At 42.6% G+C, this 69,225-nt stretch overlaps 6 protein-coding genes, 2 long non-coding RNA genes, 14 other non-coding genes and 1 pseudogene across 25 annotated transcripts in view; 9 read left to right on the plus strand and 14 right to left on the minus strand.

The window, feature by feature from the left end:
* LOC110261735 lies at positions 5,614 to 14,594 on the minus strand. The gene is made up of 3 exons (XM_021100026.1): positions 14,146 to 14,594; positions 7,244 to 7,506; positions 5,614 to 6,100 (listed from the first exon to the last, which is right to left on the minus strand). The coding sequence occupies exons 1-3, from the start codon at positions 14,552 to 14,554 to the stop codon at positions 5,672 to 5,674; spliced, it is 1,101 nt and encodes a 366-aa protein (XP_020955685.1). The 5' UTR covers positions 14,555 to 14,594; the 3' UTR covers positions 5,614 to 5,671.
* LOC110261669 (histone H2B type 1) lies at positions 7,081 to 7,551 on the plus strand. Its single transcript, XM_021099841.1, has one exon. It carries the CDS (start codon positions 7,121 to 7,123, stop codon positions 7,499 to 7,501), a length of 381 nt encoding a protein of 126 aa, XP_020955500.1. The 5' UTR covers positions 7,081 to 7,120; the 3' UTR covers positions 7,502 to 7,551.
* On the minus strand, positions 15,597 to 16,108 carry LOC110261665 (histone H2A type 1). Its single transcript, XM_021099838.1, has one exon. The coding sequence runs from the start codon at positions 16,043 to 16,045 to the stop codon at positions 15,653 to 15,655; it is 393 nt and encodes a 130-aa protein (XP_020955497.1). The 5' UTR covers positions 16,046 to 16,108; the 3' UTR covers positions 15,597 to 15,652.
* LOC110261663 (histone H2B type 1) lies at positions 16,381 to 17,634 on the plus strand. The gene has a single exon (XM_021099836.1). It carries the CDS (start codon positions 16,440 to 16,442, stop codon positions 16,818 to 16,820), a length of 381 nt encoding a protein of 126 aa, XP_020955495.1. The 5' UTR covers positions 16,381 to 16,439; the 3' UTR covers positions 16,821 to 17,634.
* LOC110261673 (histone H4) lies at positions 19,785 to 21,672 on the minus strand. Its single transcript, XM_021099847.1, has one exon. The coding sequence runs from the start codon at positions 20,855 to 20,857 to the stop codon at positions 20,546 to 20,548; it is 312 nt and encodes a 103-aa protein (XP_020955506.1). The 5' UTR covers positions 20,858 to 21,672; the 3' UTR covers positions 19,785 to 20,545.
* TRNAM-CAU lies at positions 21,763 to 21,834 on the plus strand. Its single transcript has one exon. It is a non-coding gene; the product is annotated as a tRNA-Met (tRNA).
* On the plus strand, positions 24,850 to 24,922 carry TRNAR-UCG. Its single transcript has one exon. It is a non-coding gene; the product is annotated as a tRNA-Arg (tRNA).
* On the minus strand, positions 27,129 to 27,210 carry TRNAS-GCU. Its single transcript has one exon. It is a non-coding gene; the product is annotated as a tRNA-Ser (tRNA).
* Positions 29,416 to 29,487, minus strand: TRNAQ-UUG. Its single transcript has one exon. It is a non-coding gene; the product is annotated as a tRNA-Gln (tRNA).
* On the minus strand, positions 30,060 to 30,131 carry TRNAQ-UUG. The gene has a single exon. It is a non-coding gene; the product is annotated as a tRNA-Gln (tRNA).
* TRNAS-UGA lies at positions 31,192 to 31,273 on the minus strand. The gene has a single exon. It is a non-coding gene; the product is annotated as a tRNA-Ser (tRNA).
* On the minus strand, positions 31,735 to 31,806 carry TRNAM-CAU. Its single transcript has one exon. It is a non-coding gene; the product is annotated as a tRNA-Met (tRNA).
* TRNAG-GCC lies at positions 32,524 to 32,594 on the minus strand. The gene has a single exon. It is a non-coding gene; the product is annotated as a tRNA-Gly (tRNA).
* LOC100626507 lies at positions 34,537 to 35,543 on the minus strand (annotated as a pseudogene).
* On the minus strand, positions 37,974 to 38,045 carry TRNAW-CCA. Its single transcript has one exon. It is a non-coding gene; the product is annotated as a tRNA-Trp (tRNA).
* LOC110261677 lies at positions 38,514 to 54,285 on the plus strand. Of its 2 annotated transcripts, XR_002346127.1 has the most exons (5): positions 38,514 to 40,423; positions 46,485 to 46,582; positions 51,680 to 51,934; positions 52,304 to 52,437; positions 53,996 to 54,285. It is a non-coding gene; the product is annotated as an uncharacterized LOC110261677 (long non-coding RNA). The 2 variants fall into 2 exon arrangements; XR_002346126.1 differs by lacking the exon at positions 53,996 to 54,285 and having other exon boundaries at positions 52,304 to 53,230.
* TRNAR-UCG lies at positions 39,968 to 40,040 on the plus strand. The gene has a single exon. It is a non-coding gene; the product is annotated as a tRNA-Arg (tRNA).
* TRNAS-AGA lies at positions 43,968 to 44,049 on the plus strand. The gene has a single exon. It is a non-coding gene; the product is annotated as a tRNA-Ser (tRNA).
* Positions 44,413 to 44,485, plus strand: TRNAR-ACG. The gene has a single exon. It is a non-coding gene; the product is annotated as a tRNA-Arg (tRNA).
* Positions 45,852 to 45,923, minus strand: TRNAM-CAU. The gene has a single exon. It is a non-coding gene; the product is annotated as a tRNA-Met (tRNA).
* Positions 47,017 to 47,088, minus strand: TRNAW-CCA. Its single transcript has one exon. It is a non-coding gene; the product is annotated as a tRNA-Trp (tRNA).
* LOC106507685 lies at positions 58,943 to 63,476 on the minus strand. Its single transcript, XR_002346128.1, has 2 exons — positions 63,246 to 63,476; positions 58,943 to 59,221 (listed from the first exon to the last, which is right to left on the minus strand). It is a non-coding gene; the product is annotated as an uncharacterized LOC106507685 (long non-coding RNA).
* The window catches only part of BTN2A2 (butyrophilin subfamily 2 member A2), a 14,162-nt gene continuing 8,463 nt past the window's right edge, over positions 63,527 to 69,225 (plus strand). Inside the window, exons 1-3 of one of the 3 annotated variants that reach the window (XM_005656220.3) lie at positions 63,527 to 63,684; positions 64,159 to 64,288; positions 65,266 to 65,613. In XM_005656220.3, coding sequence (XP_005656277.2) covers positions 64,204 to 64,288; positions 65,266 to 65,613 — 433 coding nt within the window. In that variant the 5' untranslated portion in view covers positions 63,527 to 63,684; positions 64,159 to 64,203. Of the gene's footprint in view, positions 63,685 to 64,158; positions 64,289 to 65,265; positions 65,614 to 69,225 lie in introns of those variants that run through there. The other 2 variants (XM_013988947.2, XM_021099805.1) reach the window with 2 other exon arrangements.

Below are 69,225 nucleotides of genomic sequence, written 5' to 3' on the forward strand. Positions count from 1 at the left end.
CCTAATATCAAATCTAGGAAAAAAAAATTGTACAATTATCTACAGCCAGTCCACATTCAGGTGTCCTCAACTCTCTTGGAAATGCCCTTTATAGCTTCATCTATAGAGCCAGGATCCAATCAACACGTGGTGTTTTAGTTGCTCTGTTGCTTTACTCTCTTCACTTGGAACAGGCCCCAAACTTCTTTAATTACTTGCTTTTTTTTTTTTTTTTTCCCCCTTGGGATGGTGTTTTCCTGGCTCTTTCTTCCACTGTACTCTGTAAACGGGGTTGAGGCATGGTTAGATTCTAGTTACATCGTTGTCAAGTCTATATAATTCACAGGAGGCACAATAAATGAAACTTTTTAGTAGTACTAACATCACAACAGGGGGCTGTCATTCCACTGTAAAGATACATTTTCCCCTTTGCAAATACACATGTGTGGGACTATTTTGGTAGTCTACATATACTGTTCCCCAACTTCCATCCCAAAAGATTTTCGCATCCGTTGATAGCCCATGACGATAGGACGAAAACCGTGTGCAACAAATGCATCCTGAATGGCATATTGTAAGGCTTGTTATTTAGCTTCTCCTAGTCTTCTAACAGATCTGACTAGAAATAGCATGATTGGATTATCCTAGCAAGGAATGAGTGGGTGGAAAAAACTAAGACTAGAAGAAAATGCATCCCGATTATAGAAACAATTTAGCAGGTTAAATCTGTGGTGTCTTGAGACAGCACACATTTCTATGTAAAGAACCCATGACCCTTCACTTAGAAGCTGTGTGGACATTTTTTGCCACTAGGTACCTGTTGGTACTTAAGTGCAGTCCTAACAGCTGATACTAACACCTACAGCATTACAAAAAGATTTTAGAGACTGTGAACCTAGCTACACATAGGCAATACAATACTCAGGCTTAATTTTCCCCACTTTTTACCACCAAGACACCCCAAAAGCACCCAACAAGAGTGAGCTCTTTCATGGAAAAGGTAGGTGGCCCTGAAAAGGGCCTTGAACTTTGCTTACTCAAAAAAGGGCTTACAGAGCTCGGACTTAGCCTCCAAAACCGTAGAGGGTGCGTCCCTGGCGCTTGAGCGCGTAGACCACGTCCATGGCCGTGACGGTCTTGCGCTTGGCGTGCTCGGTGTAGGTGACGGCGTCCCGGATCACGTTCTCCAGGAACACCTTCAGCACCCCGCGGGTCTCCTCATAAATGAGGCCAGAGATGCGCTTGACACCGCCACGCCGGGCCAGGCGACGAATGGCCGGCTTGGTGATGCCCTGGATGTTGTCGCGCAGAACCTTGCGATGGCGCTTAGCGCCTCCTTTTCCAAGGCCCTTCCCACCTTTCCCGCGTCCAGACATATTGGGAAGAAGCGAAAGATGCAAGTGTGTAATGCCTGCCCCCTGCAGCCTGTTATGTAGCAATTGCACGGACCTTGGTGAAAACTGAACGAACAGAAAGGCGGGAAACCGTGGAGTCCCCGCCCCTTGCTCCAAAGATTCAAGGTATACAGGAAGTAAGGAGATTTATTGGTATTTAGAAAATAAGAATCTTTACACAGAATCGTCAAACATGTACACAAAAGAAACTGCCTTGTTTATGTATATGTATGCGATTTTTTTTTTAGGACTTATGCATTCCATATATTACTGGATCATTTGCCACACTGAAATACAAGACTAAATCACCAAATCAAATTAATTCCCAAGTACATTAACAACCATCCGCACCAGGCTTTGGGTTTGGAATCCATGAGCTAGCTGCTCTCAAACTGTTACTGGGCACGTTTATTAATCTATCTGAGTCTCGGTGGGCTTAGCCACAATGTAGGATCAATACTATTGATAATTGAGTTATTGTAAACAAAAAGACTGGCTTCTAGTTTGTGAAGAATTAATCCCTCTAGCCCTGGACTTCGGTTCTTTGTTTTAAAAACAAAGTCTTTATAATGCAGACAGGACTAAGGTAGAAGGAAGGATTTCAAAACATTTCTAATATGACACCAGTTGTAAAATGTGCTTTAATTTATGCAAATTAACATATATATTTAAATAATGAAGGATCTTGGAGGAAAAGAATGTAAATTGTCAGAAGCTAATGCCTTGTCCTCTATAGAGGACAGGGAGTGGAGGGGTGATTGTCCTTTCCTGGGGTTGGTACATGGAATTCAAGCAAAGCTATCATAAATTCTAATGTTAGGGAAAGGGATTTTATGCAAGTGTTAGATATAAAAAATGTGATCGAAGCTATTTTTTTCCGTTGTGTTTTTTTTGGGGGGGGGGGGCAGGGGAACCTTGGCATGTGAAAGTTTTCCAGCCAGGGAAGGTGCTTGCACCTTGGCAGCACCCAAGCTGCTGCAGTGACAGCACTGAATCCTTAACTGGCTGCAGCACAAGAGAACACCTAGATTTTTATATTATTCAAAAAAATTACTGAACTAGCTACTCAAGAGCATCAAGATATAAATGATGTCCTTAGAATAAATAGAATGTACAGAATAAGAGATTATTTTTGTTTCACATTTATTATATACCATGTACACTGTCCTAAAGAGCATGGACTAGCTCAGCCAAGTACTCATCAGAAAATTAGAGGCAGCAGAGGCAAGATCTAAAAAGAAAAAAGAAACAGGCACCAACGTAAATGAAACAGGTGTCAATGCAATGGACATTTCATCCTTATAACAGCCAAGAAAGAAAGCAGTGATGAAGAAAGAAAAACACACACAATAAAGAACATTAACTTTTTAAACAAGCCCTAGAATCCCAAAGAATACACAGTAGCAACTGCTAAAGAATTATCAGATTTTTCTTTACCTTGTTATTTTGAAATAACTAAGTTTGTAAGTTGCTACAATAGTAACTAGAGTTCCTTGAATCCACTTTCCCCCAGTAGTGACTTCCTATATAATTGTTTTATAATATCAGGCCTGGTAATTGACAATGACAAAATACTCTTAACTAAGCTGCAAGCCTTATTTAGCTTTCACAAGTTTTTACAAGGACGCATGTGTGTATGTGAATGCACACTTGTAGGAGCCTATGCAATTTTTTCCCATCTATAGCCTCAGTGCTGATGGAAAACTATTCCATTACCACCTAAGAATTCCTTTTATAGTCACACTCAGTGACCTCTTCCCTGTTCTGGGCAATCAGTAATCTGTTATCAATCTCTAGTATTGCCATTTTGAGAATCTACATGGAGATTTTGAGAATACACATGGAGTAGTACAATAAGTAATTTGGGGGGGGCTTTTTTTTTTTTGCTTTTTAGGGCCACACCCGTGGCATATGGAGGTTCCCAGGTGAGGGGTCCAATCGGAGCTACAGCTGTCGGCCTTCGCCACAGCCACAGCCACAGCCACAGCAACGGATCCGAGCCTCCTCTTCGACCTACACCAGAGCTCAGGGCAACACCGGATCCTTAATCCACTGAGCGAGGCCAGGGATCGAACCCGAGTCCCCATGGATCTTAGCCAGGTTCATTACCACTGAGCCACAACGGAAACTCCAATATGTAACTTTTTTTTTTTTTTTTTTGTCTTTTTACCTTTTCTAGGGCCACTTCTGTGGCATATGGAGATTCCCAGGCTAGGGGTCCAATCGGAGCTGTAGCTGCTGGCCTACGCCAGGGCCACAGCAACGAGGGATCAGAGTCGCGACTGCAACCTACACAGCTCATGGCAACGCCGGATCCTTAACCCACTGAGCAAGGCCAGGGATCGAACCCGCAACCTCATGGTTCCTCTTTGGATTCGCTAACCACTGAGCAACAACAGGAACTCTCAATATGTAACTTTTTGACATTGGCTTTTTTCACTAAGCATCACATTGTTGCATATATAAACAGTCTACCTTCTTATTGCTGAGTAGTATATTCCTTTCTATGTATGTATGAGAATTTACTTAGCCAGTTCACTGGTTGAAAGATATTAAGTTGTTTCTAATTTGCAAATTAAGCTGTCATGATCTTTTTTCTACAGGAGTTTTATTTCTCCCAACCCTCACCCCACTTTTGGTTTGCCTTTTGTATTTCCGAAGTTCCACCTGAAAATTACATTTTTTTAAGATGGCAGAAGTGCTAATATGATGACTGGGTACCTAATGAGCCTTTCAATGGTCACAGGAAAATCACACTGTTTTACTATTATCACTTGCAAGTTTGCTTCAAGTTTCAAAAACTGCACGGAGCTATTCCAACAGTTTCTAATGTTGGACTTCTGGTTCCTATAGCTGAGGATTTGGTCCAGCAGCAGTCTACAGTGTTTGTTAAATAAACTGTTGATGTCAATGTTCTTTGATTCCTTCCTTGGGACTTGTGTTTTCACTCTAATACAGAGCTATTCATTTAGCTCCTCGAGAGTCTCCAGTGTTCCCTAGTCCCCAAGAACTAGGAGTAAACCCAGGAATAAGGCTGGGCGTTCCCATTGCTAATGTCTGTAAAACCTGACTGAATCCACGAATTCTGCACGGCCCTAGGGTTCATCCTAGGATTCTGCAATTCATCAGAGGAAAGTTGGGAGCTGTTATCTCACTGGATCTTTGAGGGAGGATTACCTATAGGCAGGTCATTGCAAAGTTTGAGTTCTGCCTTAGTGACTACATCATGCTTCTCACGCAGACAACATTCTGCACAATCTGAATTGTCAGTTAATTGCTGCGACAAGCTCTACATTCCTGCTGGGCAGAACATATTATTTCAGGCCCCAGATTTGGTGCACCAGTGCTCTGCTCAGCTGTATCACTAACAGCACTGTTGCCCACTCTACTGGTGATGCTAGCAGAAGCTGAACTTTGGAAATCCCATGGAAGCCACGTTTTGGGTACCAGATCTCTATTTTCAGTACTACAAGGATGACTACATTTACCAGAGGGTGCATTGCTCAGTAAGGCAAATGGATTATGACCAAATGGCTCTCCTGTAGTACTCAGCATGTATCCTTGAACATCATTATTTGTGCTTGCCAGGTAAAGTGTTGTATACACCTAGGATGCTTTCTAGGATGTTTAAGGATATGTCCATCTTCTCATTCCCTATGACATTCCTGGACTTCCTGTGTCAGGGAGGGTGATGGGAATATTTGAATTCTTTTGCCTACTCTAATAATTAAATTAACACAAGACATTAATGGGGAGGAAGTCAAGTTTAAATTCTCTGCACGGGGGCTTTCTTAGAAATAAGACCCACGAAGTAAACAAAGCAGGAGGTCTAGGTATTTTTAGCATAAGTATAGTACATATAAACTTAGTATATATATTACATATTAAACTATATATAGCTTGTTCTTGGGGTAGCTAAATTTCTTATACAGCTTTCCTAGTGATACACTCCTAGTTTCCATTCTGCTGACAAAAGGGGTATACTATCAGGTTCACTTCTCAGGAGAAAATCTGGTTTCTATCATTTTTCCTGTTTCTCCAATGAGTACAGTTTAAAGTACTCATTGGAGAAACAAAGCAAAGTTTGTTAAACCCTGTTAACGTCTGGAGAGAAAAGTAGATGTTCTTGCTTTCCTGGGGTCAATACATGGAATTTTGAGTTAAAAGGTTAGTTCTCCCTTGCTACATCTTCAAAGGGGGCTGGCAAATTAATCCCGTGTGATACAGCTTTTCAGAGTGAAATTATAGGTGGCTCTGAAAAGAGCCTTTGGGTTAAATTGACACGCGTTGATGAGAATTTACGCTCTCTCCCCGCGGATACGGCGAGCCAGCTGGATGTCCTTGGGCATGATGGTGACGCGCTTGGCGTGGATGGCGCACAGGTTGGTGTCCTCGAAGAGACCCACCAGGTAGGCCTCGCAAGCCTCCTGCAGCGCCATCACGGCCGAGCTCTGGAAGCGCAGGTCGGTCTTGAAGTCCTGCGCGATCTCGCGCACCAGCCGCTGGAACGGCAGCTTGCGGATCAGCAGCTCCGTGGACTTCTGGTAGCGCCGGATCTCGCGCAGGGCCACCGTGCCGGGCCGGTAGCGGTGCGGCTTCTTCACGCCGCCGGTGGCGGGCGCGCTCTTGCGGGCCGCCTTGGTGGCCAGCTGCTTGCGCGGCGCCTTGCCGCCGGTGGACTTGCGAGCGGTCTGCTTGGTACGAGCCATAACAAGACTTTTCAAACACTGTTACAACTGGAAGTGCTGTGCTTCTTCCTCTTATTTATAAAGGCAGAGTCATCCTGATTGGTCCGAACCTTCAAATTCCGCGCCGTGAATTAAATAACTCAATAGGCCTTGTGATTGGCTACCAGGCCTCACTTTAGAACAATTTACCCAATCATAGTATGCTCTATACTTTCTCGCTTGAAGGGCCCCGCAATTTTTTCTGCCTGTATTTTACATACTTTATTTGAACGTTAGTAGGTTTTGTTTTAATCCCCTAGTTCGGGATTAAGTTTGGGAAGAGACGAAAATGAATGTTCCACAGGTCTGAGCCCTTTTAAAAACTTCGTTTTTGAACGCAATTGATCCAGTCCAGCTTTGTCCTTTAAAGCTTATGTCCTTCAAAGCTTATGATTTTGAGTAAACGTTTTATCTTAGCACTTCAAGCAATTTATCATATAATTCCCAGCCCTCCAACAAGCACTTCCAGGCACTGCTCCTAGGAAACATAAAAATAATAGCGCTGTTGAAATGTGATGATCCCTAATTCCTGTTAAAGCTTAAATGTTGTCTACATTGAAATAGCGAAACTGGGAATGCCAATGGCATATCTGTGAAAGCAATTAAGTATTTAGCTAATTTTAATGCTCTCTTTTCTAAAATTAGTGACTTTTAACTGAATTTTGGCAGAAAAACTAGAATCGTAAGTTTATATTGGGCTTTTATCTCTTTAGATCTAGGAAGGAGCAAGGCTCACAAATAGATACTTATGGACAAGACATCGATTTAGTTTTTTTCACTATTTTGAAATTTTAAGCTATCTTCTCTGCTGGAAGAGAAAGGAACCTAGGATTGTTCCAGTTAAATAGCCAATAAAAAAGCAGATTTGTAATCACCTTATTTGCATAGAGAGTTTCTACTGGCTGATTTGACCCAATCAGAGACTGAGATATGTCAAGCACCTATTTGCATAGAAGCCCTACAAATATAGGTCCGCAGTACAGCGGGTGTTCAGTTAGTTTGGCCTAACAACCTGATAACATGCCTGAGCCGGCGAAATCTGCTCCTGCTCCCAAAAAGGGGTCTAAAAAGGCAGTGACTAAGGCCCAGAAGAAAGATGGTAAGAAGCGCAAGCGCAGCCGCAAGGAGAGCTACTCCGTGTACGTGTACAAGGTGCTGAAGCAGGTCCACCCGGACACTGGCATCTCGTCCAAGGCCATGGGCATCATGAATTCCTTCGTCAACGACATCTTCGAGCGCATCGCCGGCGAGGCCTCGCGGCTGGCGCATTACAACAAGCGCTCGACCATCACGTCCCGAGAGATTCAGACGGCTGTGCGCCTGCTGCTGCCCGGGGAGTTGGCCAAGCACGCCGTGTCCGAAGGCACCAAGGCCGTCACCAAGTACACCAGCTCCAAGTAAATGTACTTTTAAGTGCATTGTCAAACCCAAAGGCTCTTTTCAGAGCCACTTAGGTTTTCTTTTAAAGAGCTGTAATGCTCTTCTGCCTATACCTGATCTCTAAAAACAATTTACATCTGAAATTTGCTGAGCTTTTTAGCCAAAAACAACAAAAGCAGAACCTCTTATACTCAATAGAGAAAGCTGCTTTTCTGCTTCCAGTCTTCCCCAAAACTTTCCACACTTTTAAGAGTTTCTGTACATGACCTTATTCTTCGGCAAGCTGGAGAAGCCAGATGGGTGGAACTTCCTCACCTAGAAGTGGTCAGGCACTTAGAAGCTGCAGTTGTTTTCAGTTCCGTTTCCCCTGTCCTAACCCCCTCCACCGCCAGGTTATTCTACCCTCCCGGTCTTCTCCCTGCCTTTGGAATTCTGAGCCTAATCTCTTCCAGGCCTTCCCTCCCAAATATTAATTCTAATTGCCCTTTTTGCGTCCCTGGAGCCACTCACTTCAAATGCTTGAATGTCTTTATGATCTATGGAAAAGTGATGGTGAACTTGGAAGTTGTTTACCTTGGTTATCCTTACCATTCTAATTATCCCAAATTTAATTCCTTTACTTGAGCAGAAGCAATTTTGTCAAGCATAGCAGAGAAGTCGTCTTTATTAAAAACTGAAGTCAGTTTTCATTGTTTACTATTGGTTAGTGGTTTTAGTAGGTGGACTGTAACAAAGGCTCTCTTTCAAATAAATGAAATCCTTAGTTATTGTGCAGGTAGAAGAGGAGAGAAGCCTCCAACAGCCTGGGAACAAAGGCTCTTAATTTTGGGGTAGTGTCCTTGGCTGGCGCCCAAGAAATCAGTCTTGTGTAGTCTTTCCTTGAGGCTGGTAGGAATCAACAGAATACAATTGCAGCTTTATTTTCAAAATACTTTGAGATTAAGGATCATGCATAGCAGGCTAGATAGTTACTATCCTCGCTTTTGATAAGTCCCCTCTTGTGGACATTTCTATGTTGGATCATGGGTTGGGGGGAGGACTGTGTTGTGTGTTGCAGAGTATTCTGATTTTGAGACCTAAGTTTGCCTAAGACTTCTTTAAAAGAAGTGTTGAGTGGAAGTTCTTTTTTTTTTTTTTTTTTTTACTATTATGATTTATTTATTTATTTATTTAGGTCTTTTTTTTTTTTTTTTTTTTTTTTTGCTATTTCTTGGGCCGCTCCTGCGGCATATGGAGGTTCCCAGGCTAGGGGTGGTTCCCAGGCTAGGGGTCTAATCGGAGCTGTAGACACTGGCCTATGCCAGAGCCACAGCAATGCTGGATCCGAGCCGCGTCTGCAATCTACACCACAACTCACAGCAACGCCGGATCGTTAACCCACTGAGCAAGGGCAGGGACCGAACCCGCAACCTTATGGTTCCTAGTCGGATTCGCTAACCACTGCGCCACGATGGGAACTCCGTGCGGGAGTTCTTATGGCGCAGAAGAAACTAATCTGACTAGTATCCATGCGGAGGGAGATTTTATCCATGCGGAGGGAGGTTTGATCCCTGACCTTGATCAGTGGGTTAAGGATCAGGCATTGCCTTGAGCTGTGTGGTGTAGGTCACAGTAGTGGCTGGGATCTGGCGTTGCTTTGTGTGTAGGCCGGCAGCTGTAGCTCCGATTGGACCCCTATCCTGGGAAATTCTATATGCCACGGGTGCAGCCCCCAAAAGAAAATTAAAAAAAAAAAAAAAAGTGTTGAGTGAAAAAACTAGGACTCTGAGTTTATTTTATTCCTTTATTTACTGAGAGTTTATTAAGTTTCAGAAAGTGACAAGTAGTAAGTAAAGAGCAATGAACAGAATAGGAACAACTCTCCTCACAGGGTTCACAGTCTAAAATGAATATTTAGACAATAATTTAATAGAAAGGAGAAGCAAAGGTCTAAATGTCATTTTAACACTGCCACAAGCTGAGTTAACCTTAAGTTTTCAAACTCCCTGCAGGCAATCCTGGAAGGGAGATAGAATAAGAAAGATGGCAAAGGAAGGAGAGACAGCAAAAGAGAAAGGAATCACAGAAATGGTCAGGGTTCAAGTTTTTCTTTAGGAACTATGCTTAACAACAAAAGTTGTATATTTATATTTTAAATGCAACGATGTTTCATTCCAGTTGTCTTAATAAGATATGGTCCTTGTTACCTAGGGCATATAATGTCCCATAGAGGAAATGATAATATATTCAAATACAGAACAGCAATAAAATATGCTTCAAACTAAGGGGCTTTGAGACTCACTACTTGGGCTGAACTTTGTTGTCATCATTTACTAGCTGGGTGTTCTTGGGCCTTATGCAGAACCATTCAGCATGTTTCCCCATCTATAGAGATAATTAATACAGTAACTAGTTGACTTGCTCAAACTTATTTGGCATTTGTCTTACACCAGAACTCTGTTATTTCAATGCTCTTTCTAATACTATCAAGAATGAAAGGAGGACCTAGGCATAGAGACTTTAGAAGATATGCAGGTTTTCTAGAAAGGAAATTAGAGCAAGTGAGGATATCAGGCAATAGATATATGACACTAACTGGTACCCTAGTTCCACACAGATAAACTCTACACCTGGCTGTTAATTTAACCCCTTTTTTCCTGGAACCTCTGAGACCTCATTTCCCAGCTTCCCTTGTAGTTGGGTGTGGCCTTCTATTTGATTTTCTAACAAGGGAATGTAAATAAAAGTAAAATTTGACATTTCTGGGCCTGGGGCATAATATGGACACAGGAAAGACTTTCCATGCTCATCCTTTTCTCAGAGAAAAAATGTTTTAGAAATAAAACATGCCCCAAATAGGGTCATGGATGCTAAACCTCATGTCTTCAGACTTAACTGCAATTTGGGCTTCCTCAGAAATAGAATCGTAAATCAGTCAATCAGGAGTTGCGTGCTTCTCACCAGTTAGGTAATCAGCCCAACAGATCCCTGCCATCTCCTAAAGGAAAGCAACCTTGCAGTAACAAACCCACTTTTTCCCCCTAATATTACTTCCCTGTTCCTGCTCCCTTCCACCTATAAAAATCTTTTATTTTGTTCAGCTCCTTTTATTTTGTTCCACTCCTTTCTATCTGCTAGATTGAATGCTGCCTGACTAGTAAATCACTGAATAAAACCAGTATGATCTTTAAAATTTACTCTGCTGCATCTTCTTTTTTTAACATGGACAAGCAATGTGTTTAGGAAAATTAAGGCATAAAGATCAGGATGATTAAGGCACAAAGATTAGATGATCAGGGCACCTGGGCTCCAGAGCAAGTGCTTGGAAGAGCTGCTGCCTGCTGATTTAGAATACTCTTTTTTGGACCTCAGAAAAGCAGAGAACAAACGAAATTATCCATTAAGGTTGTCAACTGACAAAAATGCATAATCTAAAAGTTGAGAATCATGTTTTATTCAGCAGAGAGCCGGAGGAATGTTAAGCGCAGGAGACAGGCTCAGATAGCTCTGAGAAACTGTCCAGAAGAGGTAAGACAGGAGGCTAGGTATATAGGTGTTTTTGCAAAACAAACAAACAAAAACCCAGATAGTCAAAACATCAAAAGATTGATGTAAATTGAAGAAAACAGACATTTCAAGTTAATGAACTTAGTGCTTTTCTATGCATGGGAAATGCAAGAGTCTGGGCTCACTGAAATAATTCCTTTGATATACAACTTAACCATTTTGTGTCAATATCCTGTTTTACTCCATCCTGAATTCCCTCAGGGTGAACAGTCAGGGGCTGGGCAGGGGATGATGGCCAGAATATCCTTTGTTTACTGATATGGCAGGTGACATTTTTTTGTCTACAAGGTTTGGGGGTTTATCTTAATATACTCTCCACCAAGTGCCCTAATTTTTTTTTTTTTTTTCTGGCTGGCATGGCATGCCACGGTTTTGATCCAGCAGTAACAACTCTGGATCCTTTACCCTCTGAGCCACCACAGAACTCCCCAACCTCTATTTTCTCAAAGGAAATTCAGTCACTTGCTGGATCTGAAGACCTGTTGTGCCATTTTTCTCAGCGCACAGAGGGCCTCAATCCTGATCTCTGCCCTGAGTTCCTTTCAGGGTGAGTTGAAGGGCAGCTGACCACAGTGACTAAATGATTCAAATCTTGTAAAACCAGGTGGCCACAACATTCTTTAGTTGGCAAAAAATAGAGGAAAATTCCTTCCTCCCCAACAGGTTCATCGTTATCTGGGCAAATCCTGAAGGATACCAGTTTCCTTTTCTTTCACTGAACATTACTTATGAAAAATGAAAGTAATTTCACAGCATAATGAAAATCCCTGCATTTGGACAGCAGTCTCATCCAATAGGAAAAGTTCAGAAGAGATGAAATCCCTTATTCCTTGTCAGTTATAGCTCAAGATCAGCAGTTGAGAACATGTAACATCTTTATCATGAATAAATAATTTTCATTTTAATTTTGCTTTATTTTAAAAAATCATGAGTTTAGGAATTCCTTTTGGCCTAGCAGCTAAGGATCTGACACTGTCATTGCTGTGGCCTGGGTTCAACCCTTGGCCTTGGAATTTCACATGCCATGAATGCAGCCAAAAAACAAATAAATAAAAAATAAATTATTTTCCTTTTAAATCATGAGTTTGGCCATCAAATCATCACTATTATGAAGCCTCTAATATAGAGTGGTATTCACAATGAACCAGCAGATGGACAGATTTATATATATCTAGGGACTCATCCAATAATTATCCAATATAATCTCAGCAAATTTGCTTGCTACAGTATATAAAGCCTTTTTAGAGACATTACATTTGGATTCTCTTTCTTCTGAAAGGAAGAACAATGATGGTGACTATGTGGAACCTTGAAATACCTTACTTTTTATTTTAAATAAATTATCATGTAATTAATACTCTTTCCTTAATGACTAGTATCCTTGAATCAGGCTGGCAGTCTTCCATGGGGTACTCATCTATTCCTACCCCAGCCCCAGTTTACCATCTGTATCGGGAGTGTTCACAAAACTTGAACAGTACTTTTAAAAATTATGAAAAATGTATAAAATCATTGCTAAGCTATCTAGATACTCCAGCTTGAGAAAAGAGAAGATGAACCTGCGTCTATCCAGTTGGTTATCAGACACGTGGCTATCATCCCCATGTAATACCATCACTGTTTCTTGTCTGGAGTGAGAGCAATCTTCTCACAGGTGAGTGAAGTCCTTTCTCCCTTCCAGGCTGCATGACACTGGCTTTCATGTCTCATGTCAGTTAAGTCTTCCCAACCCATCATATTTAAAATGACAAAATATTCACACACACCCCATCTCCCATTCCATGGTGGTCCTTAATCCCCTTCGCCTTAATAAAATCAAGAATCCGTTGCCACCTGGACGGTTCCCAAGGGAGGAATTGTTAACATAGCTATTTGGCAAATAACATAATAAAGATCAAGAGTGCTACAAAGAACTTGCAACCCCAAGGGCATGCACGGATTCGGCCAGATCTGCTACTGACTGAATGAGCCAATGAAATGAAGCTGCATAGTACCTCACCACTATACCACTATACCAGATAGATGGATGGAGAGATAGATAGATAGATAGATAGATAGATAGATAGATAGATAGATAATCAGACGTGGTCCCTGAATTTGCAATTCAAATAAATCAAGTTCCTTACCTGAAGGTAAACAATTTGCCTGTGGCCATAAAACCAGTAAACTGAAGTGTCTCTACACTGTATTAATCAGCTTTAAGCCCAAATGTTTAGATTTTCTCTTTCCTCTCCAAGTATGAATCCTCCAGGTCAGCCTCTATTTTCAAGGACTGAAAAGCACAAAATAAAACTGGGTCTTAATTTTTGCATTGGAGTACAACTGAGTCCACCTAAAAACAAAGCAGAACCCGCTTAAATGAGAGAGGACACAAAAACTCCTCTGCAACTCCTCTCAAGGCCTTCTATCTCATTCAGAGAAAAAGCCAAATTCGGTGCAGTGGCCTACAAGCCCCTACATGTGACTTGGCTCTGCCTTCATCTCCTCCTATAGCACCCCTCCCCCACCATATTGCCACCCAGTGCTTTTCCTTTCAAAATCCGTGTGCTCAAAAAATCCAAGACCCTCGCATTACATTGATTGGAAAGAGCAAACTCCCTAAAACATGCCTGCTGTCAAGTCCAGTAATACCTCAATCCACCAGCATATGATGTATTTATATCCCGCATCTCACAAAAGACCTGTTTTCAACTTTTGCCTGTAACACACCCACTAAACTATTAGGAAGATTTAGAAACAAAAACCTTTTCAAGTTACAACACTCCCAGTTGCGATCAAATACCCTCAGTGACTTACTGAGGACAAGAAATTCTATCTTCGTTTTCACTGTGGAGAAACGGGATAGGTTTCGTCTTGGGAGAGCTGAAACCCAGGTTCCAGTCCCAGATGGAAGTGGGTAAGTATTTGGCATTGCCGCAGCTGCGGTTTGGGTAGAAACTGGTCTGGATGCGAGCCTTGGACAGTAAATGCCATATCCTGTGGGACAATGAAAAAAACCACCTCAACGTCCTCAAGACGGACTTTCAAATGCTCAGCACTAAAGTGACAGCTGTTCTAAAGAAAACATGGGTGGCTCTTAGAAGAGCCTTTAGTTGGATTGGAACAGCCAGCGAAGCCTTACGCCCTCTCCCCGCGGATGCGGCGAGCCAGCTGGATGTCCTTGGGCATGATGGTGACGCGCTTGGCGTGGATGGCGCACAGGTTGGTGTCCTCGAAGAGCCCCACCAGGTAGGCCTCGCACGCCTCCTGCAGCGCCATCACGGCCGAGCTCTGGAAGCGCAGGTCCGTCTTGAAGTCCTGCGCGATCTCGCGCACCAGCCGCTGGAACGGCAGCTTGCGGATCAGCAGCTCCGTGGACTTCTGGTAGCGCCGGATCTCGCGCAGGGCCACCGTGCCGGGCCGGTAGCGGTGCGGCTTCTTCACGCCGCCGGTGGCGGGCGCGCTCTTGCGGGCCGCCTTGGTGGCCAGCTGCTTGCGCGGCGCCTTGCCGCCGGTGGACTTGCGAGCGGTCTGCTTGGTACGAGCCATTGCAGAAGAACAGAAGAAAAACGACACGCTGATAGACAACCAGGGAGAAGGTGTCTTTATATATTGTCAGAAACACACTGATTGGCCTTGCCCTATTTCAAAAGTCCCGCGAAACAAAACCATTGGCTGAGAACTCAATGAAGTGATTGGTGATTTAGCCCAGACTCTGATTGGATGAATTACTCTACATTCTAATCCCTTCTTTGCTATAGCCGGCGATGCAAAGGAGCAAATTTTCCAATGTCCTACCTCAGTGCCCTCTCAAATTCTAAGGAACCGTTGGGGGATCGTGGAAGATGCCATTTCTGATTCAGTAGATCTACGTAATGGGCCCTAAAATTCCTAGGACAATGCTTCAAAAAGATTTACTTGTATTCTCTTTTTCCTTGGTGGTAGCTTTTTCTGAACTGGAGTCTCCTCGTCTGCCACTCCCTATCTCCACTCTAAGACACCAGAGGTAAAGCGATGGGCCTGAGATGACTGGGAAACAATGCGAAAGAAATTACTGACTTTCCTGTGGTGGCCAAATGACATTTTGCTTCGGTTCAGAATTTGAAAAGCCCGCGTTCATTTTTGATTTGCCAGCACTTCTAACATATTCCTGTTTCATTGTCTTAGTCGGTTAAGGCCACCACCTCCACCAATCCTTCCCATGGTGTTGAACGTTTCCCCTATCTAGAAATCACATTTCAAGCAGTTCTGTGAAATAGCCAAGATCACTTGCGGAGAATAATGAGCTGGAGATTATATAAAAACAGTGGATTTAACTGTTAAGTTTCATGGACTAATCACGGGTTTAGAATTATTTCAACCTTCTTTCAATGTGAAAACGTGGATGGCTGAGTAGAGCTTTTGAGTAAAAACGTGTAGCTGAACGGACTGATATTTAAGACTTTATGGTGCATAAGACGTGAGCAATGGCTAAACTCACCCCTTTGTGGCTAGGACGGTACCAGCTTTTCATTTTTAGTTTTAACTGACTAGTGCAAAGAAAACTTAAGCGAAACTACACAATAAGTATTCCAGCGCTTTTCAGAAAAAGTGGGTGGCTCTGAAAAGAGCCTTTGATTTCCAGAATGGGGACTAAAAACTACTGTTTCACTTGCCCTTGGCCTTGTGGTGGCTCTCGGTCTTCTTGGGCAGCAGCACGGCCTGGATGTTGGGCAGGACACCACCCTGAGCGATGGTGACTTTGCCCAGCAGCTTGTTGAGCTCCTCGTCGTTGCGGATGGCCAGCTGAAGGTGACGTGGGATGATACGGGTCTTCTTGTTGTCGCGGGCCGCGTTGCCAGCCAGCTCCAGGATCTCAGCAGTCAAGTACTCCAGCACTGCTGCCAGGTATACCGGCGCGCCGGCACCAACCCGCTCAGCATAATTGCCTTTTCGGAGAAGTCGGTGCACTCGACCCACGGGGAACTGAAGACCGGCTCGCGAAGAGCGAGTCTTGGCCTTAGCGCGTGCCTTTCCGCCCTGTTTTCCTCGACCAGACATTGTGAAAGTACAAAAACAGTCTGAGGGCCAAAGAAATTGTGCCTGAAAACACAAGCAGCTAGACTCTTATACTCTGCGGCGGTTTGGCAAAACAGCCTGTGCTATTGGCCGAACACAAACTTCAGCCAATCAAAAGCCAGATGTCAAACAACGACGCCGCAAATTTAGAAGAGCTGGAAGTTGAAAGGTCAAATTATGTCAGAGGAGCTAAGGGAAGAGCCAATGAGAGCTTGAAAAAAAGAGCAAATCAGAAGATAGGATGCAAAAAAGGCCAATAAGAAACCGTAATTCTGCCATCCTTAATTTGCATATAGGCCAAACAAATACTAAGGCCCTTTTGTTTCTGAGCTTATTTCGCGAGTATTGTCTTGTTCAGTTCTATTTTACCTTCGCGATGCCTGAGCCAGCCAAGTCCGCTCCTGCCCCGAAGAAGGGCTCTAAGAAGGCGGTGACCAAAGCCCAGAAAAAGGACGGCAAGAAGCGCAAGCGCAGCCGCAAGGAGAGCTACTCCGTGTACGTGTACAAGGTGCTGAAACAGGTCCATCCGGATACCGGCATCTCGTCCAAGGCCATGGGCATCATGAACTCCTTCGTCAACGACATCTTCGAGCGCATCGCCGGCGAGGCCTCCCGCCTGGCGCACTACAACAAGCGCTCGACCATCACGTCCCGGGAGATCCAGACGGCCGTGCGCCTGCTGCTGCCGGGGGAGCTGGCCAAGCACGCCGTGTCCGAGGGCACCAAGGCTGTCACCAAGTACACCAGCTCCAAGTAAATCTGTCTTCTGCAACAATACCAATAACTCAAGGCTCTTTTAAGAGCCACCCACGTTGTCTCTTAAAGATCTGTAACTACAGTTTGTGAAAGTGGCTTGACCAATCAATGAGAAAAGTATTTTATTGCCATCAAAGTTCACCTTTTTGAGCGGTGATGGGGCAGAGAACCATGGGTAAGAAAGCATAAACCTGTGTTCAAAAGTGTCATTTTCCATTTATTAGCCATATGTCTGCAAATAGCTGCGAGGGAGAGCAAAACTTGCCTATTTGATATCTCTATTATTCTAGACTGGTTAAGCTTAAGAAAAAGGACCAACTTTGAGAACGTAGAAACTTATTCTTGTAAGACATATTTACAAGGGAAATTCCCATTTATAATAGTGTCTCCCTCGGTGTACCTGGAAGAGTACGGCCTAATGTCTAAATCTGCATAACCGCCTTACCCGTGTTTGCTGTGCTTTTCCTGGTTACCTCCCACAACCGACTCCCCCAAACATTCTTTGTATCTGAAATAGTATTTAAGGTGGTGGCTTCAGCCATTTCCTCCATGAACTTAGTTTTCCTGGGGCTGGCTCTCCAATGTATACAGGAGGAATACATGTTAATGCCTTATGTTTTTCTGCCGTTAATCTGTCTTGTATCAATTATTAGACCAGCCAGAGAACCTAGAAAGGAAGAAGGAAAAAATTTTCCTCCATACAATGACTGGATTTTTGTGAACATTAAGTTACTGTATTTTTTAATAGTGTTGTGAATCAAATTCCCTAAACCCCATATATAATAAGGGCATTCATTTCTTGTTTTCCAAAGTTATTTTTAAATTTTTTTTTTCCTTTTTGGCTGCCCCGTGGCATATGGAGTTTTGGCTGCCCCATGGCATATGGAGTTCCTGCAGTTCTGAGCTGCAGTTGCCAAATCCTTAATCCACTGAGCCAGGCTGGGGATCACACCTGTGTCCCAGCACTCCAGAGACACTGCTGATCCTGTTAAGCCACAGTGGGAATTCCTACATGCTTTTTAAAACAATGTATTCGTGAAAATAAATTTATAAGCATGGATTAAGAGTTAACTCCCCAGCATATGATACAGCACTGACTGCCTCTTTGAATGGTAAATTTGGCCAAATTACTTAAACCCTCTGTGAGCATTTCCTTACCTCTAAAATGGGAATAATAATTAGCAACTACTGTATGGCAGTGCTGGGATTGTCAATACAAGAGCACAGGTAAGGCACTTAGAATGATGCCTGCACAAAGAAAGTCCTCCAAAATATTTGCTGTTGCTAAAGCCTCCGATCGAAGTGCTGGGAAGGTGCATTTAGTTCTGCGCACTTTGGAATCCTGAGGCCTTGAAGAAGGTAGTAGGCCAGAAAGCCTAGTAGCATTTGACACCAATTAGGATTCCTTGTCTGGCAGTGTGAATACTCCAAACCCCTTCTAACAGTCTAAACCCCTCTTTGAAACCAAAGCTTGAGAGTTCCCTGGCGGGTCAATAGGTTAAGGGTCCCGAGTTGTCACAGCTGCGGCTTGGGTCATGGGTTAAATCCCTGGCCTGGAAATTTCTGCATGCCCTGGGTTTGGCCAAAAAATGTAAATAAAACCAACTTTTTTCCCTGAACTGTTCTGAGGACAACCTAGTGCCTGTGATTGTTAAGTCCTCCCTATCTTTGATAGCCAACTGAAGCAACATGTGCCTTACTTTCCAGGGACCTTCTCATGCCTCACTAGAACTAGGGGTACGGGTACCTCCTATACTCAGATGTTTTAGGTTATAAGGAAGGTCAAAAAGGAACTACTCACCTCCATTTGCCTCTCAGATATGTGATCTCCTTTTCCTCCACACCCCCTTCTGCCCAATCACAAAACTTACTGCTACCTCCAGACTTTCCTTCTTGATCTTCCCTCCATTTGGAACTTCAATTTCTCAATCTTTTTTTTTTTCCCCAGCATCACTTAGGAGTAAATCGTTCTTTATAACCTTACCACTTAAAATAGTTCTATGACCATACCATACTCCTTCCACACTTTGTTTTCCCCAGCTTCAGTGGTTTTCATAGCACCATGTGACAGTTTTACCTGTTTTGTTTGTGCCTCCTCCAATAAAAGTTACATGAGAAGTATTGTTCTGTTCACTACAGTAGTGAATTCTTGTAATTCCATAGCAGCAAACAGTGCCTGGTATGATTTTGCATGTTTGTTAAATTAATATCATCACATGAATTATTTCCTCAAATTGGTACCCCAGCTCCAATATCGTCTGATTCTTTTCATTGTTAAGCACCAGGGTGGTTAAACCGCGCCCCAATGAGTTAAGCATCCCCACAGCAGCGGCTGGGGTCCCTGCGGAGGTGAGGGTTCGATCCCCAGCGGCAGCACAATGGGTTAAAGAATTCGACATTGCAGCAGCTGCGGGCGTAGGTCACAGCTGTGGCTCGGATTCAATCCCTGGCGCCCAGGACCGCCACGAACGTAGCCATAAAATTTAAAAATAAAAATAAAATAGTTCAGATTCCCAGTGATTCCATTGATTTCTGACTCAAAGAATCACCCTAGAGCAGGCCACGAGGAGGAAATACCTGATGCAACCCTGCAAAACAGGCAGGCAGGATACCAAAGGAAAATAAATTCGCCAGGAAACAAGTCAAACCAGGACATTCTATAGGGCAGGCCTACGACAAATCAATGTCAAAAAAACTAAGCGGGATCTCTGAGGAGAGAAAACTTAGAGACCTGAGACACAACAAAAGCCTGATTGGAATCTCCTCTAAGCAACCCAGATACCTAAAAAAGCATAACAGGGATTGGTTAATGTGAACAGAGTATTAGATATTAGGGAATTTGGTTTTAGATTGACAGCAATTATATGAGAGCTTTAAAAAAAATAGTGCATACTTACGAATGTGAGGTAAAATATCCTGATGCCAGAATATGTGTTTTTTTAAATCATGTCTACTTAACAACTGCTAAGCTTAGCTGTCATTTATTTTCTTTAAGTAACCCTTCATATGGACAACGTTTTTCCTAACAGGAAGCCAGAATTTAGTGGTCTCTATAACCTAACAATACATGCTAGCTCTCTCCGCGTGTACATTTTAATTTTGCTCCCTGTCTTTTGTACAAGTTCTAGTTAGCAGAGCCGAGCAACGTCTCCACACGCCACCCGAGCCGAGCAGCGCGCGCCCCTGCCCAAGGTTAACATGCCGCCTCCCTCACGAATTCGCCTTTGTTCCGGGCCCGCGTCCCGCCGCAAACACGGCCTTTCTTTGTTCCTCGGCCTCGCCGCCATTTTGAGCCCGGACCACGGACGGGGGAGGGGAGGCTTGCGGCGCTCCGCCGCGGGCCGTTTAAGCTGAATTCTCTCTAGTATTCAACACCAGACGTACACGACTCAAATTGGAATGCTCCAGAACTGAAAAAGGAATCCTTCGGGGTAGAAAGTACCGTAACTTACTTCACTGGCCCATGAACGTAAAGCTGGACGATAAACATCAGCCTAAAACCACGTTACCCGAAGCGCAAACACACAGCCCAGCACACTTCCAAAGCCTTAGGACGCGAGCTAAAAAGTACTAGTTTTAGTTTAAAACGTACACACTTCGTTATCTGCTTTCACAAACACCGAAGTATAAAAGAAATCAGCAAGTGCCGGCTCTTTCGCAGAAACACGTGGGCGGCCCTGAAAAGGGCCTTTGGTGGAAAATGTTAGGTGGCAGGAATCGGGAGACTTAACCGCCAAAGCCGTAGAGGGTGCGGCCCTGGCGCTTCAGCGCGTAGACGACATCCATGGCGGTGACGGTCTTGCGCTTGGCGTGCTCGGTGTAGGTGACGGCGTCCCGGATGACGTTCTCCAAGAACACCTTCAGAACCCCACGGGTCTCCTCGTAGATGAGCCCAGAGATGCGCTTGACCCCCCCACGCCGAGCCAAACGACGAATGGCGGGCTTGGTAATACCCTGGATGTTATCCCGCAAGACCTTACGGTGGCGCTTGGCGCCCCCCTTTCCGAGCCCCTTTCCGCCTTTACCACGACCAGACATGGCAGCGAGGATTCGGAAAGCTTGCAGAAAAGTGAGAGACCGAAGAGGCAATTGCCTTATATGAGCGGATTGCGGACCGAATTGAAGACTGAGGGCGCGCTCTCCGGAACACTTTCATTTATCCTGCCGGCCCCTCCCTTCGTGGGCCCGTTGAGTAGTGACGTCATGACGCCTTAGTCCCCGCCCGCCTAGAGAACCCTCGGCTAAGTTATTGGTCGCTGATCCGGCATCTCTAAGTGGAAATTTTCGGACCTATTTTACAAATTCGTCAGACTACAGAAATCAACTTTTTTTAAAACTGATTTTTTTAAAACTGATTATCTTCCCGTTTGGGATGCTTTGAGACAATTGCGCAGAAGCCTTGACCCACACGACCGGAACTGCTGCAACCTTCGTAAGAATGCTTTGCCCCCCACGTTTACGGTGCCACCAGTATTACTGCTCCCTGCAAACAAAATTCTTCAAACCCAAGACCCACTCCGGAGTTTAAAAACTGCAAGATTTCAGCTTCATCACCAAGCCAAGGGAAATTTGACCAAAACGATTTTCTTACCAAAACCGAATATCTGGTTGGTTAGTGATTCTGTGGCTCGCCCGCCACGCGGACGCCCGTGTTCATTTCCCGTTTTGTTTTCTTTCCTTTCCCTGTATGTTAAATCCTGTAATTCTCATTTAATTATGTAACAATTTACCTCACCTCTGAGCCCAGTACCTTAACACTGTGTTAATGTTTACTACTCTTCATTTTATTTTCTCTGATTCTGGTAGCGAGATTGTTGCGGAGATTTGGCAACTTGTAGTCAAGGTATTGAAATAAATAAGCGACTTCTGACAGATTTCTTTAGAGGCCAAGTCTCCGCTGATTCACGTTAACTACATTACAAGTAAACCTTTTTGTAACAAGCAGCAGAGTGGCGCAGCGGAAGCGTGCTGGGCCCATAACCCAGAGGTCGATGGATCGAAACCATCCTCTGCTAACTACTGTTTTTCTTTCTTTCTCCCTTCCTCATTACTTCTCTAGTTAAAATTCTGTAGCTTGGTCTCACAATAACGAAAGAAAATAAAATGCCACTCTCCCCCCCTTTTTTTTAAATGCTGGAACTAAAATGGTTTCCTGAAAACAAACGTGAAACTGTTATGTGAGTTCTTCTGGATGCCAGAGTGACCATGCTATTGTTGCCACCAGTTATCTTGACAGATCTCCTAGCCCTGTGAAGCCAGGAAAATGCTGAAATAAACTGGGCAGAGGTGAAAGCCAAGACATTGAGTTATATTTCCTTCTATAGCATAACTCGGAAAGCACCACTTTTAGGTAATTGTGGCCATGTGGTTAAGGTAATAGACTAGACATCTACAGGCGCTGATCCTAGCGCTGATTCTTTGCAACTATTAGAGTTTTAATCTTGGGAATAAATAAGCAGCAGTTTGAGAGAGGGCAAAGTTTTGGTGGCCATGATTATACTCTGACCTGAAGAAAAACCACTTTGGCCTCTGCTGGTAAATGAGTTTTTACCCTCTACCTTCCTTTACAATTTCTAACAGAACTATTCTCTATTTCTAACAGAACAGAACTATTTCTAACAGAACATGCTCATTTTTAAAATATATGTGTGGACTGTTTTATACTTCTCTCTCTCAGAAAGGATTCCTATTCAGATATCTATGTGTTAGTTGCCTGCTAGGTGCTAAGGCATTAAGTAGCCTGCAGTGTAGGCATGCTTTTAAACAAGTAAGTATGTAAGTATGTATAATACAAGAATGTATAATATAGACATTTCTTTTAGAAGATTGTACACTAAGTGAGTTGGGAACAAGGGTAATTATGGCTGTTTCTGTCCACCCTAGGGCCACGCAGTAGTTGGTGATTCACAGGAAGGATTCGCATGAATCAACATATACCCAAGGTTAAAATTTCTTACAGCAAAGGAGAAAGTGCAGACACAACAAAGAAAAGATATACACAAGCAAATACTAGAGAAGGCTTTCTTGCCTTCCATCTTCAGGAATGACACAGATGCCCTTCCTGACTGAAGCGGAAAGTCATGGAAAGCAAGACACCTGTCATGCTCAACAATTTTTGCCTGGATTTCCTTGCCAATGATATCAAAGATGGAGTGTGTATCTTTTCCTTGCTGCGCCCTATATATATATATATGTGTATATATATGTGTATATATGTGTGTATATATGTATATATATGTATATATGTATATATATGTATATATGTATATATATGTGTATATATGTATATATGTGTATATATGTATATATGTGTATATATGTATATATATGTGTATATATGTGTATATATATGTGTATATATATATGTGTGTGTATATATATATATATATTCACAATTTTGTATATGTATACATATAATATCTTAATTTGACCACTCCAAACTTGGATGTTTAGTGCACGAATTAACATGTCAAAAAAAAAAGAAAGAAAGAAAAAATTTAACATATCCAAACTGAACTTTTCATCCTAACCCCATACACGTACATTCTACCCACAAAATGCTCCTTCTCCTCCTTCTGTGGTGATCGCCCATCTCAGCAAATGGAAACTTTGTTGTTAACAGCAAAAAATCTTGGAGATGTATATGACTTCTCTATTTCTCTCACACTCTCAATCCAATCAGCAAGTCCTTCAAACCATAGTCAAAATTCAACCACTTCTCACCACTTCCACCAACACTATTCGCTATGGTTTAGCCACCATCTTCCTGCTTCCAGGAAGAGACGAAGAGAGAAAACAAGTCCAGCTTCAAATATATGCAGAATAGAAGGATTTTTGTTGTTGATGATGTTGTTAAATAATCTCCATCAAAAAGAAAATGTATATGAGAAACTCAGCACATTTATACTGAGCTTCTACTATTTGCCAAATGCTATTCTGTGTGAAAGGGCACATTTCTATACAACAGAAGCTGCTAATTTACTAATCAAGAAAAGCCAAGATGTATTATAAATAAACCAGGAAGGGCAACGCTCACAGGGCCTCACGGGTTTCTTTCTTAATTTAAGAAAATTAAGTAACTGCCTAATATGTAGGCTCTCGACATTATCTTCAAAGGAGATACATGTGGTCACAGAGATTCACCAAAAAGCTTCAAAGGAACCATTCAAAATGTAACTTTAAATGTTTACCTTGTTATTGGCCCTAGCCATCTACAGAATATTATAAATTCTACAAATATATTAACCATAAAATGATTTTATTGCAACACGTTTTTGTGTTGATTCATCTATTAAATGTAAAAATTGTCACAGTCAAAATTTGTGTAATTTTACCGTAGTGTTTATTTCTTAAATATATGGAAGCCTCACATAATAGTAATGGCCCTGGACCTCTCTAAACCTCTTGAGAAACGCCGAGAAAAGCATTCTCTTCTTCAAACAGAGAGAGATATACTGTGGAGAGTGCTCTGATGTCCCATTGTAGCAATTAGGTAAAATTGAAGAAGAGCCTGGGGAAGGGGAAATTCTTATATCCGCGAGCCTGAAGATATCCATGCCAGATGGCAAGAAAGACAATCAAGTAGATGCTGCCTTATATAGTAAAACTGTCTTCCAGGTGTGGTTTCGGTGACAACTGTCCAGGTAGACATCCCAAATACCTAGAGGTTGAAAATGGTGCATATGAGTGTTAAGGGAAGAGTATTAAAAAAAGAGTTCTCTTTTTTAAAAATATCCCTCAATGTAGGCAACATGCAGTAGTTTGACATTCTTGAGGCGCCATAAACTCCAGTTTTTCTGTACAGTGATTTTTCTCTCCATGGAATAATGGTCAGCTCTTACCCTTCACAAGGCCCTTCTCCGTGGCCCCAGATAACTCCCTTAATCTCGAATTTCCATTCTTCCAAGGACGAACAGCGCAGGCGGCGCGAGGGCCATTACCTTTACGTCATTGCGTGACTTTCAGGGCACAGGACGGGACAGAAAGCTTATTATACTTTCTAAGCATGTCAGCTAAATCCAAACCCAAAGAACCACGTGGCCTAATGGATAAGGCGTCTGACTTCGGATCAGAAGATTGAGGGTTCAAGTCCCTTCGTGGTTGGTGTTGATTTCCAAGTGTTCATGTAACCGGTTAATACCGGTCTTTCATGAGTAGTCACTTGTGTTTTGTGCACTTTCTTCTTCCTGCTTAAAGAGATTATTCTCAAAAGCCTTGGGAGAACCAATATGAAGAATGGTTGGAGGTCAACAATGAAATAAGGCCTTCCAATTACTTGGAAACTCTCTCTCTCTCTCAAGTTCTCCCCAAATTTGAATTTCAGACCTTGAGTTTCATTTTCACAGGCCTGGCTTGTCCTCGAACAGAGAATTCCTATCTGTAAAGGGAGTTCTCTGGACCTGAGGCCCCAGTGGTTAGCACAGGGGCAATCCTGCTATTTCTCCTTCCTGATGGCTTTGCCCAACGACACAACATTTACAGGTTTCTCTTCTAGTCTGAGTTCAGGCTGCTGGTGGAATCTCTAACTGGTTTCCATTCCTCCCCTGATTTCCGTCTTAACTTCCTTTTTTCCTTTGATTTTGTTGCCATCAAAAGGAGGAAAACAGCCTACGTGCAAATCTAAAGTGCAGAAAATATTAAGGTCATTTAAAGAGCCAGACTCTTTGCGGAGTGTTTGCAAACAAGAAGGCAGAGAATACAGCTGCGTGAAATATACAGAAACTTTTTTCTATGCTTAAATAACTGAATTTAATAATGACTCAGGATAAAGAAAACTTAATTTCCAATTGTCGACTTTCTGGCGAAACATACGGTGTTTCTGGATCCAAACACTGGTTCAAATCACATGGAACCTTAGCTCTTTTCTACTTAAGGTGTTCCTATTTGGTTAAGGAAAAAAAAAAAACAGACTCTTTGGGTTTAAAAGAAATGAGAGGCAGAGGTAAATTTGCCCCCAAATTTATCTCCTTATTTTGGGAACAGTACAACAGATTAGCCATTTAAAATCATCCTTTAATATGTATTAAAAGGAGTGACAAATATCCTGGGTTTATTCTGCCTGAACAAAGTTTCAGTCCCTCCCCTGTCACCATCCTGCGTGAGCACACATGCACACACACACACACACACACACACACACAAAATATGCCTGTGTTTATTATATACATATCCATTGAATGTTTACAGTGTGCCAAGTTGGAGAGAGAGGATATAAAAGGGTGGTACCCCTACCTACAACATTATACTCCAACAAAGTAAAATGCGGATGGAAGGGCAAGAGAGATAAGACTGCTCAGGCATCCAATTACCTCTGATTCTTTGTTAGAGAAAATTCAAAAATATAAAAATCATACCACCCAATTCCTCAAGACTCCTCTTTGGCCTCCAACCTGGATCATCACCTCCAGAGTTTTCATTTTCAAGATTAAATGGGTTAAAGTTTTTAAACCATCTATGAAGCACATATACCACAAAAGCTAAATATTGTTCAGTAAAAATCAAAATGGTTATTACTTCAAAGTTTGTGCGTCATAGATCTCAATCCTCCTAAGCCTTTGGGAGAATTGCTGGCAGATGGCAAGTATACTTCAGAAGGATTTTCCAGGTATCAAAAATCACAATCCCAGACACTGGGTGTGAAAGACTTTATCACCTTAATCATCTGATCAAAAAAAACTTGGCTCCCATGAACCTTAGTAAGGAAATTTTGGTTATATGATTTTTTCAAGAATTAATTTGTCTGGTCTCTACCTCAATTTTCTCATCTGTAAAATAGAGATAGGTAATGTGGGGAAAGGGGTTTTCATCTTTACAGTCCCTTCCAATTTTGTTATTTATTCTACACTGTGTGCTCAGCCCCTTGCTATACCTTATTATAAGGTGATAAAGAGGGGACAGGTGAGCTTTTACGGGATTATGTGCTAAAATTTTTAGATGTAAGTGGCAGAAGATGATCAAAGAAGAAAGAAACAAAGAGAGGCTGGAGCACCTGGAAAAAGATCTTTGACTTAAGTTTATTCATCTAAAATACAAAGAGGAGAGTGATGCTTTCATTTGAGGTTTCGCCAACCAGGCAGAAGCTGCAGAATCGGTGAGCGTACCTGTGCCTAAGTGGAAGTAGCACCAACACTCTCATCCACGTGATGCAACGCAAATCTCCTAAGTCTTTATAAAAAGTATTGTTAGTGGTTGATGTTACTTTCCGGGAAGCAACGGTGGAGAATCTCTGACATCGGAGAAAGCCCGTATCCTTTCGGATTCTTGCACTAAAACCTCACTGCCACGTTGCAGTGGACAGCGACGGCGCAAACGACGAGGATGGGATTCGAACCCACGCGTGCAGAGCACAATGGATTAGCAGTCCATCGCCTTAACCACTCGGCCACCTCGTCACTTAACAAAGGCAGCCGTGGATAAATATTATGTTTCTTTACTCAGCAGCGGTCGATTTAACAAATTATAATTTTGTCTCTTTTGTTGAGGACGACACGGTCTTTGCGCTCTATAAATGGCCCACTTGCTTGAACAAAGGAAAAAAAAAAATAAAGAGACAGCAGTCCGGGGAAGGAGGGGAGTGGGGCAAGAATGCGGATCTGAATAAAAATGACAAAATACACTTCCTAGGGGAAAATGGGACACTCTAACAGGGAACAATGGGGTTAGTGAATGCTTTTATTTTAAAAGTCAAATTGAATTTTGTCATTTCTGTGCATATTATAACTATCATTAAACCAGTTTCATTTATTACTGCTGTATACTCCTCAGCAAGAAGAGTGTTGTCTGTAGGATGTCCTCCAAATAAGACATTAATGCCTCTTGGAAACAATCATCACATCAGGAAATCCCAGTGGGTGATTGGTGAAGAGATGGGAGTGATGGGTTAAGATCAAATAGTGATTAGTTCTGAATGTCAGACCTACAATTTTGGACTTTATCTTAAAGAATTTTAGGGCAATCTGAGAGTTTTTGTTTTGATTTGTTTTGTTTTGTTTGTGTAGGGAAATATAATCAAAATTCTAGTTTAGTATTGCCACTTATTATTATTATTACCTATCTCAATGCCTCTAGCCAAATGTCACCAAGAAGACACCTGTAGTTGGCTAAGTGGGGTTTGTTGCTGCTGCAGCTAGGAAGAGCAGACACTATGAGAGATGCTGGGTGATCTAAGTATAGGGATGTTTAACAAAACTTTTTAAATGGAAACAGCCTTTCATGTTGCAAGTTTTTCATGTCATTTTGGTGATGGAATACATCCTTTCATGATAAAAATCCTCAACAAATTGGGTATGAAAATAACACACTTCAACAAAAATCAAGGCCTGAGCTCCACAGGAAAAAGAGTCACAGATGGAGCCTCTATCATATAAACTCTTAATCACCCAAGCACGGAATTGACTTATGGGAATCCAACCCATGTCAGGCAAGTACCAGGCAAAGAAAAAACAGGCACCAAGAGGAGACATTCTAGGGCAACATGAAGATGATGGGGAGAGGGCAATTTTCAGTAGCCAGAGGAATGAGCAAGGAGCTGGATGTTGATGAGAGAAAAGAAATGCAAGCTGAAGGAAGTGTTTATATATCAGAGTGTACTCCTGGTTAGGGAAAATGTGAGGGCAAGGTCACCAAAACTGAGACAAGTCTACTGAGATTCGAAGTCCAGGCCTTATCACTACATCATGAAGCCCTTACAGCTGGGTCTCTACTGAAAGACTGATGTGTACTCGTAACAGATTGGTTATCTTCAAAATAATGTAGGCAACACATAAGCTTAAGGAGTTTGAACAGAGCCCCTAATGGGTACAGCTCTAAGAGGTACAAAACAATGATTCTGCTGTTTCGTAGGAAGGTGTTAGTGTTAGTGTTTGAAAGTCAACAGAGCACTTAGGCACGCTCCGGGAAAGGAAGGGCCTGCGTTGGGAGGACTGTAAAACATAACTCTTAATCACTAGAACTAGGATTCTAATTTAGCAGGATTTTAGGCACTCTGGGCAAAAAGGCAAAAAGGGCCATAGTGTGTAAAGGGAAGCAGGGTTAGAATTCCGGAGGTAGGCAGTCAGAGACCATTTTCTCTCGGCCAGTGCCTGTTTGTTGACTTGATTGTTAATTTTGAAGTAATTGGCAGTATCTGCAGCCAGATGTGTACATCTGGCTAATGATTTAGGAGAACCACGGAGGGGAAATTACCAAGATGCTGCTGAGATTTCACAGAGATTTGGACTCAAATTGCTGATATCAGAGTCCAGAGAGCTAACCATGGGGTCCCTACATGAGAAAATTTCTACTGCAGTTCTTATGCATATTCTTACATCAGGCTGATACAGTTTGAGAGGACTTCAGAGAAGAAAAGAGTTGCGAAAGGGCCCTCCAAGACATGAACTATTAAGACCTTGAGCACGAAAATAACGTAGGATCTGATTACCTTCCGGAACCTAGAGTGAATAGTATCCCACAAACACCCAAAGAGGATACTTTTCAGGAGTCCGAGAAGAGAATAACGAATTACAAGATGCTGTTTGACAGAGGACAGCGTGAAGGGAGACGGTTATGGCCTGCCGATTAGGGGGAAACACGGTAAAATGTGCCACAAAAACTAGACCAGGTCCCACCGAGATTTGAACTCGGATCGCTGGATTCAAAGTCCAGAGTGCTAACCATTACACCATGGGGCCAATATACCCAATATATTTCTGGAATATTTATGAATATTCATTGCACTCCTATCCTTATAGTATTTAATGTAGTAGAGTTATTTTCTTTTTTCCTTTCTTTCTTTCTTCCTTTCTTTCCTTCCTTCCTTCTTTCCTTCTTTCTTTCCTTTCTTTCTTTCTTTCTTTCTTTCTTTCTTTCTTTCTTTCTTTCTTTCTTTCTTATTTTTTTTTTACCATTAATAAAGAATTCCCTGTCTTCCAGACAACAGAGGCTTCAAATGAAAGGCGAAGGCCAGGGATACGAACTTTTCAGAACCCAGTTCATGTTAGAAACTGATAGAACCCGAACTCAGAACTGAGGAAAGGGATGTGAAACGAGAACAGTACCCAGGAGATAAATAATTTAATTTACCAGGGTCTGAGGGGACTCTGCGGTCGAAATAGGAAGGAGGGGCAAGAGAGGACAGGTATGCGAAATGCTGTTTTGCGGGACACGGTCTCATACTGAAGGGGACAGGCCTTGCAAGGGCTAAGATGTCTCGGAGTAACACGGTGATTTAAGAGACCAGGAGGGAAGACACCAAAACACTGGTAGGTCCCACCGAGATTTGAACTCGGATCGCTGGATTCAAAGTCCAGAGTGCTAACCATTACACCATGGGGCCGCCGCAAACACTCATTTTTCAGGCTTTTTAGGAATGTGTTTGCAGTGTATTATAAATGTTTCGTTGCAATGATTTTTGTCCTGAATACGGGGAGGCAGCAAAAGTGATCAGCACTGCAAAAAGCCGAACAGAGCTCAATTTAATTGGAATGTTTCTCAGGGCCCTTGAGTTTGAGTGGCGTTCCTTGCAAAATCAAAAACGTGCGTTCACTGAATTCCTAACCTAGGCCATAAACATTTGTCAGTATATGAGTCTATAGAGGAAAGTGTCAACACTTAAAAATCCTAAAGAACACGTGTGAATATAGAAAACTCAAGAAAAAAAAGTTCAGCGTAAGATGGGAAATTACTGGTAATTATTTGCTTATCCACATTCCCTAATGGATCGATTTCAAGTTTTAATACAGGATGAATTTTTTTTACATTCACTCTTACTTGTTGCGTATAACTGTATGTGCACATGTAAGAAGAGTGTTAGCGAGCAAAACAGTTCTTTTTTTTTTTTTTTTTTTTTTAATAAAATTTGGCCAACACGGGAAAACAGTTTTTAAAACTCTTAAACTGATCACTTCCTCTCTGCAATCTGGCCTCCTAAGTAGAATGATAACAGGGTTCTAGAAGGAGGAAACATTGGAAATATATGTTTGAGATGTTGATTCCAAAGCATCAAAATACTCACCAGTAGGACAGGAATACACTTGATGTACCCAAATATTTAAAAGAACATCGGGGCAGGGTGGAGGGGCGGAGATAGATGCCGGGAAGGTTTCGGAAGTCAGACCTGAGCTGAATTTCAGATAGGAAAATAGCAAAGCACAATGAATCACTAGTTGAACATCTTTTCAGCTTGTTTAGAATGAACAGGTCTCAGAGATCCTTACCGTTTACCCAAAAGTATTTTCGAATATATTAGTTATCCTGAAGGACTAGAACTACCTGCTTCCAATTTTATGGGGAAGGATAATAAAAGGCAGGAAAACGAAACAGTACATTTCGGTTATTTTACTGTTTCTACAATTGGTCCTTCCGAAGGTGCTGTACCTGGAAAGAAAACACAGCTCCGTAGCCGGCAGGATTCGAACCTGCGCGGGGAAACCCCAATGGATTTCAAGTCCATCGCCTTAACCACTCGGCCACGACTACAAAACTGCACAAAGACTTTAGATACATTCCCATGAGGAATAATATCTTTCCTATTATAAACATTTGGCATTTTATTTCTTCAATTGTTCTGGAATGCCTGTAAGAGTAAAAAAGATCAACAATTTGAAGATTGAGATGTTGGTACAGACATCATTATAAATTGCTACATTTGTCTAATATAGAAAATGCCGAAGATCTTTGGAGAGTCACTTTCTAATCCCTAAGAGGGTAATGGCCCAAATCTGAGCAATCAAATTGATAGATTTGCCAGTCATAATGAATAAGAATTACCTCAGTTAGAAAAAGGAAATATTTATTTCTAACAAACTACTCTGAAGATTCTTACATATTTAGAACTGGCGCACAAACTCTATTTGATGGCTAGTTTGTTGTAAATTTTATTCAGCCCCCTTCTCTGAAAGCAAATGTGAAAACAAGAGGGAGGGAAATTAAAAGTTACTTAGCAGAGGATGGTTTCGATCCATCGACCTCTGGGTTATGGGCCCAGCACGCTTCCGCTGCGCCACTCTGCTAAAGACGTAAAGACCCTTTTTTCAAATGTTACTTCAAGGTGACAAAGTTTGGCACTTCCTTAAATCTAAAAGGTTCATTTCTAAGGACCTCTCCAGGACTACCTGTAAGAGTAGGAACTACATTTACGTCTGTACACTGTTGCACTCTGCCTCCAAACACTACCGCCTTAGAATTCACCTCCAAAAACCTTCTTTCAGTTGAGGTCGGAGTTTCCTTAAGCTCAGACAGGATAAAGTTTCAGGTTTTTGGAAACAAAACGCATGCCAATTGGCATAATTTATAGAGGTGAAATTGCAAAAGGAAGATCACTTTTGGCTTCTTTTGTCCATACCCGGTACCAGAAGCATAGTTCTTTGCGGGGGGGGAGGGGGGGAGCGGGGGGGGGCGGGGAGAGCCGCATCCGCGGCATATGGAAGTTCCCGGGCTAGGGGTCGAATTGGAGCTACAGCTGCCGGCCTACACCACAGCCACAGCAACTAGGGATTGGGGTCCTAGCCGCATCTGCGACCTACACTATGGTTCATGACAACGCCGAATCCTGGCTCCACTGAGCGAGGTGAGGGGTCGAATCCCCATCCTCATGGATACTAGTTGTGTTCGTTTCCGCTTCGCCACAACGGGAATCCCAGAAGCATAATTTACCTTAAATTAATTTTTATTTGTGGTTTTCAAGAAAAGTATTTACTCTTAGCCCTCAGAAGTGCAAAGAAAGAAGTTGCATTGGCCGGGAATCGAACCCGGGCCTCCCGCGTGGCAGGCGAGAATTCTACCACTGAACCACCAATGCCTCATGTGTAACCACCTTTTTTTTTTGTCTCCATATAGCTAAAATCACATTGTCCCTAAACCGCTGGTAAAACAGTGATGTACGTTTTTTCCCTGGGATCTTCTAAGATCTTAGTTAAATGAAAGATTGTATCTAAATACTCTGGGAAAAACCTGTAAATTAGAAGATAAAACTGCTGATATGTGTAACTTGGAGACTTCTGAAGGTGAAAAACACCTATAAATACCTGACATGTAAAAATGTCTTTCTCCATTTCTTCAATTTAAATTTTTAATGAAAACACTTTCTGAAATTCTCTCATTTAGGATGTAAGCCAATTAGGTTAATTACTAGGCCAAAATGTTCAGGTTTGAAATACCAAGTTACCTCATTTTGGGAAAAAGGCTTTCTATTGTCATTCCGTTTGTGGAGATCCAAATTTGGCAAAAAGGGGATTGTCAACAGAAGCAGGATAATAAAGGAAGAAAATTCTGATTCCTTCTTCTTACGTGCCCGTGGAGAGGATGACCACCAGTTGTCGAAGTAACTGCGGCGTTTTGGAACCAAAAGTCAAATGGGGCCTGGAAATAAATGAGATTATCTTCTCTGTTTTTCAGGACTTTACAGTTGGTTTGGAGAAAAATGAAACAACACAGAGAAAAACAATTGATGATCAGTGACAATAACCTCTACAGAACTGAGTCTTGAGTTTGGGTTTCAGGGAAGTAATGGATTCTGATAGCCTGGATTATAAAGCTTGTGAAAGCCAGGAGGCTTTTCACTCCAGCTTCCATCTCTTCACCTCCTCTTCAAAACAGAGAAGTTGCAGCATGTTTTTGGCAGCTATGATTAGGATGTTCTGAAGGGGAAGAGTGGCAAGAAGCCTTTTATCAAATTAATACGTTATTTGTGTTGATCTTAAAGGAAGAATTTGGGCCACAAATTAGGTTTTTCCCAATCCTAGCAACAAAGAAATACATAACTGGACAGTATGAGAGATATAAATAAACTTGGTCAAGTTACCTAATTTGTTAGTTCTTGTTTACTCATACATAAATAGAGCCTAGAGTTGTTGACTTATATTCTTCAAAGGGCTGTAAAGGTAATTTAAAATGATTTAAAGTTTAATTTAATTTAAAACTAAAGCCTTGAAAAATCATATAAAGCCACCAGATAAATATTAGCTATTGATTTTTACTTCCTATAACTTTTTAATAAATCAGTGAAAGTCATAAGTTGTATCTTATTTCTGTTACAAACAGAAGTCTTTGGTAAAATTCATAGAGTTTGTACTCTTGTTAGTTGTACTGAATTGATTGCCTAGTGTAGGCTATTCTAGAACAAGTACCTAAAGTATGTTCTTTATATGTGATATAAAAGTAATCTTTATAATGTGCACTTTACTTCCTCGGATTTTATCTACCATTTTTCAACTGCTACCTCCTCAAAATGCCACTGGAAACCTCACTGAAAGAACAAAGCCAAGTCTATTGGACAAGAGTGAACACCAACTCAAGGGTCTTAATAGTGTCTCAGAATGGATAGGGCAAAGTTGAGCTATTTAGTGAGATTTTTGAAATCTGTGAAAGTTAGGATGGGCTAAGGATCATGATACCTTTTAGGACTAGTAGACACAGTTAGCAGATGATTTTGAGGTAAAATGTGTTATCCATTAACCTAAAACTTAGTGGCTCAAAACAACAAATTTTACTATCTCTTATTTTCTGTGGGTCTGGAATTCAGACGTGGCTTACCTGGGTGGAGGTCTCTTGCAAGACTGCAAACACAATGTTGAGAGGAGTTGCAAACATCAGCTTACTTGAGGCTAGAGAATTTTCTCTTTTTCTTCTCTTTCTTCGCCTTCTCCTTCTTGTCCTCCTCCTTCCCCTTCTTCTTCTCCTCCTCATTTGTAAATACTTCCATCAATTTACTCTTCAGTATTCCTTAAAAACAAAATAAAAATCACAAGTTTATTCCCAATGCTTACATTGGTCTATAGTCTCTTTACTTTTATTTGCCAGATGATCTTCAATAATTTCTGGGAAGAGATTCCTCTTCAACAGATTATATACACGAGGTAAAAGCTGGCCAGCAACTTCATGAAAATAGTGTGAACTATAGCAAAAGAGGTCCATTCCCAACTCAAGCCCCATGCCATAATCACATTCATCATTAGCATTTCCTGAGTGGGAGCAAAAGCTTTTAGTCTCTCCTCATCACTTGGTGCCTCAGTAGTTATCTTGCAAATTATCTTAAGGTTGTCATCTGTTTTAGGGCATTTTCTATCACTTTTGTCTGCTGGGACCATCAAGCTAGTACCTTGAATGGTCTTTGTCACGTCTTTGCTCTCTCTCTGTTCCATCTTCACAGTTCTCTGTTCCAGTAAATACCCCAGCTGCCTGGCTGTCTCTATGAGCGGGTTCATCTATTTTTTTCAAGACACTAGTTTTCTTTTTATCTGTTACTTCTTTAAGCTTTTTAATCAAAAATAAGTTGACTGCAACGAATGATTTATCTCCATTTTGAACAATTTTACAATGCTTCTTTGCTTTACGTGTACCCACATATACAGGCAGTTCATCAGGAGAATCCTTAAATTACCCCATGTGGTATTAGGTTTTATCATCTCCAGGAACTCAGGAGTATCATAGTAATATCTCTGGTTTAGGTTAAAATTCAGCCTTGCTGATTTTTTTCATCATTTTATATTTTCTAGGAAGGACATCATAAGGACTCACTAACTGAATTCAAGGCTTGTGGACAATGAATCAGCTGATTTTTCAGGGTCAAGTTCTTTATAGAACTTCCAGAAGTAATAGAAATCTTAAAGCAGAGAAAGCTAATGATTTTCTCCTCTTTTTCAAGGTCACTAGAGACATTGGCTTCACCAGAATTACTCTTCACACAGGCCGCTTTTTCACACTGTTTTTCCTCGCCCACCCACCTGTGCTTCCTGCTGCTGCCAACCATGCTAGAGAATTGTCTTCTAAACTTGGTCACTTAGCTGTTGAATGGAAACAGTTTTCCACCATGGGCATATGACCTCCAGACAGGGCAGCTGGCTTCTATCAGATCAAGTGATCCAAGACAGAAATTAGATGGAACTGCAGCCTCTCAGGACTTAGCATGACAATGCCAACTTCCACATCATCCTATTCACTCAAAGCAAATCACTAAGTCCAGTCCACATACATACAAGAGAGAAAATTTAGTCTCCATCTCTTGAAGGAGTGGCTATATTTTGAAATCAACACAGGGGCTGAAAGAGTACTAGCCTGTAAACTCTCATTTGATGCCCTCTGTTAAGAAATGGACGGATCTTTCAAGAAATTCCTAAAATAAACAATAAAGTTCTTAGAATAAGCAAAGTCATTTGCAACTTTTATCTTTCTGGACAAGCATCCTCTTCTACTGGGAATTAAAACCTGCTTTTTTGGTATTCTGAATTTTTCAACGAAGGTTTGGTTTGACACTTTCTGGAAATATGTTGGCTTCTACAGTGAAACAGAGGAAAATGTAACATATCCTTGCCAAATAAATATTGGAATCAATAAATATGGTTATAATATATCCATATGTCAGATACTCTAACTAGATGATAGGGGATAGAGGTGAAGATTGAGACCCAAATACTTGGCTCAAGATAAATCTGGTGACAAGAGCATACAGAAAATCTAACATGGGAAAATCCATATGTAAGTGAAATAGAATAAAAATGGCATTTATGAAAATAAGTCACCCAGACCTGATTACTGCCATGTTGTGATCACCTGTAATAAGGTTTGGACCTTAGATTTAATGGTAGAGAAAACTCAGTGAAATTATCACCTAAAGGGAATAAGGCCCTAGGAACTAATTCTCACCAGTAGGACTCACAGGATCCTGATGTTATAAATCAGAATATAATTTATTAATGCAGAAGAGAGTTTATAACTTTTCAAGACTGGAATGCTCATTTCAGATCACCTTGAACCTGGTCATAAAGTTCTCTAAAGAATGACTTAAATATGAGAAGGGGGCCTGGTGACATACCACTGACAAGGACTCCCTCTTTTTTTCTTTCTGGTTTTTTGGTTTTTAGCTGAAGCATAGTTGAATTACAGTGTTGTGTTGGTTTCTAGTGTACAGCAAAGTGATTCAGATATATATTCGGGGGACTCTTTGACTAAACTTTAGCCACACCTCTCTGAGCCCTCCTCTCTGCTAGGCCTTAACCTTGGCCTGATGAACCCAGTTATAGCAAGAATTCTACTAAGCCACATTATTGAGACTCCCTCCACCGGTGGTAACTACTCAAGTTCCGTTTTGTAATTTTCCATTCATGAACTTTCTCACCCCACCCACTTGCTGTAAATCCCCAGCCATCCTTCCTATTAGTCAGAGCTGAGCCCAGTTGTGTACTGAAGTTTCTTACTGTCTTAGGTCCAATTAAATGTCTGATCATTGTTCACACGTGGTCCAGCGCAATTTCTCTTTAACACTATCCAGGGAGAAGAAGGTAGGGCTGGAACAAAACTCTCCCCTGCAACAGAGCAACAGGATTTGTGGAATTGAAGGACCTGTGTGACAGGGTTAATCAGCACACTCGATGGTTTTGTTTTGAACCGGGGAATGTCAGGATAAGATTTATGTTTAAAAAGAAGCGAAAGGACACCAATTAAACTGAGAGAGGAGATCTGGAAAGAGGATTTAGGTTCATGTCAATACTCAGGCTAGACATATTGACGGAAGGAAGGAAGCCATGTGGTAAGGACGAGAAGAGGAAGCATGGGATATAACATTTTAGGAGGTAAAACCCTTGAACTCCCTGCTAGGATTGGGAAGGGAAGAAGAGGAGGCGTCCTGGAAGGTTCCAGGTTCCGGGCTCAGCGGGATAGGGGCGGGGAGTGAATGTTGTAGGCAGATAAGCAAAGGAAGAGTCAAAAGGCAAAGAGCACAGAGGATAAGCCTGCGCCAACATTTTAGAGCCTTGGTGGAGGGGAAGGGTCTTCAGCAGCTAAAGGCGCGAAAAGAAGCGATCGTAGAAGAAAAGGAAACCAATATGAGAAAAAGCGTATATGTATGTATGAGTAGGGCAGTTTGCTATACAGCAGAAATTGACAGAACCATGTAAATCAACTATTTTCAAAAAAGAAAAGAAAAGGAAACCAGAAGGCTATGCGTTCCCTGATGCCAAAGAGGAGTGTTTAAATGAAAGCCCTCGGTTAAAGGACGTTGGCCATTATGGGAATTCATCCTCGTTTTAGAATTCTAATGGCAAGTTAGGGGCAACCGTGGAGTCACAAATGCAAATCCTTAGTCCTCTGTCTAGAGCAGACAATCTGTTAATTAGTGTCATAAACAGACTTTATATATATCTAAAAGCTACTCCTCATTACTCCCTTAAAAGGGAGCTGAGGTTGACCCCGACGTGATTTGAACACGCAACCTTCTGATCTGGAGTCAGACGCGCTACCGTTGCGCCACGAGGTCCCCGGCAAATCGCTCTTTTTCTCCGGAATTTGGATTTTAAACAATGCTTTCTCATGGCCCGAAGGCTCTAAAGATTTAGTTCTTTTTGCTGGTAGACTTGGTCATTTTTCTCTCCGCTATTCATGGGCTCGCTAATGTTTAGTGGAGAAAGAAAAGGGGTTAACCAGATTAAATATTAATCCACAACCCCAAACGCTCCAGATGGGGAAAACTCAGTGCTTTCTCACATTTGACCTTTGCACTTGTCGAATTTTTCCTGTTTTGAGAAAAATCGTGCAGTTATTGAATTTGGATCCGCAGTGAAATAGGTGTAAAAATGGCCAAGATGTCTGAACTACTACTTTTCCTATAATTTTACTAGACTTCTCTCTCTTTTGAAAAAGACTCCCAGACTTGCACTGCCCTGCGGTGTTAGGTCTCGCCCCCCACTAACCGCCCCCACCCCTCGCCCATCCTTTCTCAGCGCACGCCTGGCCCTATTCTTAACCTGGTGAAAAGATGCTTTATCCTCAAAAGGCTGAAATAAAGGGTTTGCCTTCCCAGAAACCCTCTCTTCTCAGTGGGAATCCGTGGGCCTTTGGGTCTGTAGTGTCCACGTGTCACTCAGTCCACAACAACTCCAAGCAAATCGCTCTTATATATTGAGCTCTTAACCATTTTCTAATAGCCCAATGTCAGCAGACCTTCCTCCAATCTGTGGTTGTTAAAAAGGTGCTCGCGGACAGGACGGGGAGCAGGGCACCTGCTGGGAATTTAGTAGTACAAATCCTCTCCACACCCTAGGCCACCTCAATCAGACACTCTGAAGGTGGCCCCCAGCAGTGTGTGTTTTAAGCCCTCCCTGATTGTGACGCAGGGAGAAGTTTGAGATTCACTGCCCCAACCTAGACACCCAACACTTTGCTCACTCAAGAAAATTAACTTCCAGTCCGTCTTCCAGGATGGAGGGGCAATGCAGCATTAGTTTGCTGCCTCAGCAAAGTGCCACAGATTGGGTGGCTTAAGCAACTAACTTTTTTTTTCACAGTTCTGTCAACAAGTTCGTAGAGGACAGTCTTCCTCCTGTGTCTTCACATTGTCCTTCCTCTGTGTGCTGGTGTCCTGATCTTTTTTTATAAGAACACCCGTCATTGGATCAGGGCCCACCCATATGACCTCAGTTTACTTTAATTACCTCTTTAAAACGCTGTCTCCAAACACAGTCGCACTTTGAGATCCTGGATGTTAGAGCTTCGATATTTGAGGGAGGAGGATGGGAAGGGGGACAAGAGGACACAATTCAGTTCCTAACAGGTAGTTCCCAGATAAGCTACTGCTGACAGTTCCTGAGCCTGGGCTGGGGCATGAGTATGGAGTTTCTGTGGTATAAATCTGATCACCTCTTCGCTTTCCCTATGACATTTGTTTAGGATTCAACTTTCTCAAGTCTGACAAATCAACTACCACACTTCAAACGCCTTTCCAGATAATAATATTTTGTTCTCTCCTGACCTTTTGATCCTATTTGAACACGTTTTAGAGTTGTTTTGAGTGGGATTTTTGGAATTCACAAAAGTGAATTCTTGTCTTAAATCTACAATCTTTACCTAAAAGCACTGTAAGGCAGCAGAGGTTTCCTGGGGATATAAAGCAAACCAGCTCTATCTTTTCCTCTCCTTCATTTCTCAGCACCTGGTCTGGCCCTTCTCCCTGATTCCCATCAAAAGATGAAGTGCTCTATTAGTTATTGCAGCATCAGATTCCTCTCCCTGGCAGTTATGTAGGTTGTAACTTTATAGACTTTTTTTGCCATTAGGTTCAATTTGTTTTCCCAACCAGACGATAAGGTTTCTCCTAGTTTGCAGTAAGTTTTCATTCTGTTACGAGAGTGATGTTATTTTATTTGAACAAATTTGCTAAATACACCTTTAGGACCGTAGCAGGACCACGTGGCCTAATGGATAAGGCGTCTGACTTCGGATCAGAAGATTGAGGGTTCGAATCCCTTCGTGGTTGCTGTGGGGTTTACCTTATGGTTACTGAAACCAGTTCCAAATTTTCGTGCTGACCACCCCACTATTTATTACCTCATTTTTTTGGTTACAGTCAGTAATCAGAAACCCCCTTTTCACTGTAACAGTTTCATCCTCAATGTATTTCCTCTCCACACCCCTTCTTTACTTTTTGTTTCTTTTCACCCGTTCTGTCTCTTCACAGCATCTCCAACAGTCGGTTCTCCCGGTCTGCCCTTCTCAAAATTTGGAACGCGGATCAGTGGCAACATCTGGGAGCTTCTTAGAAATGCAAACTTTCTCAGCCAGTCCCAGTTTCCTCTCAACGCTACCCTTGAACTACAGAATTAGAAGTTTAGGAGTGGGACCCAGGAATCCAACTTCCAGGTGAGAACTATACACATTGGTGTGCGAGAACCATTCTGGACCTTACAGGCTGTATAATGTCTCTCAAGTTCTTCCCGCCCATTCGACGACGGTGCAAACACATCAGACAGAGCCTTTCACTATTTAGCGGTCTGTGTGTTGCGGAGGGCGGGGTGCCGTTTGCATCCTTGGAGATGGCGTTGACTCATATATCTTACAATGAGCTTTCTCCATTGGACACTTGGTCTATCAGCTGACTTTATTTATTTTTCAATATATGTATTTTATTTTATTGAGGTATAGTTGACTTACCGTATTATATTAGTTTCAGGTGTACAATATAGTGATTTAAAAATTTTATAGATTATACTCCACTTAAAGTTATTGTAAAATCTTTGCTATAGTCCCTGTGCTGGACAATATATCTTCGTAGCTTATTTATCTTACACATAGTAGTTTGCACCTACCTGCTATCTAAGATTGTTATAACGGAGAGATGTGAAGCTGCCATAGAACCCCTAAGAAGGACTGGGTGGCGGGAAAAAGGTAAACAAATTTGAAAAACGTACCTTCTAACGCATGTAGGAAAATATAGTGGAAGATTCACCATTAGCAATCCCTGGAGAAATAACAGACTTAGGCAAAGAGCATTAATGATATTAAAACCCTTAGGAAAAAGGTTTTGGGAAACAGTATGTTCATGGTGTCAAAGGATCACCCCAAGATTATTTGCCAGTTGCAAAGAGAAAAAGAACAAACCCAGGTGGGGGAGGATGGGGGCTACTTTATCCTCACCCTCAGTGGGTATCCTGATAAGTGCCTCCTGATGTGAAGTACTGTATCAAGATCACAGTGTCGAGCCCCACATTTTTAACCTGAATCTAATCAGTTAAAGGAGTCCAATCATATAGAAGTAACTTCTAGTTTAGAGTAGAGGAATAATTAAAACTTGTCATGAGAAAACAATGGAAGAAATTCAGAGTGTGGGACATTCTAGAATTGGCTTGGACTTTTAAAAAAAGTTAATGACAAAACAATAACGACAACAGTAACAAAAAGCTGGGAGACTCTTCTGAACCAAAAAGGAACTAAGGAAACATTGCAATCAAATGCAGTGAATGAATGAATTTTGCTTGGACCCTGATTAGAAAAACTGGCTCCAAAATACATACTAAAGACATTTAAAGAAGGACTGGATATTAGAGGTTTTTATAAAGAATTGTTGGATCTTTTTTAGCTAAGATAATGGTATTCTGGGTATATGAGACGAGTTTAGGTAATACATGTTTATGTATGTAGGGTATGATGTGTCGTGATGTCTGCAAATGAATTTCATAGGATTCAACAGAAAAAGGCAGATAAGACTAACAGGGCAAAATGTTAATAATAATTGAATCTGGGTGGTTCGTATATAGATACTTTTTATATGCTTGAACATTCTTATAATAAAAGTTTAAATGTTTAAAGACGTCTTGGCAGAAGCTGTCCTATGTAAACAGAGGCCCTGACAGAAGAGCACGGGGCTCTGAAGAGACAAAACAGAAGGTCAGCATCAAGAAACCAGTGCCAGGTGAAGAAGGGCAGATCCTTCCTTGCCTCAGGAGTCCCAGGCTCCCTTGACAGTGTGGCCAGAAAGGGAGCTGGGAATGTTATCTAGATGCCCATGATGAGGGCCTCCTATGCCATCTGTGGACCACAGAGTACCTTTAAAGACTTTAAAGGAGGGAAGGAACCCAAACTGATTAGCATTATCAGATGAACACACCAGTTAGTGCTGATACAGCCCTCCCTACATTATCTGCCCTAAGCTATATCTCCAGTTCTCTCTCTTATTGCTGCCCTATCCTGTACCCCTCCAAAATGCAATGATGTTCCAGCCTGACAGCACTCTCATCCATTTCTCTCATGGTCTATAAGGTTTAAGTCTGGAACACCACTCCCCTAGGCAATTTGGCTCATTCCCACACATCCTTCAGATCTGAGTTTAACTATGATTCATTCCACAGGTATTTATTGAGTGTCCATTTGCCCAGACATAACAAAGGTATAACTGGGACATTTTTTCATGAAACTGGGAGACTAATGAGTACTTCTCCAGTCAATCACCTAACACATTCATGATTGGAATCTAGCACTCCTCCCATGGGCTACTACAGCACACCAGACCCCTCCCTTGTCATACTCAATGGTAAATGTTTACTTTTGTAATTGTTTACTCTAGAAATCCCTCAAAAAATGCCCCTACTTCTCTTGCTCTCCACCAGATGTGTGGCACCTAGCAAAGTGTTGGGCATGTGACTGTGCTCAGAATAAAATTTTTGAAACAATGAAGAAGTGAATGAATCTGTTCAGGGACAAGGGACCGGAGGCCAAAAGACTTTCAAGAAATTGGTACAATAACTCTAAAGAGAAACTGTAAGAACCTGATCTAAGAAAACAGGCCTGAGGCTTGGGAGGAAGAGCCAGATTTGAGAAATAACTTGGAGATTGATCTGAAATCTGGTAACCTGTGGACCTTGGGGAGAGAATCAGAGGATAAGGGAGTTCTGAGTCTTTAGTTTTTAGTACCTTGGTGTTTCTATCAAAAATTTGGGTTGTTGGAGGAAGTTCAAGTTTAGGAGAAAGGATGGGACATTCATTTGGAGATGTACTGCTTTTGAGATGACCATGAACATGCCAAAAGAAATAACTAGGACAATTGTATATTCTGGAGCCCAGAGGTCTGGGCTGGAGATAATTTTCAGCCCATCAGCACATAAGTAGTGGTTTATCAGTCATGCCTAGCCTTTCTGTTCCTGGGATGGAGCAGTTGATGAAATACAGAATCTTATACTTACTAATATACCCATACCCACAGACATACACATACAGATAAGACTGTGATAATAACTGTGTCGTTTTAGAAAGCTAGAGATTCTGGGGTTCCGTTCTTGCTTTGGAGGTGGAATTTGCAAATATTTTTTGCCTCTTATTCACAGAGTATCAGATAAAGTTGTTCTTCCTCTTGTGAGAAAAGGTCCCAAGCAGTGAAGTGGATTTGATTCTCAGAAGTATTTTTTACTTTCCTATTTATTCAAAAAATATTCTATCTAGTGCTTTAAAACATTTTAAGCATTACAAAGAGACAGGAGAGATAGGCTTCCTTGTGGAATATTTTGATGGATCCTCATTCTTGAATTTAAAAAATGATGGTGACAATAGCTGCTGACATTTGTTGAGCCCTAGTAACTACATTCCAGGCACTGGATTCAGTATCTGAGACGTAGGGTATCAGTAAGGAACAGCTTTGTCAGATTATTTTTTGAGGATAAATTTTCTACTATGGTAAAAATAAGAGAATTTTTAGAACTATTGCAACATATGGCAATTTGCTTTCTAGAAAAGACCAGAGCATTCTCAGTTTACCACTTGCTATAATTGAAGCTGACTGGCCCTTCTTGGGTTTCATCAACTGTTAATGGAATTTAGCATCTTTTGTTTTGCCTTTTTAAATTACTAAATCCTGAAGCATAGAATAAATGATATATAGTAACATGGAGAACATTGAAAGGCCGTCATAACGTATGTAGTCGTGGCCGAGTGGTTAAGGCGATGGACTAGAAATCCATTGGGGTTTCCCCGCGCAGGTTCGAATCCTGCCGACTACGGAAGTTGATCTGTTTTTTAGTAAGTGTGTTACACCTTCTGTTCTTGGTCGCATTGACCTTTAACTTGAAGACACTTTCTAAAATATCAAATAAAATATTAAACATCAACTCAGACCTTTTGCAAGTTACATCTAAACAGAGTTCTCGTAGACCATGAAAGAATCATAATGCATGAGTGACATAAAAGGAACCAATAAAACTATCTTTTATTACAATTCTGAGGTTTGGGGTTTTGAAACCTTGGTGACCCGAAAAAAGCAAGCAGAAGGAAAAGATTTCACACATTCATATTTAGAGCAACGTAGTAATGCTTGCTGCCACTTCCTTTTTCTGTGAGTGTTAAGGCCCCAGCTATCCGTGGGTGGGCCAGTGGCGCAATGGATAACGCGTCTGACTACGGATCAGAAGATTCCAGGTTCGACTCCTGGCTGGCTCGTCCAGTTCCCTTTTTGCAGGCTCTTTAAAATCCTGCAAATTTCCATCTTTCCCAGGCCTCTGAATTAATTATTTTATCTTTAAAATGTCTTCATTTATAATATCACTTTATACAAAATGACCAAAAAGTTAACATAGGCTTGAGCTATAGATCACTACTCTTCTTTGACATATATAAGTTTTCTTTAAATCAAGTTGCTAAATTGAATGTTTTTCGAAACTGATGAATTCTTACATCAGAGGTGTGAGGGGAAACTTAAAAAGAAAAGACCTTCCAAAAGCATCATTCTCTTGAGTGCTAAGAAGGGAAGTCTAAGAAAGAGAAGATTTCGAGATAGTAATTTCTTTACTTCTCTTTTGTTTTTAGATGTAGTTTCTTAGAGCCAGTTACTGGTTCACAGCACAGTTAAGGGAAGGGTACACATGTCTTCGCACATGAATAGTCTCCCCCATTATCAACATCCTCCACCAGAGTGGGTACATTTGTTGCAATTGATGAACCTACTATGAACCAAAGTCCATAGTTTCCTTACAGTTCACTGTTGGTGCTGTATAGTTCATGAATCTCAACAAACATATAGAATGGCATATATCCATTGTTCCAGTATCGCGCTGAGGACTTTCACTGCCTGAAAAATCCTCTGTGCTTTGTCTATTCATCCTTCCTCCCCTCACCAGCCTCTGGCAACGAATGAACATTTTACTATCTCCCTAGGTTTGCTTTTTATTCGAATGATACAATAGGTAGACTTTCAGATTGGCTTATTTCACTTAGTAATATGCAGTTAAGGTTCTTCCATGTCCTCTCCTGCCTTGTTAGCTCATTTCTTTGTAATGCTGAATAATAGTCCATTGTCTCGCGCACCTGCTTATTTATCCATTCACCTATTGAAGGGCATCTAGGTTGTTTTTAAGTTTTGGCAATTATGAATAAAACTGCTATAAACATCTGAGTACAGGGTTTTTGGTGGACATAAGTTTCAACATCTTTCGGCAAATTAACAAGGAGGGCAATTGCTGTAACAAGGAGGGCAATTGCCGGATGGTTTGGTAAGCGTATGCTTAGTTTTGTGAGGAACTGCCAAACTTTATTCCACAGTGTCTGTACCATTTTGCATTCCCATTAGCAGTGACTGAGAAGAGAATTCCTGCTGCTCCACCTCCTCCCCAGCATTTGATGTTCAGTGTCCTAGATTTTGCCGTGTGGTGGTATCTCATTGCCGTTCTAACGTTTCTCTTACCACACATGATGTGGAAGGAACATGTTTAAAAGGTGGGCTAAACACCTCACAAAGAGGATATACAGATTACAAATTTTCCTAATATAGTCTCTTATCCCGGCTCTTTGGAGGGAAAAGAAGCCAAGCTAGCAGAGGATGGTTTCGATCCATCGACCTCTGGGTTATGGGCCCAGCACGCTTCCGCTGCGCCACTCTGCTACGAGAAAGTGATTTCTAATAGTTAGTATTCAGCTTTTTTCGCACTTCTTTTTTTTCCTTCTCCCCAATCTGCAGAATTAAATTCATTCGTGCTTTCTTTCTGTTTCTCACTCTATTTCTGTCTCGCTTTCTCTTCCCCTAGATCAGTAATCTGTCTTTGGTACTGCAATAGCCAAAGACTGAACTAGCTTATTTTGGATACTCTTCTCCTGTGCAAAAAGGCATGCTTAGATGTAATGCCTGTTACTATGTACTATGTGAACGTGTACATCTATAACAAAATATCTGCTGATATTCCAGATGTCATGCTTTAAAGTCATTCTAAGTCATACAAAAGAATAGGTTCTGATGAAGTAAACGTGCTTTCCTTTACTTCCATGCTGTAATGTGATGGTTTGGAATCTTTTGAGGGTTCTCTAGTCCCAGGTAATAAAAAACGCACATTCCTGTACATTAAAAAAAAAAAAAAAAAAAAAAAAAAAAAAAAGGGTTTCAGGGTGTTCACAAAACATTTAGCCCAGAGGACTAACTTTCTCCGATGTCATGGTTCATTTCTTCTAGTCTCAACTTGGCAGTACAAATCGAACAAACAAAAACGCTGTGTTCCGGTTTTTTGCATCTGGAAATGAACTGACTCCTTCCGTGGTTGGCAGGAGTAGGTGAGTCGCTGAGAGCTAAGTATCTGCTTGTTCCGTAACCTCTCTGGCCAGAAAAAGCTGACCCAGGTGTGAAGCCGGTAGGCTTAGGTTACCCACTGGGGCCTGACTAGTTGTCTGTAAAGATCTGCTTAATTTCTGACGGTTGGAGAGAGATGGATGAGGAAATGGGTCAGGGAGCACAGAAGTGAGTGGGGAGAAAAACCTGGAAGTCGATGAAGCGTGAAATTCAGAGTTTGCAATAACAGAATAAAAATGTCTTCATGGGCCCAGAAATTAACGCCCAAAGCACGATTACACCAGTGTATACTCCTGTATACCTGTCTATTTATTTACTTTCTCAAGAGCATCGCACGTTGGAGGAAGCAGAGAATGCATGTTTTTCTTTCCCACATTCCGCTTCACAGACCACTACACCACCTAAACACTAAAACAGTTGACCCCGACGTGATTTGAACACGCAACCTTCTGATCTGGAGTCAGACGCGCTACCGTTGCGCCACGAGGTCCTGTGGGGGCCCTGTCCTCCTTTACCTGTCAACCTCATCTATGCAGTTAATTGTCGGTACTCAGTGAAGACCGCGCAAGTGAATACAAAATAAAGCCTGGTGACCTCCTTTCATTCACTTCTCGATTCTCTCTGCCTCCGAATTCTTCTATTTTTCATTGCTTCCTATTTTATTTCATTCCTTTTTCTTACCCAGTTTCTCCATATCCGTCAAAATAGACTTTTGGGGGAGTTTTTTTTTGTTTTGTTTTGTTTTTGTTTTTTCGTTTTTGTCTTTTTTAGAAATAGTAGGCATTCTGTTTAAAGTCGGCCCTTGGGGTTGGAGTAAGAGTAATAATGAGTGTCCGCCCTCTCCTCCCTCTCCCTAATCTGGGACGCTGACCATGGTTTTAAATTTGTTTTCAAAGTTGATGGTAGATTGTAACCACACACAAGTTTTTCTGTGAAATGAATTTACCTGGGGCCAGCCGGTTTAGTCGTGCAGCATCCCGTCTGCGGATAACGAGCGGCGTCTCCTTCCACCCACTCTTGTCCTTATTTGACATGATCGATATCCTACTGCGAGAGTTCCTCCAAATCCGATCACTTAATCTGAAACTGCCCCTAAGAAGAGCAAGAAATCTTTCTGCCGAGGAAGTGGATGATTCTGGCACCATGGTTTGGCTGGTTAAAGCGCCCGTCTGCGAAACTGCATACTCGGGTTTTGAATCTCAATGAAATTCCGTGCCCCGCCCCCGCAAGATCTAAATAATGGAGAGCTCGCTTTCAACTGCTAGGGAAAAACACTCTGAAAATGAATCCTAGGCTCTGGACCCATTTTCAAGATTAAGAAAGGGAAATTTTAATTTGCAGAGAAAGGTGTGTCTGTTTTACAGTAATGGATCATTTTTCAGAATATCCTGTCCAGTATCATGGAACCCCAAGGGCCGACTTTAAACAGAATGCCTACTATTTCTAAAAAAGACAAAAACGAAAAAACAAAAACAAAACAAAACAAAAAAAACTCCCCCAAAAGTCTATTTTGACGGATATGGAGAAACTGGGTAAGAAAAAGGAATGAAATAAAATAGGAAGCAATGAAAAATAGAAGAATTCGGAGGCAGAGAGGACTACTCTTCATTTCTATATTTCTGCCCAGGTGGATTTATAGGTGAGGAAGTGAAATACAGGAAGAATTCTAAAATAGTTTAGAAAATAATTATATGTTATTAAAGAGGTGATAATTTTTAGAATTTTGGAGAAACTTGTGTACCTCCAATTCTTATCTCTTTTCCTTTCTTTTCCTAGACTAGATGATGCATGCTATATATCAGCACCTAGTATACTCTATATTCTACTTATATGTTTGTTTATTATTTATTACAAGTAACTAAACTAAGGCACAGCCTCTTTAGGGGCCAGTACAACAGGTCAGCTTGCCTTCCACACACACGCCATATCCCCTTTGGTTTCCACACACCCTCTCACCACCACACCATGTCTATGGCTCCCTGCTAAGAACACACACCAGGAAGGTTGCCCAGAGGCATGGGGTCCTCTCTAAGAAATCAGACTCTCAGAGTTGATATATGTCCTCCTTTTGATTGTGGATTCCCCGTAACATGGAATCATTGCAGCGGAGGATGCTACAGTAGTTGTCAAAGTCTGTTTCCTTTTCTTCTTGGAAACACAATTGTCTTGGTCTGTTTGTTTTTTTGCAAAAATACCATAGACTAGGTGGTTTAAACAAAAAACATTTCTCAGGGTGCTGGAGCCAGAGAAGTCCAAGATCAAGATGTCAGGAGTTCAGTATGACTGTGTCCTCACATGGTAGAAAGGGTCAGAGTCCTCTGGGCTTTGTTTCATAAGGACACTAATTCCATCTGCGACATCGCCATCTAATCACCTCCCAAAGACCCCACCTCCAAAGACCACCACATTAGGGATTTGGTTTCAACAAAAGAGCTTGAAGGGGACACAAATATTCCTCTAAACTACATTTCCTAGCCTCCCTTGCAATTAGATGCGGCCCTGTGGCTGTGGTCAGAACAATGCCATGTGAAATGAATCATAACCAGCCAGTTTGAAACTTTGAAGCTTGACCTAGGACAATCTCCCATGGGAGTTCCTTTCTGCATCCCTTTGCCTTTCTGTCTGTCAAACGCCCAGGATCCAGCAGAGGACTTCACAGCCCTGACTCCAAAGTCACACAATGGTCCCTCAGCAACCATGTTAAAAATAACCAGAAAATCTGCTTTAGATGTTGTTTGAGAGAAAGACAAAAGTTTATGAAGGTGAAAAATTGAGACTTAAGGGAGTTTCGCTGCTTGTTTTTTTTTCAATGTGTGCTACAGAAACTGGTATCACTAATACAATAGTGGTTTATTGTCCCTTGCTTATAAATGTTCTGCGTTTTAGCACTTAACTCAGAATATCATAATCACAGCCTTCTCATAATATACCAAGTGATACAGCAATATGAGGCATCAGCACACACATGCTCCACATATGGCTGAAAATACACAAGTTTCTCCAAAATTCTAAAAATTATCACCTCTTTAATAACATATAATTATTTTCTAAACTATTTTAGAATTCTTCCTGTATTTCACTTCCTCACCTATAAATCCACCTGGGCAGAAATATAGAAATGAAGAGTAGTCCTCTGCAAATGTTATACTGCCCTAAAAATCTTTCTCTCTCTCTCTCTCTCTCTCTCTCTTTTTTTTTTTCCTGCTTTTTAAGGCCACCCCTATGGCACATGGAAATTCCCCAGCTAGGGTTTGAGTCAAAACTGCAGCTGATGCCAGCCTACATCACAGCCACAGCAACACCAGATCCGAGCCACATCGGTGACCTATGCTGTAGCTCACGGCAATGCCAGATCCTTAGCCCACTGAGTGAGGCCAGGGATTGAAACTGCATCCTCACGGATACTAGTCTGGTTCCTAAACCACTGAGCCACAATGGGAACTCCTGGACTTCACTTTAGCAATGACTTTATTTTAGACTGCTCTCTCTCTGGTGACACATGAGCTATTGCCAACAGATCCTCTGAGGGCAAAGTCCTCATGCCAGGTAGTGTGAATTCCAAGTAGGCAATGCTGTAGGATTGGGATATGGTCTGTTTCTCAAATATTCACTGCCTTTGTGTAAACTACCACTGCCTGCTTTGTGCTCAGCACTGCAGGGGTAAGAAAGAACAGCCAGGAAAATTTGTGAAAGACTTTTGTAATGAAAAACTTAATGTGTAATGGTCAAAAAAGATTATGGGGTTTCTCTTCAATGAAATATTGACCTTGTCTAGCAGACCTCATACCGAGGATCTCTGATTCCATAGGACTGAGCCCTTGTTTCTTTTTCTAGACCATTTATGACTTTGTAGAGACAGACGTTAACTTGCTGAGAATAAGATAGTTCCAGTCCTTGGCACTGCAAATGACTTCTCTCTGATAGAGAAGAGAAGATTTTGGAAATCAAATTCTCATTTGAACTACTTTTAACATTTTTCTTATTAATTAAGCAATAAGTTAAATAAATCATTGACACAGGCCCTTTTATTATGTTTACCTTTAAAAAAAATTACCCTTTATTGGAATAGGCAGGGTTTTCACCCCAAAGCCGTTACCAGAACGAAACAGGTAGGAAATGATAAAAAATAGTACACAATCTAGGGTTAAATTTTATGGAGGAAGAACAAAAAATATACAAAAGGGGAAGTTCTCTCTAGACTGTTGTGGGAAATAACGATTAATCAAACAAAAACACACGAGGCTTTAGTCTCGGGAAAAATTGCCGGAAACTATTCTGTCCGTAAAAACTCTACTGTCTTAGGAAGACAACAGCTGATTGTTCATTGTTCCTTTAATCCTCACAACAATGACGTCTGTCATCTACTGGGAGGAAATTTGCTTAAACTTCATGCATTGGCTTTAGGCTGTTACATTTATGTCCATTTGTGACTGTTCTAGCTGCATGGGTAGTTCTTATTTTGTTAATTTAACTTTTTCTACACACTTAATACGTCACTGAATTTGCAAAACCTCTTTGGAAAGGCTCTCTATTCATATGGAATTTTTTATCTGAGAGAGAAATAAAGGATTTACATTCTCTTTCCTCTTTTCTTTTTTTTTTTTTTTTTAGGGCCGCACCCCTGGCTTATGGAAGTTCCCGGACTGGGGGTGGAATTAGAGCTGCGACCGACCTACACCACAGCTCAAGGCACCACAGCTCACGGCACCACAGCTCAGAGTAATGCCAGATCCTTAACCCGCTGAGTGAGGCCTGGGAATTGAACCTGCATCCTCATGGATGCTGGTCAGATTCGTTTTTTCTGAGCCACGACAGGAACTCCCTTTCTTATTTATTTTTTTCATGGTGACTCTCAAGGTATCTTGGTTTCCCAACCATCCTGTGGGAGAGAATGAGGCAGAGCTGGAGTTATTTTCCGACCAGGCCCCTCTGCCACTGGGCTGGACCAGGGATCTGGGAGAATCCTGCAGCATCCTCTGCCCGCTCTATCCTTTCTGCTTTTCTCTGCAGGAATAATGCCCAGCACTTATGGCTCAGGCACATTGTTCTTTTGTCTTTTTTTTTTTTTTTTTTTTTTTTAGGCACATTGTTCTTGAAGGACTTTCCTTGGACAACAGTTCAGGCTTTACTCTTGCTTCTTCTGGGATTTCTCCTGCTGGCTGCACCTGGTGTCATCTGGAAATGTTGCCGGGAGAAAGAGCAAGAATGCTGGACCAAAGGCAAAGCAATCAGAAGACCGAGCCAGTGTGAGTCCAAAGAAGACTATGGAAGAAGGATTGGACAGAGGAGAAGGGAGAGGACCAGGATGAAGAGGATCAAAGGGATTTGCAGTTGAGGTTTGTTTTTGTTTTGTTTTGTTTTTGACAGAACAAGGCATTTATTACAGAAACACCCTCAAACCACACTGGAAAAGATGTTCACAAGGGTGGATGCAACAGAGACCAACCCTGGAGTAGAGGGGCACCCACATCAGGCCGTCCCACCCCCTGAAGTTGAGGTTTTTAATGCAGGCCCTTCTCCTTCAATACCACAGCGCTCCCTTTTTACTTCCCCTGAGCTATGACCCTGACTGTGACCTTCATTCTGGCACAGCTCACAGGACTCACGGCATACACAACCCAAGACGCAGTCTCCCAGAGGCCCTTTCCATGTACAACTGGTTCATCTCCTATGGAGGATACTGATTCATTTCTTGTCTTTTGCAGAGAAACTCCGAGAGCTTTGTAAGTCCTGTGCCACCCTCTCCCGTGTGTACGATCTGAGAGCCTCTCCTGTGCCCTTTCTCTCATGAGGTTTCTTTGTTCTACTTCAGGCTGGAGAAAAGCCCAGAAAGTGGATGGTGAGTAAATGGGAGTTTTTGTTTTTCATCGAAGACTGCTTCATTTAATAGGTGCTTTTATTCTGATCCTTTCCTCCGAGGCCTTGCTCACTCTTAACACAATCTGGACTTAATGCCTATAGTCCAGCCACTCTGCTCACACCTCATGGATGCCCCAAACGTTTTTCGAATCTGTGGCCAAAACTGAACTCCATCTCCTTCCCTGTCAACCTGCCCTTCCTCCTCTATACCCCTGCTGCAGGTGCTGCCACCACTCACCCGAGTGGGCTCCTTTCTCTCCTCTCTTCGGGGCAACTCCTTTTACTGCTTAGCCCCAGACCCCTTCTCAGGCAGAGACTACATCTCCCAATCTTTCTTCTTTTATCACAGATCCCTGGTACTAGATTACCAAGGCCCTTCTCTTAACAGCAAGCTGCTTCCATTCCCCTAAGAGCTACTGCTGCCCTTTTCCTTTTTAAGACTTTTTGTCTAGGGAGTTCCCTGGTGGCCTAGCGATTAAGAACCTAGCATTGTCACTGCTGTGGTTCGACTCCAATCCCTGGCCTCAGAACTTCCACATGCTGCTGTTTTTGAAGTTTGTATCATTGACCATAGCCTCCAGTTTGCTAAAACAGAAATCTGATTACATTCCTCTAAATTCCTAAAACTTCCGCAGCTTCCCATTGCCTTTTGCTGTCTTATCAGGATGGGGAATGATATGGACATTTGTAAATTCTAAAAGAATTTTCAAATTTTTGTGAAAAATTGTCTTGGAGTTCCATTGTGGCTCAGTGGGTTATGAACCTGGCTAGCATCCATGAGGCCTCATTCAGCTGGTTAAAGATCTGGCTTAGCGGTGAGTCCTGGTGTAGGTCATAGCTGCAGCTTTGTTCTCATGTTGCTCTGGCTATGGCGTAAGCCTGCGTCTGCAGCTCCAATTAAACCCGTAGCCTGGGAATTTCATATGCCATAGGTGCAGCCCTGAAAAGAAAAAAGAAAAATTGTCTTAATGTCGATTTTACTCCAAACATCCTAAGCAGATGCTGTATCACCTACTTAACATCTTTGTAATCAATTTTTTCTGAGTGGTTCCAGTTTCCAAGCTAACTGCTATATTCATAATTTCATTAGTAATAAATGAACTCCCTAATGACAGATTTTAACTTTTTTGTTTGTTTGTTTGTCTTTCCAAGGCATATGGAAGTTCCCAGGCTAGGGGTGGAATCAGAGCCATAGCTACCACAGCCACAGCCACTTGGGATCCGAGCCGCGTCTGCAACCTACACCACAGCTCACGCCAATGCCAGATCCTTAACCTATTGAACCAGGCCAGGAATCAAACCCGTGTTTGTGGGATACCAGTCAGGTTCATTACTGCTGAGCCACAATGGGAACTCCCAGATTTTAACTTTAAATGCTACATTTTTTAATTGGCTCCTTCAGGAGTTTGAAGTTATATTTTCAGATGTATTTGGAAATTAAGTTTTGTCTAACCAAGGTTTTTATATAACTCAACTGAAGAAAAACTACACTAAAATATAAAGTCCAATCCATGCATTCTTTTATCCCTGTGTTGCAGGCACACAATGGCCCAGTCCCGTTTCTGCTCTATCTCTGGACACTTCTCTGCATGTGCTGCCCCACCCTGGCTTGACCACACCATCTGCAGCGCCCCAATGCATCATTCAGTTTCCTGCTTCTGTGTGCATTTCCTTTGCCTGTTCGCCACACCTGGTTAACCCTGTTTACTCAGTCAGACAAACTAAGACAGACTCCTTAACTTCTCTGAGATTATTTTTCCCATACCTAGGAACTGACTTAATTACAACTACTACTCGAGCAGATGTTAGGAAATGAGATACGTGCTAGTTCTGTACTGGGTATGCAGGATACCCAGTACAGAACCAGCACGTAGCTAAGTTCAGTGAACATTAGCTGCGAGCCTCATCACCACATCCTTTTACCACGTCTCTGAAGCTGATGCAACCCTCCGCCCCAGAGAGAAAAGAGAAGCAGAAGGTGCCAGACTTCCTGTCCTGCCACCTGCACCTGTCCTTTCTGATCTGTTTGCTCTGATTTCAACAGAGCAGATGTCTTTTGCCTTTCAACTAAAATGAAGGTTATTTCTTCATTTTCATCCTGGACTCCTCACGCTCCAGCTTCCCTCAGGGATTCTTTGTCCATTTCATTCATGTACCAACTCAGCAAAGGCCCATGACCATTAACTATGTGCCAGCTACACTTCTAGGTGCCAGCCAGGGGCACAGAAATGAACATAACAAAAGTGTTTCATTCGCAAAGAATCTACCCTCTAATGGAAGAAGATAGAAAAAAGAAATAGTAAAATACATGGTTCGGCACATGATGCTATGTGCTCAGGAGATCACGGAATATGGGACTGGAAGGTGCAATTTAAAATAGGGTGATGATTGTACATGTATTAGAATCAACTATACTTCAATTTAAAAATTAAAATAAAATAAAATAGGGTGATGAAGTAAGGGAGTAAGCCACAAAAATAACTGGGGGGAAAGCATTCCAAATAGAGAGAACAGCAGTGCCAAAGCACGCTGGTTTGTTTGAAGAGCAGCAAAGGGGCCAGTGCAGCCAGAGGACAGAGTGACCAGGAGGATGAGAGGGGATCATATCGGAGGGGTTTGGAGGACCAGTCAAATATGGCCTTGAAAGCCATCGTGCTGGCCTTGGCTTTGCCTCTGAGAAAGGCGCCACCTGTGCGTTTTGAGCAGAGGAGGAACTGAAACTGAGACTAGGCTCCAGGAAGGGTAGAAGGGGCAGGATAGAAGCCAGAAGACAGCTGGGAGCCGCTGAAGCCATCAGGGGAAGGGACGAGGATGGCTCATACCAAGGGGATGCTGGAAGTGGTGAGAAGGGGTCAGTGCTGGGTTTATTTTAAAAAATAGAGTAAAACGGCTTTGCTGATAGATTTGAGGTGGAGTGTAAAGTAAACGGAGGAGTGGATCAAAGAAGGATGCCTCCAAGACCTAAGGCTTAAGAAACTTTAAAGATAGAGTTGCCAATTACTATGATGGGGAAACTGAGGGAGATTCAGGTAGTGGGCGCAAAGAGAGGAGGAAGCACAGAATCAAAACTTAGGATACATTGAGGAGCCTTAATTAGTGAACCAAGTGGAGACCCAGGTAGACAGCTGTAACCAAACGTGCAGTCCATACAAGAGGTCAGGGTGAGAAATATAAATTATTCTTTCTTCCTCTGCTGTATCTTTTGTGTGTGTGTGTATGTGTGTGTGTGTGGTGACCTTGCATAACTGAAAATGCCTTTATCTAAAAGATTCTTTAAAACTTTCTAAAAATTGAAATACAGTTGACTACAAAATTGTATTAGTTTCAGGTGTATAACACAATGATACAGAATTTTTGCAGGTGTTATTATAAGTCCTTCCCAGATAACTTAAGTAGCCAGTATTAGTCTCAACTCCATCCTACACATGAAGAATCAAGGACACTGAATAGTTAACTAGACCAGCTTTGGGTTTCATGGCTAATGAGTCACAGCTAACAACATATTGGGATGCAGAGAAGAGCCATCAGCTAGTAGATGATAAGCCACAGTGCTCAGACACACTAGCTGCTCCCCAGGTAAAGGTATAAAAAAGTGCATGGGAGTCCCTTGTACCAGCGAGAGGTGGTATATTAACTATGAAAACCTCCATAGCTGCATGCTTCCTTCGAAGACTAACTAAATAAAAGAGACAGATTTCCGGGCAGTTGGCCATACTTACTGCACCCAGGACAATGTATAGATCTTGGAAAAGATGCAAGAGGAGCTCAGAGGTATCCATGAGGCTGCAGGTTCAATCCCTGGCCTCACTAAGGATTCGGCATTGCTGTGAGCTGTAGTGTAGGCTGCAGATGTGGCTCAGATCCCACATGGCTGTGGCTGTGACCGTGGTGTAGGAAGCAGAACGAGGAGAGACATGTAAAGAACTCCCAGTGGAGTCCAAGCCCATAGCTAGGAACCAAGAAGGGGGAATAGGAAGAGCCCTTTTCATCTGGCCTCCCTCTCCCTGGGCACTTGTGAGGGAAGGCAGCCAGACAAGCTCAACAGATGAGTGAAGAGGGCCCCAAAAAGGGAAGAAAAGGTCTAGAAAGGGTTAAGAAATGTGTATTTCTCTATCATCCAGGGAGTGCTCACCTCTCTTTTCTCTATTGTGGACTGGAAAAAAAGCTCAAAATTAAGACATAATAAAAGACACAGAGACAAGATACAGATCAAAGGTGGGACAGGGGACTCAAGACCTCACAGATCAAGAGCCCCAAATGTCAGTGCCTCACTGCTTTTATTGTGCTCGTTGGTATTTTTTAAATGTTGGGAGTTTCCGTCGTGGCGCAGCAGAAACGAATCTGACTAGGAACCATGAGGTTGCGGGTTCGATCCCTGGCCTTGCTCAGTGGATTAAGGATCTGGCATTGCCCCGAGCTGTGGTGCAGGTCGCAGATGCAGCTCAGATCCCATGTTGCTGTGGTTGTGGCGTAGGCCAGCAGCAACAGCTCCGATTAGACCCCTAGCCTGGGAACCTCCATATGCTGCAGGTGTGGCCCTATTAAAAACAAAAGACAAAAAAAAAAAAAAAAAAAATGTGAGTAAGGGGGAAAAGGTTTCAGGGCATGGCTGCCTCCAGGCACACAGCAAGTCATTTTTTAACTCTTAACCTTTGAGCATCTGATCATTATCTATAGGGCACGATGAAGACCGGGACAGCTACCTATGCATAACATCTACAGAACAATAAGTGTCTGCACTGATCCGGGTTGCCAAAGTCCGCACTTTGCTCTCTCAGTTGATGCATGTCCTGGTGTTCCGTCCTTTTCAGCCCACTTCTCACAGTTAATCGTATGCTTGCTATGTGCTGTCTCATAGCCAGGAAGGAGTTAGGGCAAGATATCAGGGTCAGGGAAAGATGGGGGACAGGTGTTTCCCCACAGGGGTGGTACAAAATGATATGGGAGATGAGAGGATGAGGTGGGAGCGAAAGATTCGTGATCAGCCACCTCTGCCCCCAGGGACCTGGGTCCTCTGGATTTGGGGATTCTGGATAGGCTCCTCTTTGTAAGTTTCCGAACTCTCCTAGGAGCTCTCTGAAACATGCTCTTGAGGCTTACACCACAGCTACTTTGCGGAGGAAGGATAGGAACTTCATGGGTTAGGACCGGCTCCTCTTCCCTCTTTTCCCAGTCCTTGAGAGCTTGGGATGCCAGACTCGACCTGGCATCTTTTCTCTCTCACTCTTTACGCAGTTTATGTTGATAGGGATGGAGGAGACACAGGTATTTTAGGAGTCCCAGTAAAGGACCACAGATAATGAGGAAAACTTAGGGGACAGTGGGAGATCTCGGTAAGTAAATAAATTGCTCAAAAAAGCCATCAGCACAGGGCAGGTTTGCTGCATTAGTGGAGCCTTGAGAATTGCCTCAGGTCGTTGGGTGGGGAGATGGGATGAGCCCTGCATTCATAGTCAGACCAAGGGCAAGAGTTTGAGGACCACCCTTCTGCGGATTTGAACACACACCTTACCGGGTACTAAGGAGGAGCTGCTACTCCCAGAAAGGAAGAGGCGGGCTTTTCCAACCCCCACTCCCCTGGATGATGATACTGTAGCCCACCAGATCCTCAGGCAGAGCTTCGTGCCTGCCTGCTTCCATCTCTCACAAGCGTCCTATCCGAATAAATCTATTTCTTGCCTATCACTTTGCCTCTCGCTGAAGTCCTTCAGCACGGAGACGTGAAGAACCTGAACTTCAGTGAGTCCAGACACAGGGTGAGTGATTCTAATTTAAAACCTTGGGTTCAAGTCCCAATCTGGGTTTAGGCTGGGTTCGAGTCCCGACACAGTTCCAATCTGTGTTCTGGCTAGGTTCAGGCAGTTGATACTGTCAGTTTCAATGTGGCTCTGGATCCAGACACGGCCAACTTTGAACACTTTGTGTCTGAAACAAGAATATATTTATATTTTAAAATTTAATATACATTTGCATAGCACTCACTATGTTAGGCCCTTTATAAGCGTTAATTTAATACTTTAAACTTATGAATTAGGTTTTATTATTCTATTCGAAATTATTATTAATTCTATTATTATCCCCTTTTTACAGATTCAGACACCTAGAACAGAATGGTTAAGTAATTAGTCCAAGGTCACACTGCTAGTTGGATAGAGGAGTTAGAATTTGAATCCAGGCCCCTCAAACCTGCACCCCAACACGGCCATTGCAGTGACAACCCTGCATCTTTAACCTGTTGTGCCACAAGGGAACTCCCCCAAGTGCACATTCTCAATCAGCAAATTAAGCTGACTAATGAGCATCTACTTAAATGTGGGGGCAGAATGAGTGGATGGGAGACTTAGATGACGTTTTATGCTTTTGATTTGATATATGAACCATGAGAATGTAACCCACTGTAAATTTTAATGAGGAAAAACTTGATTCCAAGGCTCAAGTAACACATCCACATGTGAGAGGCAGCCACTGCAAGACAGGTAGTAATATTGTGTTATTGCTATAACTATACACCCTTGCTAGGGTTTACTAAAGTCTTACCTAAAGTTCTCTGAGACTTTAGGAAGAGAACGATCATTTAAGGTCAGGAGCTAAACTCCATGATCCTTGCCCTGGGGGTGAGAGGCTAACACCGGATCCCATGGCAGGACCCCTTCTTCAGGAGCGCGCAGCACTGGATCGCTGTTTTCTTGGAGAACCTGACTGCTGCTTCTTGCAGTGTCTAGTTACTTCCTGTGGCAGCAGAAGAAGGAAAAAGAGGTCTCTTCCTGGAGAAAGAAAGAGAGAAAGAGGAAAAAGAAACTGCCAAGGTGGAAAAGGAGCAAGAACAAAAAAAAAAGGTATCTAACCCTGAGAGGGAAGCTTACCAAAGGGAGCTCAACCACCTCACCCCATCCCCACTCCACTCACCCATCCAGGCACTGGGTCATTTTTAAGGTTTGTTTTCCAGAAGTCTTCCTCCCTCAATCCCCATAACAGTCAGTATTTTAAAAGTTCTTACATTCAGCTCCTCGGAGTTCTTAATTTATAACTGACTTATAAATGAGAAGTTTCTCTTGTGGTTTAGTTTGGGAGTGACCATCCAGTAAAAGATGCAATGTGGTTTATGCACACAAAACAACCTTGGCTATCCTCCCCGAGGCGGGTGTACAGCCTGGCAGCGGGACCAGGTAGAGCCACCTCAGTCCCATCGGGACGTAGTCATGCCCCCCGCTTCACTATTCGAGTTCAGTAACAGTGCAGATTCCACGTGGCCTTTTCGCTACTCTCCGAGAAGTGCCTGATGATGTTGATGCACTTAGAGACACAAGAACAGTCTTTGCTATTATTGCATAAAGCCATAAATGTACATAATTTATGTTTAAATGGTTAAAAAAAAAAGCAGGGGGAGTTCAACCACCTTGCTCAGTGGTTGCAGAGTCAGTCCAGCATGAACTCAGTGAGTTCTGATTCACCCCCACCCCAGAAACCAAGCACATCCTCCCACCTCCACTTTAGTCTTCTCATGACTTATTGCCTTTCTTCCTTTGCAGAGTGGAGAAAGACCCAAGACATGGCTTGTGAGTGGCTCTGACATAGTCTCTGCATTTGCATCTAAGACTGTCTCGGCTGAAATATTTTCCAGCCCATTTTCTCAGCCCCTAACTCTGTCCTGGGCTGCGGAATGTTCTGGATCCTTTCCCCCAAGGAAAGAAATATGTGTGGCTAATGGGGGGAAGTAGTGGTGGGGAGAATCATGTGTGTGTGTGTGTGTGTGTGTGTGTGTGTTTTAATGGTGAAAAGGACACTCAATCTCCTTCTATGAGGTGTTCACAAACTCTTAAGCCTAACAATGCATCTCAGAATAGCCAGGGAATGCCAAAGGAAAAGGGGCGAGGAGAATGGAACTCCATATAAGAAGTGCCTTCCCTATACCTGGAACCTCACTGGTTGCTTTACATAATCTGCAGGCTACTGAGAAGAAAACAAAGAATACAAGATTTAAGAAAATCAGAGGGGGAGTTCCCATTGTGGCTCAGCAGTAAAGAACCTGACTATTATCCATGAGGGCTCGGATTGGATCCCTGGCCTCACTCAGCGGGTTAAGGATCCTGTGTTGCTGTGAGCTGTGGTGTAGGTTGCAGACGTGGCTCAGATCTGGTGTGGCTGTGGCTGTGGCATAGGCCAGCACCTGCAGCTCCAATTAGACCCCTAGCCTGGGAACTTCCATATGCCGAGGGTGCAGCCCTAAAAAAAAATAAATTAGTAAAAGAAGAAGAGGAAAAGAAAATCAGACAGGGAAAGAGAAAAGCATCTCTTAAAAAGTGCAGTAAGAGTTCCCTGGTGGCACAGAAGGTTAAGGATTTGTCACCGCTACAGCTTGGGCCACTACTGTGGCATAGGTTTGATCTCTAGCCCAGGAACTTCCACATTTATGGGTATGGAAAAATAAAGAGCAGTAGCCACAGTGACTCAGTTGCTGTATAAATCTTTTTAAAAAATAGTATCTCAAAATTTCTTCATTGAATTGCCCAATTCTTTTCAGAAGGAAGCAAGAAATAACACAAATTGAGATAGATGGATTCTAGGATACATTTACAGGAATGCATACACACAGGGACCCCTCTGCCCAGCCAGGAAAACATTGACCCAGTGACTGGTGATGGATGTCCCACACTTGATACAAGGAAGAGATAAGGGAGGGGAGAGTTGAACAGGCAGAGGGCAGAGGTAGGAAGGGGAGGATGGTCAAAAAGAAGGAGAGATGGATGCAAAAGGAAGAGAAAGGAAAAGACAGATCAGCTGATGTCTCTCCCTTTCTTCCACTGTAGGTGGGTCGAAGTCTCAAGCTTATGCTTGTGAGTGACCTGGATGTCCTTTGAGTTTCCTGGCACAGGTATACTCAGCATGTAAACACTTTTTCTGCCGTGTGATCCATTGGCATTCCTGGTAGGAATACTCAGATCTGACCCAGAGGCTCATTTCCCAGAGAGGATACCTCTCCAGCTTTTCCACAGCCTCAGAGGACCTTCAGATACAGCATCTGGGCACTTTCTGTTGCCTCTCACCCTGCTGGCACACAGGCACACGGCCTCGCATAGCCTGGCCATGTCCCCTGCAACCAGAGCATGATGGGGTGAAGGAAGTACACATTTTTTGAGGAGTTTTATGCTTGATCTGTCAGAACCGTAGATGAAGGAGGCTGGACACTGGAAGAGACTGAAGAAAGGGACACAGAAAAGGCTTAGTGAGGAGAATGGGTGAGAGAAAGACAAAATTAATGAATTTTCTTTATGTATCTCCTTTTTTTCAGAGTGTAAGAAGGCCCTCTTTCAAGCCGGTGAGTCAATTACTCCTCAAGGACAACAACCCTCTCTCTTCTTTCTCCTTCCAATCTTTGGCTGGTACCTCCCATTAGCCAAACCCAACAGGTGACCAGAGGCAAGTGAGCCCAGGGATACTGCTGAAAGAGGACAGATTCCTGAGACCCAGAATAGGGTGGAGAAAGATGGAAAGTGGGAATGGTAGCATGTAAAGCCCCCAGCATGGTCCTTAGCATAGAAAAGGCATGGCAGCTAGCATAACATTAGGCACTTCCTCCATGCCAGGCCCCGAGCCAAACACACAACTTGTGTTGTCTTCCTACCCTAGAGATTACTATTTTTGTTTGTTTGTTTGTTTCTTTTAGGGCCACACTTGAGACAAATGGAGGTTCCCAGACTAGGGGTCAAATCAGAGCTGTAGCTGCCGGCCTACACCACTGCCACAGCAGTGCCAGATCAGAGCCGAGTCTGTGCCCTACCCCACAGCTCATGGCAACACCGGATCATTAACCCACTGAGCTAGGCCAGGGATTGAACCTGCATCCTCATGGATATTAGTTGGGTTCTTAACTCTCTGAGCCACAATAGGAACTCCAGAGAGATTACTATTGAGTTCACCCAAGTAATCCAGAATAATCATCCTATGAATCCAGGATAATTTTCCTACTTTAAGATCCATATCCTTGGGGAGTTCCCTGGTGGTCTAGTGGTTAGGATTTTGGTGCTTACACCACTGTGGCCTGGGTTCAATCTCTGACTGGGACACTGAGATCCCACCTCAAGTTGCTGCACACCATGGCCAAAAATAAATAAATAAATAAAAACACAATAAAAATATTCATAACGTTATTTCTCTCTGTAAGGTCTCTTGTGCCGCGTAAGGTGTAACGATACATCACGGGTTGTTAAGATTATGGTGGGAACTCTTCAGCCTACTGCACACAGTCACCACCTTGCTCACTCTGAAGGAGCCCTCCATCCAGTACACACTAAGGGCCTCCTTGACTGGAGAGAGTCCTATGAATCTTAATGAGAGTGACTCTTTTTGGAAATTTTATCTGTAACCCTACATTTGCTTACTAGACCGAGGTATACAGGTCAGAGTGTCCTTTTGCAGAAAAGATAATGCTTACTGTTGATGTATGGTGAAATTTCTACCTAATCCCATCTCTTGGGTTCCCCAAAAGCTGACTCTGAGTCAAAGACTTGGGGTCAGGTTGTCTCTTTGAGAAGTGATTACAGGGAACCCAAGTTGGGGAACAAATAAAAAGAGAAAAGCCAAGTAAGTGAAAAATGACATTAAGTGTACTTTAATCAGTCCGTTATCATGTGGGCAACTGGGGTTCATCCCACTGGGGACTAAGAAACATGTGAAATTGTGAGATATGCTTATGTTTACATCATCACCTCCCCACACCCCAACCCCAAGCACTAAACAGAGGGACAGACAGACAGACACACATACACACACACACACATTTCTACTTACGGGAGGCCTCTCCTGGTGATTAGCAGCAATGCCACAATCCACGGGGAATCTCAAGGCTTTTTAAAAACGAAAAGTATCTTGAAAAAGGAAATTTTAAAAAGGTTCGGAGCAGCTGTGCGATTTTAATTCCCAAACTGGTCCGTGTATTCTACCCAGTAACCAATGAGAAAGTAGGCTCAGGGACGCCATTGGCTGGCTGACCCATAGCGGCTCTAAATCATTCATAGGAAATCTTGTGACTGTGGTTGCCGAGTGGGCCTGTTCCCAGGTCCCGCAGTTCCCGAGCCGCGACCAGCTGCAGAAGGAGAAAAGCCTTTTTGCTTTCGGGACGATTTGGTCGAGTCGTGCCCATGGTCGGCTTAGAGGGAGAAGGGACAACCAGAAAATCATCGTTTGAGCGTCAGAGGAGAAAAGAAAACACAGAAGTTAATTCTAAAAGGTAAGAAAAGGAGGGGACACGCTCCGGCTCAGGATGGAGTGGGAGTGTGGTAGGCGGCGGGGCGAGGGCGGGGGGAGGTGGACAGAACCGGATAAGCTGGACTGGCTGGCTTCCTGGGAGGGAATGCTTCCGGGGCGGGGGGAGGCTCTCCGCCCCTTTGCTTGACCTGGATTCCATCCTAATTCTCAGGGGGGAGGGAGGTTAAGGAAGAATATCAAGTGACATCGAAGAAACTCAACTCTATCCGGAGAAGTGAGCCAAGGAAGAAGGAAAACTGTCTTCTCCATCTTTGCAGTGTGGGCTTATTCCGTGGGGTGCTGATGAATCACTCTATCGGGAGATACCTGAACTGGGAGAGGAAGGGGGCCGCCCAAGACAGACATTGGGGCGCTGATGATACCAACAAGGGTTACAGGGAAGCTTGACCTAAATCAAAACTGTGGTGCCAAGTCTCCTTGGCTGATTGTCTCCTAGGCCTCCAGTCCTTGCCTCTGGTGGGTGTTTCGTCTTTGGTGCTTTATGGAGCCAGTTGCTTCTTCGCATTTCTCCCTGCCAGGCTCCCTTCTCTTCTTCCACCTCCTCAGCTCGTTTGCACCGGTCTCAGGTAGGGGTGCATGCCACTAGCTCCTACTGACTTATCAGAAAGGAAAATCAACACTTCAGTCTGCCAGGAGGAAGAGTAAAGAAGGGCTGCAGTTTGCCACCTATCCTTTCATGCGTTCCAGTGCACTCCATTAGCCAATCCACCGAGAGCCACAAGGGCAAGCTGTGTATATAACCTAAAAACTCTTAGTAGCTACATTTTAAAAAGTAAAAGAAAGAGATGAAACAAACTTTCATTATATATTTTAACTCCAAATAACCAAAATATTATTCAAACTTAATTCATGTAAAATGTTGACAGTGAGACAGTTAACATTAAGTTAATTTGGGTTTTTTTTTTTTTGCCTTTTTTTTTTTTTGCTTTTTAGGGCGTCATCTGTGACATATGGAGGTTCCCAGGTTAGGGGTCCAGTCAGAGCTACAGATGCCAGCCACAGCCACATCAAATCCCCAGGCGAGTCTGCAACCTACACCACAGCTCACAGCAATGCCAGATCCTTAACCCACTGAGCAAGGCCAGGGATGGAACCCCAACTCATGGTTCCTAGTGGGATTTGTTTCCACTGCACCATGATGGGAACTCCAACACTATTTAATTTTAAATTTTCAAAATTGTGTGTATTTTACATGCACAGCGTGCTTTAACTGGGACTATCTGGTGGCTATCGTATTGGACAGCTCAAATTTACACCGTTTTCTATGCACTGTGCTAGATCAGGGAATGGAAGAAAACCTCTGTAAGCTCGGGGTCAGTGTGGGTGCTCAGGGTGTGTGTCTTGATTGTTCATGAAGCATTAGCACCCTCAATAGACACCCCTAGTACCCTTCTAAGTATTTGTCAGTACCAATCAGCCGAATCTCTCGACTCCCAGAGTCCTCAGCTGGGAATAGAAGTGTCTGTCTCCTGGAATATCAACCTCCTTTCCTGCCACAGTTGGTGGCTGGTGCCCTGGTCTGATTCTTTGTTGTGTTGAACAGTCCCGTTTACTGTCCTGGGACCCACTGATCCAGTCCTGGCCATGGTGGGAGAAAACACCCGTTTACCCTGCCACCTGTCACCGGAGAAAAACGCTGAGGAAATGGAAGTGCGCTGGTTCCGGAAGCAGTTTTCGCCGGCAGTGTTCGTGTACAAGGGCGGGCGGGAGAAGACGGAGATGCAGATGAAGGAGTACCGGGGAAGAACAACCTTTGTAAGCGAAGATATCACCAGGGGGAACGTGGCGCTGATCATACACAATGTCACAGCCCATGACAATGGCGATTACCGATGTTATTTCCAAGAAGGCAGATCCTATGACGAGGCCATCACGAGCCTGAAGGTGGCAGGTACGTCCTTTCATTTTGCTTGGTTGCTTTCTCAGTGTGACTCTTAGGGAAAGTTTTTCTCCTCACCTCAGGCTCCCTGCAGACCTGTGGATTTTTGCCTAGAATCCTCTTTAAACAGTGAGGGTGGGCCTTCCCCTGCTCAAGGGCCCAATGCGTGTGTTTTTTGGGGTTTGTTTTTTTTTTCTGCCAAGTAGTGGGCATAGACTCTTGAGACTCACACACAGAACTTAGCTGCAGCCTTGAGCAGCAGAGAATGCTTAATCCCTGCAAATTTTTCTTATACTTTCTTAGAGATGGCTGATCATCTTTCTCAGTAACGTGTTTTAGAACTAGACATTTTTATTGTGAAATATAATACTCAGACGGAAAAACTCATAGAACACTAATGTACAGATTATTGAATTATGAACCATAACCCCTGTAACCACTACTCAGGTTAACAAATAGAACGCTGTGTTCACCTGACTGTTTAAGTTCACTAGGGCTGTCATAGCAAAATACATAGACTGAGTGGCTTAAACAGCAGAAAGGTATTTTCTCACCGTTTTGGAGGCTGGAAGTCCATGATCCAGCTGTCAGCAGGTTTGGTTTCTCTTGAGGCTTTTCTCCTTGGCTTGCAGCTGGCCACCTTCTCTCTGGGTCCTCACGTGGTCTTCTCTCTGTGTGTTCAAGTGGTCTTTCCTCTGTGGGTGCCCATCCCTGATGTCTTTCTTGGTGTGTCCTAATCTTATAAGGGCACCAGCAGATTGGATTAGGGCCCACCCTAACAGCTTCATTTTAACTTAATTACCTCTGTAAAGGCCCTCTGTCCAAATACAATCACATTCTAGGATCTTGGAAGTTAAGGCTTCAACATACGAATTTTTCGGAGACAAAATTCAGTTCAGTCCACAACATGCCGCTTCTCAAAATTCCTGTGATATCTTTGCAGCTGTAAAATGAGAAATATTTATCTTTATCCTCAATAGATACTACAAATTTTGTTTCCAAAGTGTTTGTACCAATATACGTGTCTACCAATCATGTATGATGCTCCGTACATTTTTCATTAAGTCCAAGGTCAACTTTTTTTTTTTTTTTAACCACTAAAGTTTTTTATTATTTTACTCCGTATTTGAGAATTTAATCAGTGTTTTGGGTCCCCTTCATTGAGCTAGCTTCCTCAGGAGGCATTTCATTGGTGCATCTGCACCGGTTCCAGCTCAGGTAAGGTCAACTTTTTTACATGTGATTTCGATGTTTTTTTCTTTCTAGAAAGTTCTTTTCCATGACTGTGAGGCTCAAAGACCATCTCTGACCCTTTTCATCCACCTTCCCTATTTTTTTCCTCAGCACACAGTATCTTCTAACAGAATATGCATCTTATTTATCCTATTATGTCTTTTCCACTACAATGTAGACTTAAGGATTGTGTTCTATTTTGCTCCTGCTGTATCTTTAGAACAGAACCTGGAGCCTTACAGGCGCTCAACAAATATTATTGAATGAATAAATGAATCTGCTCCATCAAGCTGTAAGTAGTCATTACATCATGCCTGAGCTATCTCTATTCTAAGCCTGAGATCTGGGTTTTTTTGTCTTTTTACCTTTTCTAGGGCCGCTCCTGAAGCATATGTAGGTTCCCAGGCTAGGGGGTCTAATCGGAGCTGTAGCCACCAGCTTACTCCAGAGCCACAGCAACACGGGATCCGAGCCGTGTCTGCAAGCTACACCACAGGTCACGACAACGCCGGATCCTTAACCCACTGATGGAGGCCAGGGATCGAACCTGCAACCTCATGGTTAAGCCATGATGGGAATTCCTGAGTTTTTTTTCTTTTTTAACCTTTGCCCATGAGCCTCTAATTAGTCTGTGCTTTTAATCATCTTTGATGCCTGCATTTGTCAGGATCAGCTAGGTTATGCTCCAATAACAAGCAGCCCTCAAATCTTAGTAGGTTAAAACAATGAAGATCTATTTCTAACATATGAAATATATCCTTCATGTGTCTGGTGGGCTCTGCTTCACACAGACTTCCCTGGAGCTTTGCAGTTCTCCTGAAGGAAAGCGAGACCAGCACATCACTCACTGGCTCATAAAACATCTGCCTGGGAAGTGTTAACACGTTATTTATACTCCCATATCATTGACCAAAGTAAGTCACGTGGTTATGCCTAACTGTACAAGAGAGGGAAATATAAACCTGACCATGTGCCCAGGTGAACTGAAACTTTTTATGGACAGCACTGAAGTGTACCCTTTCAGGTTTTTGTTACTAGACATTCTTTTAAAATGCTAAGAGTCCATATCACAATCAGAACTAATCAAGACCTGACAACACCATCACTTATTCACAGCTATGTCTCCTGCATCTAGCAAATTGCTTGGCACCTGATAGGTAAGTGCTTAATAAATAGTTGTAAAAAAATGAAGGAGTGAAATAAATGAATTGCTGAAATTAAAATCAGAATGGGGAAATTTATCCTTGGGCTCCTTCCCATCACAGACATTCATAAATTCATTCCACAAATATTTAATAAGCATCTCTTATGTTCAAGTCACTGTTCTAGAAACCAAGGATAAATCAGTAAACAAAATATATGAAGATGCCTTCTCTCATGAAACTCACATTCTGGAGGGTGCAGAGAGCAATAAGTGAAATAGTTAAATTGTATTTTATTCCAGATGGTAATGAGTACTATGGAAAAAAGAAAGCAAGGAAGGGGTTGAAAGTGCTAGGAGGCATGGAGGTTGGGGAAAGCTTCTCTGAGAAGATGGCCTTTGAGCAAAATCAGAATGAAATCAGGGAGTGAACTACATTTCTGGGGCTTCCTAAGAGGATCTAGTGTGAAGTCCCATCTAGCACAGCAGAGGGCTCTCGGGTTCCTGATAGGGAACCATATAGTTTATCTTTCAAACTGTACAATTTTTCGAGTGACAGGAGGCACTGTAGGTAATCAAACCAGACAATTGAAATAAACAAGCACTCCCTACCCCACCTTTTTTTTTTTGGCTTTTCAGGGCTGCTCCCACATCACATGGAAGTTCCCAAGCTAGGGGCTGATTCTGAGCTGCAGCTGCTGGCCTATGCCACAGTCCCAGAAACAGCAACGGGAGATCCAAGCTGCATCTGCAAACTACACCACAACTCACAGCATCGCCAGATCCTTAACCCACTGAGCGAGGCCAGAGATCAAACCTGCAACCTCATGGTTCCTAGTTGGATTCGTTTCCACTGAGCCACGATTGGAACTCCTTGAGCCTGCATCCTTATGGATACTAGTCAGATTCCTTACCATTGAGCCACAAAGGAAACTCCCAGGACATCTCATTTCTTGGTAAATATTCATTTTGCCTTCTATCCCTTTCCCCAGATACAAGTTGTAGTAAGAGTGACTGACACTCTTAGTAGTAAATTATATACTAAGCCTGGTGGCTCCAGAGAGAATGAGTGAGAATTTGACAGGGCTTCAGAATAGACGTGGCATTTAACTGGGATTTCTACGAGCTTATTGGCGTTAAGTAGGACCTCACTTCCAGTGTCAGTGTATTATAGTTTAAAAGAAATGTTTGAAAATTGGAAAAGCCTTTAAGATAATACATAAATCAATGGCATTTCACTCTGTCAGACC

The sequence above is a fragment of the Sus scrofa genome, chromosome 7 (assembly GCF_000003025.6).
Source record: "Sus scrofa isolate TJ Tabasco breed Duroc chromosome 7, Sscrofa11.1, whole genome shotgun sequence".
Lineage (NCBI taxonomy): Eukaryota > Metazoa > Chordata > Mammalia > Artiodactyla > Suidae > Sus > Sus scrofa.

Excerpts from the sequence above, each read along its gene's own strand:
- LOC110261669 (XM_021099841.1), top strand. The coding sequence starts at position 7,121 with ATGCCTGAGCCGGCGAAATCTGCTCCTGCTCCCAAAAAGGGGTCTAAA.
- LOC110261735 (XM_021100026.1), bottom strand. The coding sequence starts at position 14,554 with ATGGCTCGTACCAAGCAGACCGCTCGCAAGTCCACCGGCGGCAAGGCG. Across the intron at positions 7,507-14,145 it reads CATCCGCGGGGAGAGGGCGT|TACATTTACTTGGAGCTGGT; the intron begins AAGGCTTCGCTG and ends TGCACTTAAAAG. Across the intron at positions 6,101-7,243 it reads TGCTTCAGCACCTTGTACAC|TGTTTGAAAAGTCTTGTTAT; the intron begins GTACACGGAGTA and ends CAGTTGTAACAG.
- LOC110261665 (XM_021099838.1), bottom strand. The coding sequence starts at position 16,045 with ATGTCTGGTCGAGGAAAACAGGGCGGAAAGGCACGCGCTAAGGCCAAG.
- LOC110261663 (XM_021099836.1), top strand. The coding sequence starts at position 16,440 with ATGCCTGAGCCAGCCAAGTCCGCTCCTGCCCCGAAGAAGGGCTCTAAG.
- LOC110261673 (XM_021099847.1), bottom strand. The coding sequence starts at position 20,857 with ATGTCTGGTCGTGGTAAAGGCGGAAAGGGGCTCGGAAAGGGGGGCGCC.